Genomic DNA, 72,089 nt, shown 5'->3' with positions numbered 1-72,089 from the left:
ACCTATGTGCCATCATTAGCAGGACTGGGACCTTAAACAATTCAACAAATGAGCTGATTTTCAGAGGGGTCCTCATTTAAGTCAATTATGATCTTGGGGTGCAAACTTTCCACTGATTAATTTATGCAAATGAATTAACCAATGACATGCTCCTATTAGTACCCCTAATTCTTTTATGGATGCAGAAAATGAGGATGCCAGTTCAAATGTAAATTGGACATGAAAATGTAGGCCTATGAGTCTAAATGGCTTAAGAATTTCAACATACAACTATGTAGTTAGAATACAACAATAGTAAGGGAGAAGGGAATAAATTAAGAGTGTGAGGAATAAAAAAAAGAAATTTGGAGAATAGTCAGGGCATCAAAATACACTGAGGGTTGTCTAGTGGGTGTGCGAAGAAAACTGGCCCTGGGTCTTATTCTGACTGTCTTCTTTTGTGTCTTTGGACAGGTCACTCCGTCTTTCTATGCCTTACTTAACTATAAAACCCTTCTTGTTATTATATCTGTTTCCTTATGGAGGCACTTGGGAGGCTTAATTAATGCACAGGTTAGGGCCAAATTTTTACTTATATCATTGACTTCAGTTGGATTACTTCCATAACTTCCATGTGTAAAGTTTTCAGGAACAGGTCATCACACTAGAAGTACTTTGAAATCATGGGATGAAAGGCTCTATCTGCAATAAGTTTAGTATTGTGTATTGTTAGAGAGCTTATTCCTTCACTCTCCCACTTCCCTGGTCCTTCTCGCACGAACAGAGAGCAACAATACCCGAAGTCCGAAGGTGCAAACAATTCGATGTTTATTGGGGTGAACTTCCAGCAAGCTTAAATACAAGTTCCTTTTTCCTTATTTTCGAATCCCAACTTACTTCCTGTTTGCCCCTAATTTATATAGTAATATTCTTAGCTATACCTTAACCAATCATTCTACTGAAATTTAACTAACCAATCCTAACATATTGTAACATGATTAGCTAACCAATTATATCCCACCACCTTAATTAGATTACACCCAGCAAAATTAATTATACAGCAGACAGAAACAATCACAGAACCAGACAGAGATTATACAGACAAACAATAGCAAAGTGGGAACTATAATGACAAAACAATACAGAAGTGAGGATTTCACATCCCAGCTATTGATAAGTGAGTTCTTCCAGACAGGATGCTATCAAACTAAGTTTCCTTTTACATTTTCTAGGCACTTCCCTTTCTCTGGAGGTGATAGGAATTGTCAGGACAGGACTGTATTCAGGACAGGATTGTATTCCTAACAGCCCAATAGCACCTTCTTTCAATGTGACTAGTTTGGAATGTGAGGATGTGACTGTTCGCTTCCTGGCTTATGGCTGCCTCTGCTGCTTGGCCAAAGGCCTTAGCCTAAGAACAGGGCCTCAAACAGTCACAGTAAGAGAGGGCCCTTACACCAGCAGACAGTGATTTTGATTCTTTCTTTTATACCTCTAGAACTAGCCAAGTGATAAGAATACCCCTAAATTCTTAAAGTACAGGCTTTTGCAGACAGGCCTGAATATCTATATCCTAACATGTATTATTTTTACTACCTTCAAAACTTGGAAGGAAATATTTCCTTCTACTTCTGAGAGACCTGCCCACATTTAATGGGAGAGTGGCAACTGTAGTATTCCCAGAGAGTCAAAAGTGTGTGATTACTAACTCCAAAGTGATCATCTGTCATATCTTATCTAATTTCCAAACTATCACTCTGCCACCCTAAACTCTGAAATCTTCAGTGTCTTCCAAAACTGTACATCAAAATACACATTTTAACTATTTGGTCTCTTGTACCAAAAGAAGGTTTAAAATTCCTCAGATACTGTATATTGTCCCTCTAGCTATTAATTTCTTGTCTGAAAGGTTTTCTATGGGATTGAAAACAGTTGCCATTAAGCCTCACACCATTACTGTGACCTCTATTTTTGTCTCAGTTAACCTTGTACACTCAAGGCTACCTTCTATTTCCGACATTTCCAAGGACTCAAGTTTAGTAAGACTTGAAATGTGATGTGGATGGCCTTTTGTTCAAGCTATCCAATAAAGTGCTTTCATGCTTCTTCAGGAGAATTCGCTTCTGAGAACTGTAAGGCAAGGAAAAGTAGAATGTAAATGTTTAGCCACTAAAACTAGGGAAGATATTTTCCAATATAATAGCTATACTACTTGCAACCAGACCACCTTGAGCCATTATTATTCAATAAGACCTACTTGAATCGCAGGATGATCTTCAAATAATTGCAGCTGAGTTGCAGCAAGACAGGAAAAAAATCACAGAAAAGTAATTTGGAAAATCCAGAGTAGACCTATTTGTCTAAGAAAAATTTGCTGGAATGACACAAACACTCAAGTATTATGTCATGCCTGCTAATAATTATTTTAATAACCAGACATTGTGCTGCAATTATGTTTCATTATTTTTTTTAAAGTGACTGGCTCAATATAAAATTCAGACTACTAAAAGCCTTAACACAACTGCTGTAGAAATCAAATCCACTCACTTTAGCCTTTAACATTTTACAAGCATTGTGTCGGAGTGATAGCTCAGTGGTTTGAGCATTGGCCTGCTAAACTCAAGGCTGTGAGTTCAATCCTTGAGGGGGCCATTTAGGGATCTGGGGCAAAAATTGGTGATTGGTCCTGCTTGGAGCAGGGGGTTGGACTAGACGACCTCCTGAGGTCCCTTCCAACTCTGATGTTCTATGAATGTTTGTGCAGTACTAGTTACATACTCAAAATATATGCAAAATTGGGAACTATACAATGTAAGTTAATTAAACTCAAAACTGCTGTAGAAGTCTAATATTGTGGGATCTGCAATATCACAAATGAAGCACAGCCTTATTTATCAAAGATATTAAGCCAAGTGAGGTCAGAGCCTGGTCAGTATAGCAGAATCCTGGTCAAGAATGGATTTGAGAACTCCCTTTTTGATTTGTGTATCAGAACCATTATGCACCTCGCTTCTCAAATCAGAAAACAAACAATATCTCCATTAAATCCCCTAAAAATCAAATAAGTTCTACCAGACCATCTAATGCTGAAGCAGGTCAATCAGATTATAATTGATACTCCCATGAGCTGTAACATTTATCTGCACCTCTGTTACACTCAAATAGTGGGTAAAAAATTATTTCCCAGCCTGTAAAGAAAAGAAAATCTCACTACCTGCAATCTGATCAATACAGCCAAGTGTTCATTAAGGACAAATATATTAGCACATACAGAAAATGGCCTTTAGAAAGAAATCTTTGATCCATAACACCAGATGATCACACTTACCTGTGATCATAAAAAAGTGAATTCCACTCTACTTAGATGACAATCCTGTAAGCAAATACTATCTGCTAGTATATTATAGGAAGCGTTGTTGGTAATTCAATATGGGGTACTCTTCCCCTCTCTCACCCATGCCACCCAGGTCACCACCAAACCAATGCATCCACATTATGTTAGGGCACACTATGCTGGAGAGGCTTTTAGTTATTTTATTTTATGATGACCCATAAAACTGGCAACTTGAGGTAATTAAAGATCTCATGGAATTGTTCACCACAGGAACAATATTTCATTGCTCAATACATCTTGAATAAAACAGTTGAATTAAGAAACACTTTTTACAATGTCCCCACCCCCACACAGAACCGAAGGCAGAAGCATAGCAAGTCACTTCGCTGTTATATTTTCTTTGAGTAGCATTTTATATCTCTGGTGATTCATTTTCTTATTTTCTTTAATTAAAATGTAGTGTAATTTCCATAATTTTCTGGTGGAATGAATAGTTTTCCTCCTTTGTCTTAAGAGCTTTTCAAATCAACTTGACCTAGCACATATTAAATATTTCCACAAGTTGGCGTGTACCTGTTTATACCAGTATCAAACTTAGCTGAGAGATGGCCATTGTAATTTTATTACTCTACAAAAGTAGAAATACCGTAGTATCCCCGATAGAAAAAAATAAGACTTTACATGTACCCTGATAGAGAAACAACCAGGTCCTTTCAAGATAATGGCAAATGTCCTGTTGACTATAACAAGAGCAGAGTTTGGCGTTCAATTAATTATGGTAATAAACAGATGTAATAGTTCAACATCTAATATAATCCTATATTATTATTCTCACCATTAATTTTCATTCATATTGCAATAGAGCTCTGGCATCCTAAAGGTTATTCAACTACATAACAAAAAGTGGTCCCTGCCCCAAAGAGTTTACAGTCTAAGTATAAGAGGACAGACAACAAATGGATACAACAAACAGACAATGGGAGCAAAAGGTAAATGTGAAATGATTGTGATCAACGTAATAAGCAGTGCTCTTAGTACTGTTGCCATGAGTTTTGTAGAAAGCACAGCAAGGGTGAGTTTTAGGAAGGGATTCGTGGAGAGACAAGATTGTGGCTTTGCAGATTTTTTACAGAGAACGCCTTCCACCTAGTCTATAATAGTTTAAATTAAAATGAAACTGACACATTAAGTAGCTATGAGCTAAGATCACAATTTGGAATACACAACAATCAAAGGGAAAAAAATAAGATTGCAAGCAGGTTCTTGCTCTACCTGAGCTAACTGACATTGTGTCTAGGAACAAAGGATTATACAGTGATATTTGCTTGCTTACTGCCTCTGCGGAAGGTTTCTGGGTGGATAAAGGCAAGAATGGGCATAGCTTTAGTTCCACATCCCCATCAACCTGCTGGCCAGTGCAGTGAGACAGTGCCAGAAGTAATTATCCCAGCAACAAATTATTACTCCCCCAAAAGCAGCAAGATATTTGTAAATTGGAGGAGTGTCTGAGGAACACGGCCTGCAGGGATATTCCTGAGGTAGTGTGCTTACCCACCAGCTCTTGTTCAAGTCTAAAATCACTCTAGTCCAAAGACTGTGAATATAGACCAGATAATTAAAAAAAAAAAAAACCAACAACCAGGTTTCTCTGCAGGTATAATATGTAAGCAGTGTCAGGATGAGCTCCACCCTGACATCTGGTGGTGAGGTGTGGCAAGTTGTGAAAAAGAACTTCACAGGCTGATCTCATTTGCATAGGCACACCCACCCCACCTAGAATGAGGCCATAGCTGCCCACTTTCACTTTGGCTGCTGTGGGATCCCCAGTGCCTCTGTTATTGGGGCAGGAAGAATAAATTTTTATTACCCTGATTATGGGAACTGTGCTTGGAACTGTACTTGGTCTTTTGTTATGATGGAGGGACTCACCATCAACTAAGTAGCACTCGCTAGGCAAGGGTCATGGGTTCCAAAACTCTGTGAATTGAGAGAGGCTGGGGACAAGTATTAATACTTGGTGGCATGGGCCCCTTGGTGAGGGCCTTATATGCTAATTGCACTTCCTCCTCTCTCCACTGTGGAATATCAGAGCTAATTTTGATTTCATTAGAAGTCTAGTTACAGGCTGCTAAGCTCACTTTGGGCTAATGGTGCACCAGCACTGAGGCTCACCTACTACAAGCTGAATTCACCAAAGAGCTGAACTGACTAAGAGCTGAAATCACTGAGCGTTGTGTTAAGTAGTGGGGGAGCCTAAAGATATATTGTGGAGCAGTTTGTGGGACGGCTGGAGTGCCTTGTGCACAGGCTGGTGGAGCAGTTCATAGGACGGCGGGAGCTGCTGGTGGGACGCAGAGCAGTTCGTGGGATGGTGGGAGCTGCGTGTGGGCCATGGAGCTGAGCGAAGCAGTTCGTGGGGCGGCTGGCGGAGCGGAGCGAAGGTCTATGGAGCTGTGGGGTGGTCAGCTTCAGATCATGTAAGGTGCCTCTTACCTCCACCCCCATCTCCACCTAGGTTGGGAGGTAAAGTTCTGTAGATAAACTTTTGAACTCTGGGGCTGCCCTGACCAGGGACAGAGACTTTTGGGTCATTGGACTTTTGGGACTTTGGGTGATTTGGGGTTGCTGGACTCAAGAACCAAAGGGAAAGGGCATGCCCCAATTTGCTTGGGGTGGGTTTTTTTGCTCATGGGTTTTGTTATGAATCCTGTTGGTGGTGTTTCCCCAACATAATGCCACATTGTTTCTCTCTGTTATTAAAAGGCTTTTTGCTACACTCAGACTATGTGCTTGCGAGAGGGGAAGTATTGCCTCTTGGAGGCACCCAGCGGGGGTGGAATATATTTGTCCCAGGTCACTGGGTGGGGGCTCGAGCCGGTTTGCATTGTGTTATTGGAATGGATCTCCTAAATATTGAACCCGGCCCTTGTTGCTGCCAACTCTGATGGGCAGAAGGGTTACAAATGTAATATATCATTTCTAAGTGATGCCAGCAATTCAGGGGAACTGATCCTATGCTCAAGATCTTAACCTCTGCAATGTGTCATGCATTGCTGTTGTCTCAAAAATCAGGTGCTATCCTTGCACACAACTGTAGAATAGCTGATTTCCCAAGACTGAAGTGGGCAGGGCTAACTAGGTTAAGCACGTAAAGAGGCTGTGATCTAGACTCACAGACTGTTGGGGTGAAAAGTACTCAATAAACAGTTGCTGAACAAGTGACCATAAAGTGTGAGGAATTTTATGTTTTCCAGGACCAAATTGTTTAGGACAGCAAAAGCCTATGGATAGCCATTGACTCAGAACATTTGCTGCATTTAATATGACAAGACATAGTGTGGAAGTGCCAGATAAATAGGTTCCAAGCAATAAGGAAACATTCCTATTAGACTGTGCTGCAATGATACTCTTGCCTCTTGCTCAGACACCAATGTCACTCCCTCTGCCAAGACGTGACACATGTCCAGGCCCTTGTAGGTTTCCCAGTGGAGGAGAGACCAGTGATGTGGAGTCTAGATATATTCTAAATTGTTTTATTTACACACACAACACACAAGAGAGTTTTGAAAGGAGACAGTCAAACAGTACACGAACAATCCCTTCTTCCTGGGCAACTCTACCTCAGAAATTGAATCAAATCAGACCCCAAGTCAAAGAGATAACTCTCTTGCTACAACTCCTGCTTTGCTGAAGCTGAATCAACCCAAAATGCTAACAAAGAACAACATAGCATGGACTCCCAGGTGTAAAAACTTGCTCACACACTAATGCTCACAAACTAAGAAAAAGAACTTGGAAGACCATGAGTAACAGAACTACATGCTAATGGCCGCCATAGGAACACAGTGCAAGTGATTTGTTATTTCACTGTAGAAAATTTAATGAGGAGTCTTGTGGCACCTTAAAAACTAACAAATTTATTAGAGCATAAGCTTTTGTGGGCTATGACCCATTTCTTCAGATGTATGAATAAAGACTGGGAATGGGTCACTACAAGAAGTAATCTCCCATCAACTGTTGAGTATGGGCCATCCACCCTGATGGAATTGGCACCGTTAGCATGACAAAAAGTAATTTTTACTCTGTTGACATTCACACCTTCTTGTCAACTGTTGGGAATTGGACACATCCACCCTGATTAAATCATTGACCCCCGCACTTGGTACGGTAACTCCCATCTTTTCTTGTGCTGTATATTTATGCCTGCCTACTGTAATTTTCACTACATACATCTGATGAAGTGGGTTTTAGCCCATAAAAGCTTATGCTCTGATAAATTTGTTAGTCTTTAAGATGCCACAAGTCTCCTCCGTGTTTTGCTGAAACAAACTAACATGGCTACCCATCTGAAACTTGTAGCAAATTTGTAACCATTGTTAATATGCCTATTTGTTAGTATGCCTATTTGTACAGTGATATAAGCCTGTGTAATGCTTTATAAATGTGGATGTTTATGAATGTTTATAGTTGTAAAGTATTAAAAGAACTATAGAAACATCAAGATGTATATTTCGCTTGAATGATAGGTATAACTATATTAGTATAAAATATTGCACATGGTCCTTATGTGGGCACATGAAGGGAAAATGCCATAGGTGGTGTGACCTAGTTGTTGGATAGGAGTCTTGCCTAGTGGTTGAAGCAGAATCAGAGGGCAGCCCTGGAAGACGGGAGGGATAGCTCAGTGGTTTGAGCATTGGCCTGCTAAACCCAGGGTTGTGAGTTCAATCCTTGAGGGGGTCATTTAGGGATTGGGGCAAAAATTGGGGATTGGTCCTGCTTGGAGCAGGGGGTTGGACTAGATGACCTCCTGAGGTCCCTTCCAACCCTGATATTCTAAGATTCTAAGAGTGGTCAGAAGTCAAGCCAATGGTTGGAGCCAGGAATCAGAACAGAACCATAAAACAGAGCTGGAGGCATAATAAGGCAACAAGCCAGTAGTCAGGATTTCAGAGGTAGGCAGGGACTGGAGCTGGAGCAGGGCAGGCAAGGGGTGAAGCAAGGGCTGGACAGGAAGCAGATCTGGAACAACTAGGGATGGGGAGCACACTGAATAGCCACTATGCTCCTGTTGCTACAGGGCTTAAATGATGAGTTGTTGGCTCTTCTGACCAATCAGGGAGCATAGTCACTTAGTGGGGGTTTATTAGGCCCAGCTAAGCTCATTGGGTTGCTAGGCAGTTGAGTTTATGACACCTGGTGCTCTCTCTCACACAGTGCTGCTGTGACAAGCTGCAAAGGCCTCTAAGCCATCGTTCACACAGATAGGGACACACCCAGCTGCAGTTACATGCAGGCTCTCTAACCACCAGTCTCTCAGTCTAGGACCCTAGAGCAGTACCATCCTGCCCTGGTCAAATCTGGCCAGTATATGGGTTTAATGCCAAGTTTGCCTCTCCCTCCATGTCAAGAGGACCATGCACACTTAGAATCATAGCAACACTTGTGGTAACCAAGCTGAGATTTCCCCAGACACCTTAGTCAAATGCACACTGGTTTGGATTAAAACATAAAATAAGTTTATTAACTACAAAAAGATAGATTGTAAATGATTATAATGATAGCAAACAAATCAAAGCAGATTACCTAGTAAATAAACAAAACCCAAACTGATCTTAACATACTAGATAGATAGGATATGAATTAGCAGATTCTCACCCTGAGTGATAAACAGGCTGGCAGATTCTTAAGGCACAAGCTGCCTTGGCTCTGCAGCTTGGGATTCCCTGGTTTTCATACACCGGCTAGAAATCCCTTAGCCTGGGACCATCACTTCCCCCAGTTCAATCTTTGTTCCTCAGCTGTTTCTAGGTATGTTGTAGGGAGAATGAGGTATCATCATGGTGTCATTTCCCCATTTTATGTCTTCTTCCCACTCCCTAGAAAGCTCTTTTGCTGTGACCTGAGTCAAACATTTCCCATTGTGCAGTGCAATCTCGGAGAGGTTTCTTCTATTGTACACAGTTCCTGGTGTAATCCTTGTGCTTGTGTGCATTTTCTCGATAAGCCATTAACATTGTTTGGCCTTTTTAATGTTGTACCTGAAGGGCTGTTTGTGGATGTTTTCAACCTCACAACATGTTTCAGTAACACATACAGAGCCAAACTTCATAACTTCACATACAATGGTAGCACATACAATCCAACAAGATATTAATGTCTAGCAGATCAAGACTTTTAGAATGATACCTCACAAGGCATACTTTATGGAAAACATATCCTAATTATATGACAGTGGTGAATAAGGGGGTGCCAAGGTGTCACAACCAATGTGTGGAAATTTTCAGAGGTGCCTGATTTAGAAGTCTAAGTCCCATTTACAAAAGTGACATTGGTACTTTGGAGCCTATGGACATATCTATACTACAAACGTAAGTCAGCTTCAGTGAAGTTGACATCCAGCCGCCACAGTAATGAAATCAGTAGTGAGTGCCTACACCACAATCCTTGTGTCAGTGGAGTGCATCCTCACTAGCAGAACTTGCATTGATGCAGAGAGCAGTGCACTGTGGGTAGCTATCCCACAGTGCAACTCACTGTAGGGGGTTTTGAGAAGGGCTTACAACGCCTCATGGGACCAAAATATTCTTTCAGAGGGTACTGGGAATATGGCTTCAACATCCAATGGTACCGTTTTCTCTCTCCCTCCACTGATTTCAGCTAGAACCCATAATATTTCATGCCTTTTTTCAAAAGTCTGGCATAGCTACACGTACGACATATTCTGAGAAGCATGGACCCTGCTCAGCTGTGCACTATTGTTGTGAGCATTACAAACACCACGCGCCTTAATCTGAAGTATTTCCAGAGTCATGAGGAGCTGCCACACGGAACATGGCAATGTCTTTCAAGCACCCCTGCTGGAAGCCATAGAATGAAACAATTCCCAGTTGCTGCTGGCAGTCATGCAGCAGCTGAATATGGTGGAGCAAACCATTTCTGATCCTGAGAAACAAGCACAACTGGTGGGATTACGTCATTAAGTAGTTATGGGATAATGATCAGTTATGCAGAACTTTTGTTTGTGCAAGGCCACTTTCCATGAACTGTGTGCGGAGCTCTCTCCAGTCCTGCAGTGCAGCAACACTAAAGTGAGACCTGCTCTGACAGTGGAGAAGCAAGTGGTGATCACTCTGTGGAAGCTTGCAATGGCAGACTGCTACTGATCAGTGGGGAATCAATTTGGAGTTGGTAAATATACAATGGGGGCTTTGTGATCCAAGTATGCAGGGCCATTAATTGCTTTTTACTCAGAAGGGCTGTGACTCTGGGCAATGTGCAGGAGATAATGGATGGTTTTGCTGCAATGGGGCTCCCTAACTGCGGTTGGAAGATAGATCGGGTCTGGTGCCTTGATTCCCTTGGCATCCAGTTTACCCTGGGCATGCTTATTTCTGGATGTCCATTCACTTGTTTGTTTCCATGAAAGTCCAGGCATTTAAGCTTTTTCTTCTTGAAACTTCCTCTTTCAGTAACTGCCTTCTACAGATATAATCCTGAACCATTCAATTTGATGGCAACACTCCCATTGACTTCAATGGGTGCAAAATCAAGCCTTATATGCTGACTCACGGATCTTCAACTCCAACTGCTCACTTCCCCACCACCGATATCATCATTGCCTCACAGCTCTCAGCTGTTCAAATAGTGCACAGACAGAACTTTCAGTTAAAGAAATAGGCAGCCCTAGAAAGAGCTGATTTTCAGCCACAGACCAATGTAAATCCAGAATTTGTTGACGCTATTGCAATCCTATTGGATTCATTTTCTTGGAATATAAATGATCCTCTCTCTTCTGGTACACCACACTCTTGACTCTTTCAGCTGATCTTTATACCATATAGTTTCAAGAAATGTTGGAATTTTCTCAGTACCTCTTCTATGGCCTACCTGTGGGTTTGTATATTGGCATACATTAATACAAATGCATTTACAGTGTATTTCAGTTAATAGGATTTAAATGCAACCGTGCAATAATCTGCACGGCAACTAATAAGAATTTGTTCAATTATATTGTTCTCAGAGCTTACTTTCTTTGTGTTTGCAATCCCATACACTTGAATGTTTTTATGGTGTTTTTTTGCGGTGGGGATTAAACTTTAATAACATATTAATTCATTTCACCTTACAGTTCCAGAGGAGATGAGCTCTTCCTCCCTGGCCATAATTTATTGCCTTCCTAATTCAAAGCTGTTTTATAGGAGTGGAGGAGCTATTATTTAATAGAATGAGACTTTATGCTTAAAATACAGTGAAGCCCAGGCTAAGGCTTAATTCCACTAAGCAACTTCATGTCTTTCATGACTAAAAAGTATTTCCATATAGTTTAGAGAATTATTTTTATTCCATTTTTAGGAAGAGGTTACCTGCAGCAGGCTGTCAATTTTTGCTGATCACCTCTGTGGTCACTTAAAATATATTTCAATGTACAAGTGAATTAGCTAAGAGTTTCAGTATACTGCCCTACCTATATGGCATTCATTTCTTTATGTTCAAGTTGGGTTTTGGTCAACTCAGACAAGGGCAGTAGTTTAGTCCAACTTGAGAGGACAGGTTTCCACATCATAAAAATCACCACCACAATTACTGTCACTCTTGTTGTCAGTAACAGAATCACAGGAATAAGAGATGGCAAGACCAACAGGTTGTCTGGTGCATTCCCCTGCCAGTACATGCCAGTTCTCTACATATTTTCCAGTGACTTGTCAAGACTTGTTTTACATGCCCAAAGCAATTACTTTTCAGCAATTTCTTTTGGGAGATTATTCAAAATCCAAACAGCTCTCACTGTCTGGAAATTTTCCCTGATATTCAGCCTAATTTGCTGTTCTTAATAATTTCACTTCATTACTTCCTCTTATACTCTTCTATCCCCTTTTAAAATAATCCCTCCTTCTCCTACAACTTTACACCTTTCAGATATTTATAGGCAGCTCTGATGTCAATGCTTAGCTGGGCTATATATATTTAACTCTTTTATTATTTCCTCAGTTAGCAACCCCTCCAACTGTCTCCTTTTCCGCATCACTTTTACTGCTCTCCGTAGAGTTAAGTCAAAGAATGAACGAGAGTATAGACTAAAACACCCATGTAACTGCGTAGAGGTCATTTCTCTGAAAGGCACATTAGCAGAACAGGATGGGAACGCTTTTACTATTGATGACCTTGCTGTCAATCTGGCAACTTTTACTCTAACTTTAATACACGGATAATTTGTGATTTAAGGGCCTTGAAAATACATTTGCTCCCTGACTCCCACCCTAGTCGGAAACAGCCCCAGTCAGATTACCTTAAGTGCATACTACACAGTCCATCTTTCTTCTGAGAGATTTGAAAATGATGGGGAATTGTAAAGGTCGGAAATTACTGGAAGGGCAGGGTAATTTGAATTTTTTAGTTGCCTACTTTGCTAGCAATGCATTATGTTGTATTGTCCTGCTCCACCTTAGAGATATTTGGACAAATGTTCTTATATTATGTCATATTTAACATGGGTATATGTAAGTGGTTGTAATTCCCATTGTAGTGCCCACTAGCGTCAGAGTCTGATGTTGCAGGGGTCTTCATCTCCAGCTGCCCCTGTTGACCACTTCTTTGGCCTTGCAATGGCCTCTCCCTATAGATCTTCCATTGGCCAGCCCTTCAGACAGGTCACCTATTAAATTTAATCCCCTTCTGCCTCTGTTTCCCTACCCAAAGTAATACTTCCCTATCTCACCATAGCATTGTGAAGGTAAATCCATAAATTGACTGGAAGTGCTCAGATGCTGTTGTGACTGGAATCAAACAAGGTGGTGGGCAGTTTTTTAATTTGTCTTTCTGTTACAGCACCTTTATAGGCTTCAAGTTGTGGATGGACTTGAAGGGTTTTAGTATACCAATTCAAATAATGTACAGAGATATACATTCCACAGTGCCTATATGCAAATACAATGCTTCATTATTATTAAACACAAACAATATGGCTCTACTGTATCTTTAACATACAGCTTGAGATCTAGGAAGGTTAGAAGGCAAACTGCCCCATGTTGGGATAGTGACCAATGACTCCAATGACCCTTGCTGCTCCAGGATAGGCTGACTGGTGCATGGCTGCTGTGCTCTGCTGAAGTGGATGCAACATCTACTGTTATCTGTGGTGACTGAGATCCCTTGGTCAGTGCTAGGGGAGGGTGATAATGGCTATACTCCCTTTCTTCATTCATGCCCACCTTTTGGGGAAGGCTAGCATTGGCCAAGACTCTAGACTTCCACAATACTTGTGCTCAAGGGCCACATAGCATTTGTAAGAGATAGGAGGTTCATTGTGTTTGTTGTCTTTTCCCATCCATTGTGCAAATGCAAAGTGCCAGGGACAGTCTTGCCCTCAGAATATGAAACCATACCATGAATGGTTATTTGGCCCTGCAAAATAACTGTGTGATGTGATGACTAGCATGTTGCTACTTTTTAAAGTTTTAAAATGGTAATTGAAATAAGAATTTTCATTGCCAAAAATATATAATAAAGAACAAACTCTTCTTTTGGATCCATGGCCCCCACCACAGCGAATAGCAGCTGGGCCAGGGCACTCAGGGGCAGAATTTTGCTCTAAGGTATTTATTAATTTTCTTATGGCAACAATGCTGAATAATACTTGTTAGTAGGCTAGATCCTGTGACCCTTACTCACAAGGGGTAGGAGGCTACTCAGCAAATAACCCCACAGATTTCGTCATGACTCCTTATGGAGTAGGGTTCTATTCAGCCTGAGGAAGGATGGGCAGAATCTGGCCCAGTGCTAATGGAAGTTGTGTGTATGCATCCTAAGAATAGTCACTCACCTCTATTTATAACCTGGTTATAATTTTCCTTATATTACTGTTCCTCACTTGAATGTTGAGAACATAACTAAATTGCTCCTAGCAACATATTTGTATTTAAATTTCAAAATGTACGTATATAAAGATTCCACTATGATCAAATCAAGTACTGCACATTGAAGTGCTTACCAAATATGCACAGCTAGGTTGTTTTATTACAAGATATTTAGTGCATTGTGTTCCCAGCAATGTAATAACTACATTACATGGTTATATACATCATAAACTGCATTTTATTAGTGTAAAAGAGTTTGAATTAAACTTGCAGGATTTTTTCTAAATGAAGTGTTTAGAAATGATTAAACTCAATTATAGCAAGGCACATCCCCTTGCTATGGCTGCAATACCTCGGGAAAGCCTCTTGGCCAGCAAGGTCATTCTGAGTCTAGCAAGATCTTAATCAAAGTCAATGGAGAAATTAACTATATGAAAATTAGAGCAGCAAGGAAAAGAAAATAAACTAGAGAAAGAACAGAGATAAAAGAAGAGCAGTGAGAACCAAAAATATGTGTCTCCATATTGTGTTGTGCTTGCTCTCTTGCTCTCTCCTGGGCTCCCCTCTCAACACACCCTAATATAAAACAACCTGCCTATAGCAAATCCTGCAGATGCATTGGCACCACCACAAATAGCTTCTCTAAGCATATCTGGCACTCAGCTATATAGCGGAGGGGAAGGGACATCTTACTGAAGTTGCAGTGAACCAATTCTAAAAATTCTCTTAATCTGTGGCTGCCTCCTATTTTATTCTCAACTAAGAGGGGTATTCTACACTTGTGCACCACATACATGGTCACCAAAGACCAGTGAGAAGGTCACTAGAAAAGGGACAACAGATCTGATTCTATTCCAGAGTTTCATTTTTATCTTTTATAAAATCTTTGCAACCTTAATTCAGCCTTGTGTATATCCATTATGATATAGGCATTAAATACATAATCACAACTGTTTCCCCCAAAATCCAAGTTCTTGTGCCAAAGCATGGGGACACTAAAGTTCTCATCACAGCTGTTGCTTTTTAACATGGGCAAACAGTGTATTTCTCCTTCCTCTTGTCCTCAGCAATGGCTGAACCATTTTAGCTGAAACATTTAAAAACAAGTTTCAGAGTAGCAGCTGTGTTAGTCTGTATTAGCAAAAAGAAAAGGAGTACTTGTGGCACCTTAGAGACTAACAAATTTATTTGAGCATAAGCTTTTGTGAGCTACAGCTCACTTCATCGGATGCATTCAGTGGAATATTTTCCACTGAAGCTTATGCTCAAATAAATTTGTTAGTCTCTAAGGTGCCACAAGTCCTCCTTTTCTTTTTATTTAAAAACAAATCAGCCTGAGGCAGTCACCCAGCATGGAACATTTCAGCCAAAGTAGTTAAAGCTTGGCAAACAAATAAGCAACTAAAAGAAGGTCTTATGACTGGAAGTCAGGCAATCGTCATGTTAGGCAGTGCTACCAGCTCGGTAACATCTATGTAAGATCTATGAAAGAAAAGTAATACTTTTGGGGGATCATGATTGAAGTAGGCAGAGCATAGAGAATTATTCAGTCCACACATTAGGAACTTTGTCACATATAGTATTTAAATGAATTCAGAGGAATTACCACTGATCTTTGCTAGCACGGAGTGTTTGCACTTTTCTTTTACATAAACATATGTGATATAAAATCAGCAACAAAACAGCACAACATACAGATGTTTTTACTTCTTCTAAAACCATCACCCAAAATATCAGACTGCATGTGGGCAAATGGGTGTGCATTTCTATATCTAATTTGCACATGCATTTGCTATGACTTGTGTGCACAACTGTGGTAACCAAGTATTCAAGTGACCAGTTGGTAGGAGTAAAAATAAACAGGAGCTGGAAAAATCAGCAGCAAGAATATTAAAGGGGAGTTGGAGGGGTCCTCCATCAGTAATCAACAAAACAACAAATGGAGTTTCTTGCAATTTAAGAGATTCTAAAACATTTCAGTTAAATATTTTGTGCACTAAAATTTGACCTGAATGTCCACTAGAATAGCTTACAAATGGTAACATGCATTTTAATGGAACATATAAACTCCAACACCACTGCATCCTAACTACCCTCATGTATTTCTTATCAGATAAAATGCAAACATTTGTGTTAAATGTGCAAGAAAAGCTACAATCAACCAGGATCCTCACTGCAAAAACAAATTAAAATCATTTCATTCTAAAGCAAAAATGCCTCTATTTTACAGTCCATTATGGCAGAGGAGACAGTACTGACAAGGAAGAAGCGAAGAGCAAGCCTCCTCTTTGAAATTACCAGGGAAGGTGATTATTGCCAAGATTCCGTCTTAAAGCAATGCCCCTTTCTGCCAGGGTCAGCAGGACCAAGTTACTCACCCATGGAGGACTATACTGATCGACTGCTACTTCTAGATGTGGTTTGAGGCCTTTTGGTACCTGTGATGACTCAGGTACTAGGGGTAGCATCCTGGAGAACAAAAGCACTGGCCAAATGTGGTTTCTGAGCAGCTGAATCACCTTTTGACCAACAATTCTCTGAGGCAGAAGTGCTCTTCATCCATCAATCCAGTAGAAATAATTTCAGGTGAGCATCTCAGGCTATCTGGATTCATTTGGAGAAATAGCAACAGATAGAGAATTTGTCAGGAATGCAGCCTCCTCCCAGGCAAAAAAGGCATTTAGATTGCCCATCAAAAAGTTGTTATCAATGGTGTGCTGTCAAATTTGAAGGGTGTATCTGGTGAGGTCCTGCAGATGTCAGTCCTGGGTCTGATACTAGTCAATATTTTCATTAATGACTTGGCTAATGGAGTAGAGAGTACACTTATAAAATTTGCAGATGACACCAAGCTGGGAGGGCTTGCAAGCACTTTGGTGAACAGGATTAAAATTCAAAATGACATACTGGAGAACTGGTCTGAATTCAACAATATGCAGTTCAATAAAGACAAGTGCAAAGTACTTCACTTGGGAAGGAAAAATCAAATACACAACTACAATATGGGGAATAACTGTCTCGATGATAATACCGATTAAAAGGATGTAGGGGTTATAGTGGACTACAAACTGAATATGAGTCTTCAATGTGATGCAGCTGCAAAAAAAGGCTAATACATTCTGCGGTGTGTTAGAAGGAGTGTTATTTGTAATTGTCCTGTTATACTCAGCACTGGTGAGGCACCAGCTGGAGTACTGTATCCTATTCTGAGCACCACAATTTAGGAAAGATGTGGACAAACTGAAGAGTCCATAGGAGAGCAGCAAAAAACGATAAAAGATTTAGAAAACCTGACCTATGAGAAAAGGTTAAAAAAACTGGGCCTTGAGAAAAGAAGACTGAGGGGGGATCTGATTACAGTCTTCCAATATGTTATGGGCTGATTTAAAGAGGACAGTGATCGATTGTTCTCCATGTCCACTGGAGGTAGGACAAGAAGTCATGGGCTTAATCTGCAGTAAAGGAGAATTAGGTTAGCTAATAGGAAAAACTTTCTAACTATAAGGGTAGTTAAGTTCTGGAATAGGCTTCCAAAGGAGGTCGTGGAGTCCCCCATCACTGGAAGATTTTAAAAACAAGTTGGATAAACACTTGTCAGGGATGGTCTAGTTTTACTTGGTCCTGCCACAGCATAGAGGGCTGGACTTGATTTCTTGAGGTCTCTGCCATCTCTACATTTCTATTATCATTGAGAGGCATCACTGGAAAGGCTGAATTTATCGCCCCAAAATGTTTGCCTCAGCAGCAAGGATCCTTGGATTTTCTAAATTATATTTATTTATTTTTGCCAATGGGCTAAATAAGATACAATGGTAAGTACTAAAACTAACTAAAAGCAATCCTTACTTTAAGAGAGAAGAGCTCCAGAGAAGCAGGAGGGGACTGCCCAGTTTTGTCTTGCCCCTACAGATGTTAACAAGGAACTGAGAGGCAGTTGGGCCCCCTCTGCCCTTTAAGTTCTCTTCAGCTTATTTGTGCAGATGCAGCCCCCCAGTACACTACTGGCCAAAAGAATCCAATCTCACACACATGGGGACATTTACACCTAGAGTGGGATCTATGAGGACAAATTCCCAAAGAAGAATTATGCTGGGCCCACAACCAGCAGGATGATTATATGGGACATAATTTTTGTAAAGTTAGTTTAGGCTTATTCCAATGCTGAAAGCCCCTGGCACTTCATCTGGGGGGCAGTTTACTCATAGCATAGCTTTTCTCCATCTTTAGAGGGCACCTTAATATGATCACTTGCTTCTTCCCCAGTCTTTCCAGTTTCTTTGCTTCCCTTTCATCACATCTCCCCTTACCCATCCTCCCCATTTTCAGTCTCTACCCATCCCTCCCTTCCATCAAGAGTTCTCCTTCCTCACATTTCATGAGCCAGGGTGAGAACTCACAACCCAAGAGAATGCAAGCGCAGGTGGTTTTAAACTGCTTTCACACTTCTCAATCTAGGGCTGCTTCAGGGACTGGAGATAGGTCTGAGGCAGGGAGGCAGACACCCCCTCCCCCATGCTAGGGCTTGTGAGGGGTCCTTAGAAGATAGCCTTGAAACTGTCCTCCACAGTAACCCTGTGAGGAAAATTCTCTCCTCATGAAAACTGGGGCTTTTAGGGCACTTTTACACTACTTCGGCCTTTTTATCTAATGTAAAGGGGCCAGGGTAAGGGTTAGAATCTTACCCCTAGGGGAAGATCTTTCACAGATGTAAATTCTCATAAGCTCCACTGAAATGAATACACCTATGAAAATGTACACCAGTGAAAGATGTTCCCCCAAGGGCACAAATCCTGCGTATCTTACCCAAAAGCTGTTGAAAATAAAGAACACATCTAAAAAACCCATAACTACTATTTATGCTCACTCTGTGCAGGAGAAATTGTTTATCAGCTTTGGGAAACAGAATCATAAGTAGTCTGCAGATGCAATTTAAAAAGTCTTAAATATAAATCATTTAAGAGTAATAGTTCTTGATGTTGTTTCATCTGTTTAAACATATGTATGTGTTCTCTTAGAGAGTATTGGCTAGCTAGCAATGTGATTCTAAAACAGTTTGGAACACTACAGATATGAGGAGATTAGGTCAGATGATTCTGGATGATAGAAATAATGGATTCCAGCATGGATAACTGGATGCCAAACTGATTCCACACCTGACAGACTCAAACTACCTTATTCAAAAAAATATATTAAAATAGAGCAGGCTAAAATTTTTCAGCCAAAATGTTATTTTGGCAAAGAAATGTAAATTCAGTGACACCAAAACTTTAAGAATTCATGCTGATTTCACAATGTTGTTTCAGACAACATAAAACCTTAAAAAAAACCCAGAGAAAATTGAAATGTTATGATTTTTTTAATTCAAAATGACTTTTAGTTTCAACATTTCTTTTAATTTTATTTAAAATATTTTTTCATAATTGCCAGTAAACCAAAAAAAAAAACATTATTCAAACAGCTCTAGTCTCCAACATTGGCAGACAAATGGACTTATTTTGGGTTATTCATATTTTAAGGGCATCCAATATTAGGAAATGCAACATAACGTGGCTAAATTGCAAACAGACATGGGAAATAATGCATTACACTCTTCCTTATGCTATTTTCTACTCAGCACTATATTTTTGCCTCTTAGAATCGAAAGCCGACAATAATGTACAAGCTGATGCAGAGAGATACTGTGTTCAATTTTTTAAGACAACTTGAAAAAAAATGGTACTGGACTATTCTTTTAGCACCTTAAACAACAAATTTGTGATGTTATTCATGGGGGATCTTAGAGATTACCACCTGCTCCACCTTCCCAACTATTAAATAGCCTGTGATGATGTCTTAAAAGAAGGAGAGGTGGGAGTGGGGAAATAAATGTGAACAAAAGGACGTTGCCATTTGCGGAAATTTATAACAGCATTCTGACCTATTTACAGTTGTTTTACAACAGGATGGTAGAATAATCAATAATAATGCAGAAAAGGCAGAAACATTCAATAACTATTTCTCTTCTGTATTGGGGGAAAAACAAATCATATAGCCTTTTTATATGGTGATGTCATCACTCTTTCCATTCCACTGGTATCTCTAGATGATGTTAAACAGAAGCTAGTGAAGTCAGACATTTTCAAATCCATAAGTCTAGATAACATGCATCCAAGAATTTTAAAAGAGCTGTCTGAGCAGCTCACTGGACCATTAATGTTGACTTTCAAGAAGTCTTAGAGCATTGAGGAAGTGCCAGAAGACTGAAAGAAAGATAATGTTGTGCTAATTTTTGAAAAGGGTAAATGTGATGACCAGGGTGTTAGCCAGAGTTCATTAGAGTCTATATGTTTCTACATGGGGACCAAATATCTAATAATGGGTTCTTCAATTTAGTAATTACAGTGTAAAAGGTATAACACGATCCAAATGCTGGAAGTTGAAGCTAGAAATGTTCAGACTGAAAATAAGGCAATCATTTTTAACTGTGAGAGTAATTAACCACTGGAACACGTTACTAAGGGTCATGGTACATTCTGTACCACTGGCAACTTTTAAATCAAGATTGGATGGTTTTTCTAAAAGAGCTGCTCTAGAAATTATTTTGGGAAGTTTCATGACCTGTGTTATATGGGAGGTCAGACTAGGTCATCACAATGCTCCCTCCTGGCCTTGGAATCTATGTATGTACTACCTCTCAGTCAGGTTCATTGTAATCATTCTCAAAAACTGTACATTACACAATGCCTGCAGCCATACACATTGACATTTTTTCTGAAAAAAATATACTAGTTATAATTTTCAAGATTTTTCTGGGTTTGGGTTGTTTTAATTTAGATTCTGGGAGTCACCTATCACTCTACTAATTTCAGTAGGGTTATGTAGTATTTATTATTACAAACTACCTTTGTTCAGACATTAAAAAACCCCAAACCAGCGAACAAGGGCAGTAATAGAAACATGCAGAAGTTAGGTAACAGTCTAAAGTGAATTCCAACTGAAATAAGCAATTCAGGTTAATAGCAAAACCGTGTGAGATATTTGCAGCAAAACCAGAGAAGTTCTCCTGATTAAATGTTTCAGTACAAGTTTGAAACTTGGCCTAGATTGGTCTAATGGTACCTGGTTCGTGGAAATCTGAGGTCAGTTTTACTAAATGTGGACAAATTAATTGTGTCTTGTGAAAACCACGCAACTCACAAAGTCAAGAGAAAAGCACATGAAACTCAGGAATGTCTTCTCAGCCTTGCTTTGATTAGCTTGTTGGATTGTTCCAACAACAAAAGCAAAAGGAAACTGAGGCGTGTGCAGCCAGGTGAATCATAACCATATAAAAGGTATCAGAGTAGCAGCCGTGTTAGTCTATATACGCAAAAAGAAAAGGAGGACTTGTGATACCTTAGAGACTAACGCAAATAAATTTGTTAGTCTCTAAGGTGTCACAAGTAATCTTTTTCTTTTTAACCATATAAAAGTCTCACATAAAGCCCTGCAAGCTAAAACCACAGAATTCTCACAACTGTATGTATGAATCTAAGTCTTTGTGTCTTTTTTGCAATGCAAGATAACTATTTAAAAATTGATATTAAGGAACAAATTTATTTAAGGAAATGTTGGCACTTGAGTGGTGTGCTCCAAAACAGGGCTCAAATGCAACCCACTCACATCAGCAGGTGGGGGAAATTGATGGGGCTGGTGGTGAAAGGGAGACTGTCCCAGTAACAAGGGATGAAGGCACTTGCCACGAGACAATAGGTAGCTCCTCCCATGGAAGTGAGTCCAGCACCTATTGGCCAGTTTGGCGAGAGGGATGCTGATTGGCCAGCATTCCCTAGCTCCCAGGATTTAGCCCAGCACAGGGGCCACAGGGAGTCTCTTTTGGCTCCATTGCAGCAACCCAGCCTACTCACCTGAACTGGAAATGGGAACCTGGCCTGACAGATGCTGTGGGTCTAGCCGATTGCATTTAGGGGATCAGGAGGGAAACTTTTCTCCCATGGGCCAAATTGGTGGAGGACTAGGGAGTTTTTTGCCTTCCTCGCAGTACCTGCAAACCACGGTGGGTTAAGTAGGAATGTACATGGTACCTAACTGAGGTACTGGGGTGGTGTTGCTGACTTGTCGCAACTCGCAGTTAGTTTCCAGTGCAGTTAAGAGAATAAAATGAATGGTTCCCAGAGGTAAAAGACCTGGGATTTTGGTGATGGGCCTTTGGCTCATGTGATAGGGTCAGATCTTGTGGCTTTTGAAGGCTGAAGTCAGACCTTATGGCCCTTGTGACCCCCACGCTGCTGCACCCTATGTCCCCATTGAGGTGGGGAGGGTGCTAGGACTCAGAGAGAGCTGAGTCCTCGGCATGGCGGGGTAAGCTGAGAAAAGCCTACCCCACGTTATGGGTTATATGGTAAGGAGCCCTGTAATCCTACACACTGGAACTATTTAAATGCCTGATATAGGAGAGTATGGGTGATGGGTGGGTAGTGACCCTCCCTTGTGCTAAGAGTTTAATAAAAGTTGTAGCCTGCTGGTTAATTCCTTCCTGTGTCTGTCTTCATTTTAATGCTGTGTCCCCATCAAAGGGTTTTTTTCCAGTCCATCTCTAATCCAAAGCTATATGGGCCAAAGCTATATTGGGTGCCACATTCTCTTTCAAAAGAGAATGTGGCACCCAATAGCTGCAATGTAGGCACCTAACTGAAGTGGTCACAACAGACAGCATAGTTCTCAGTGGGAGCTGCTGCATATCGAGCACTTTCAAAATCTGATCCTACCAAAGCAAATCTGAAAATAAAATGGATGGTCATTGTTAAAGTACTGTAGCTGCAAGTGGTGAATTAAAAAAAAGAGACGGGGGTTCCTAAACTACTTTAACACTCCAAGATAGTTACAGCCTAGTGTGTGGTTGGGGTGTGGGGTTTTTTGGGTGGGGAGGGAGGGATCGGGGGGGGAAGGGAGTGATTCTTTTGCTTGTGTTTTTTAGAAAGCTTAATAATAACATTTCAATAACCCACGTTTAATTAAAAACAACCTCCAATTCCATACTTTTTTTATTTTTAAAACAATATTACACAGCTGACACATGGGCCTTTGAGAAAATGTGAGAAACCATGTATAAACTAAAAATGTATTAGCTAATCACTATTGTGTATCATGTCTGAACTCTCAAGATTACAGAAGATGCATAAATGATAATTATCAACATTTATCCCTTTATCCATCCACTCACACACCATCTTACAAATATTTTATCAAGGGAGAAAGTTATAACCATAGATTCAAATATTTGTGTTCTATGCTTCTGACTTTGATAGTAAAGCATTGAGCAAGTCTTAAAAATTAGATAATCTATCTGTAAGTAAAACAACATTGAATTGGTAAGGAAAGTTTAAAATAGCCTAATATTTTCATGACAGGAATCTAGTTTAGAAATTGAAAAAATATATAGCTTGAAACCTGCACTTACCTAGAACATGAACCAATTCCTAAGGATCAGTTTTCCTATTATTCACTGTTTCCTGAAGAAATACTGTTGCCTGTGAATCAAATTCATAGTGATTGTCTTTGCACTAGGCTATAATAAAATGTGACACCTGTATTCTTCTTTAAGGAACATTAGAGCTGATAAAGGTTTTATTGTCTCCTGACATACGTTCATCACAGGCAAACCATTCCAATTGCTTTTTACAAAAGAACTTTTAAAAGTGAATATTTTATTTGATAAAATCTGCAGTGGAAAGTTTGTATAGTTAAATTAAAGAATAAAAACAATCATCTGAACACCTAGCACCACAATCTAATCCACAATCTTCTAGAATTTGTGTTTTGGGTAGCGAGCCTGTTATCTTGCTGAGGAAAGATGTATTTACATTGGTAAGGAGAGCATGTTATTACATAAAGTATGCAATAGGATAGGGAATCAGCATCTGTTTCTTGGCACCCACACCATAAAACCTATTACACTCGACAGTAAGTGTCTCTGGAGAATTATATATATGCAAGCCCACTTATGAAAAATAGCCATACTGTGGTGCATGTCTTAACACAATAAATCCCAGTTTGTTGCAAGTGTAAATTATTTTTTCTGTCATAAAATGAGGCAAAAAGAAAACACAGCTCAAAATCTTACACACATCTTTGGCCTACATCACAGTACTACTTCAAATGGGGAAATAAAGATGTCATAGCATCAGAGTGTTTCATTTAAGGTTTTTAGAATGTGTATGTTATTTCTTGTGCTACCATTCATTTTATAACAAGGGCCTTATACTGAGAGTAGAGCTACAGCAATATGGTTGCCAGTATTCAAACTATGAAGAACAAGCTTTCCAAAATGCATGAGCTTCACACTCTTCACAACCCTAAACAATGTGCTACTAATCAAGAGATCAAGGTTCACTCAGACAATCTGCCAGAAAAACACAATAGAGCCCTATGAAATTCACCCTACTCCAAGCAAGCCAAAGGAACTGCACAAATCATAAAGGCAGTATTCAGAATGAGCTTGTGTCACCGCGCATCACTGGATCACGGCTGAGAATACCAGATTCAGAACAAACTGCTGAAAAATGGGGCAGACACACCACAAACTGGTGGTTAATCTTCCACAAGATATACCAAGCCAGAAATAAAAGTACATTTCTGTCTCATCATACTAGTTAACAAGAAGTCAGAAATGAAGTCTCCTTAGGTATCCCAGTCCTTGTTTCACCACCCAGACATTAGACTTAATGACAAATGGTTATTTAAAACCAAAATTATCAAACAAAGGGTTCTTCTAATCCCAAGAGATCAGCCACACAGGCAGGTCAATATATAACTCCGATCTTACCCAATAACCATGATGTTGCCAATTCTTTAGTATCGAATATCTAAAGGTTTATTTATAGACAAAAGAAAGAAGAGAGTGTTAAAATGGTCAAGGAAAACAAATACATACACTCATTGCAAATTTATTGGATCAGGTTTATTGCAGTGATCGAATAAACTGCTGGCTTGTAAAGTCTCTCGCAACTTCCAAAAGATTGGAAGGCCCTCAGTCCGTTGGTTGGAATGCTCCTTTTAGTGTAATAGTCAAGAGATCAGAGCAGGAAAGAGATAAAATGGACATGCTTTCAGGGTATTTTATACCTTCTCCCATGTGGAGGGAACTTCTCTCAGTCATAGTTTGTGGAAAATTACAGGCACAAGGTGGAGTCCAGGGTCATATGAGCAAGTCACCTGCCCCTGCATACTTTGATGAGTCATAGGAGCAGCCATTACTCATATTCTGGCTAAAAAGTCCATAGGAAGGCTCACTGGGTGGAGACAAGCTTCTTCTATATCCATTGTGGGAGCTAAGTGTCCTTTAATGAGCCATCAGCTTTAACAGTCCATTCACAATGTGCTGGCTAGATTGGATGTAAATTATCTTGTGTTGTGGGTGTTACCCCATGAGCAAACACGTTTGAAATATGGGTACATTGTCAACGTTCAGAACTTTAGATACAAAAACGATGCATGCGTACAAACAGGATAATCATATTTGACAGATTGTAACTTTTCCATTAATACCCTACATCAGGGGTTCTCAACCTTTTTCTTTCTGAGCCCCCCCCAACATGCTATAAAAACTCCACGGCCCACCTGTGCCACAACAAAGGGTTTTCTGCATATAAAAGCCAGGGCCAGCATTAGGAGATAGCAAGCAGGGCTATTGTGCAGTGCCCCATGCCACAGGGAGCCCCACAAAGCCAAGTTGCTCAGGATTTGACTTCAGCCCCAGGTGGAGGGGCTCAGGGCCCCGGGCTTCAGCCCCTTGCAGTAGGGCTTCAGCTTTCTGTCCTGGCCCCCAGAAAGTCTAATGCCGGCCCTGCTTGGTGGCCCCCCTGAAACTTGCTTGCAGCTCCCCAGGGGGGCCCAGATCTTTGGTTGATAAACCACTGCCCTACATGACATACTTCAAATAAGATTTGTTGCAATTATATAACAGTGGTAGCAACAATGATATACATAGTCATATTTTAATCATACAGCATCACAGCTTGCTACATCATGATCTCATTAGGAATGTCATTCTTTTCAATACTTTCTGCCCAAAGTGTAAAATATACATCCAAGCGACCTCACTGGCTGTGATAGGTGCACCGACACAAGTTAAGGATTAAAAACAACTGCAAAAGAAATAGCATAATGTCATATAGTAGGAAGGGGGATTTAGGCAGAAATCAGGACATCTGATTATGACTCTGCAGAGTCATCCTAAACAAAAAGGGAATGCAGAACCTTCAATACAAAATAAAAATTAAAGAGAATGCACTCAATGTTTTTTAAAAAGATGACATTTTTCAAAGAAAATGTTTCTCTTTCACTGGGAAATCCACCAGTTTCATAGGCTACAATATAATTTTCAGCATATGACTCTTCTCTTTATCTTGACCAGATATATTGGAGGCTGATAAGCAGGAGGATTATGGGGCAGGAATGTTTGTAGGCTGGAGCATTGTCAGAGTTCCAGGGCTGCTGACAGGCACCTCCTATTGTCTGGACACTGAAAAATCCTTAGGGCACCTCTATCTGCCTAAGCAGGAGTCTCTGCAGTACCCTTTGTTTGAAGGGGTGAGGTTTCTGGCTGCAACTCGCTACTACCTTTAGTATAGCCCCAGATTGCTTAACCTAAAAAGGGGTAGAGGGTAGTAGTACCAACTGCCTACTGGCTCCCCTTGGGGCTTGTGCAACCTATCCTACCCAGCCGCAATGCTAGCGTCTGTTGTCTCCTTGTAGGCATGGAGTGAATTGGTGAATAGCCTTCCTGAGGGCCATTACTCTGAAGAGGCTTCCGTGATCTCTCTTGGGAGCTGTAGAGCCACTGTCTGCTCTCTTCCAGAGCGGCCCAGGAACTGTCTGGAACTTACTGCTTTTAAGCCCTTATTCTACCCCTGACATGACTGACAGGCCAGAAAGGCAGGGTCAGCCTTGATCACAGCAATTCTTTAACTTTTCATCACTGGTGTAAGGTTTATACACCCCATCACAAGCATATAAAATAGAAACTCACTGTTTCACTCTTTGTACATACACAAAGCCATATCACAAATCTACTCCATAGCAAAGATGAAAGGCCCGATACTGTTCCTATGGAAGTTGGTGTACTAACCCTCTGCCCTCAGATATCATGTTGATAATAGCTATGTGCAAAATGCTTAACTAGAAAGCAAAATTGGATCAATCCTTCATCAGCCTGTGTTGTGTACAAAACAAGGAATGGTGAGCACACCCCAGCAGGTGTACAAAGAGATACCACAAGCGTGGGCTATAGTCTGTATTCATTTTCTCTCTGTGTACATGAATCTGGGTCTTGACTGTACTTCCCAGTTTTGCTCCTTAGGACACAATGGGAGCAGGAATATGTGTATGTGAGCGGGGCACTGGATCGCCATTCTGTTGCACTAAAGTCCAGCATGTAGCTGATATTTTGCACATAAACTACAACTCCTTCCCAGTTGTTTCATTTGGATAATTTTTGGACTATATACCCAAGCCAGTTGGTGGCAAGTGCTATGGGAGAACGAGACTGCCACCTACTCTGCCTCAGCCTGCTTTTTGTGGATGCAGGAATTGGCCCCTCCTTCCTAAAACTGCCTTCTCTCTATTTTATAAAAATAAATTAGCTAAACAACCATAATGAGCCATAATGTCACAAAAGAGGAATTATCTAGTCATCCCTTTTATGAATCCAGCGTTTTAAGCTGTCTCCGTAGCTACCTTGCATGCTGTTTTCTGAAAATAAAAGGATGGCCTGCTGTGACTTTACCTGCTCTCAAACCTTTACGCTCTCCTTCACTCGTTTTTTTCACTATGCATTTTCAACAGCGCTCAGGATGTCATTACTAACACACGGGCAGGTCTGAATGTTGAGGGTTTAGACTCACTGGCGCTCTGATTAAAAGGTAAATGTGGAGGCCGCCTCATCCAGAAAATGCTGCAGCTGCTACCAATGCTGCTATAACTTCTAACATCAGCCGTGATGACAGTGGTGTGTAATGTCAGTTCAAGATGAGAAACTACAACACTGAAAGGAAATTCTTTGAATATGAATCCCATTGTCCTCCCAGCAGCATGTCCCTGACTTTGCTGAGATGAGAGCACCGAACAGACCTGCCATGGTGTCAATCACACATTTGCCAAACTGGTGATAAAAAAAGACTTAGAGAAACAGACATGAAACTGCTGTCCAGGTCTCATGTCATCAGCACTGTCAATTCCAAAGTACAGTGGGGTTAAAAGCTCTTTGCCCCTTTGGCTACTGCGTCGTCTGGCTCTGCTCAGAGACTCATAGATTTTATGGTTGAAGGGACCATCATGAGCATCTAATCTGACCTCCTGCATATTGAAGGACACAGAACCTCACCCACTAACTCCCATAATAGATACTTAGCATCTGGCTGAGTTATTGAAGACCTCAAATCATGGTTGAAAACAGTGGTGGGCGACCTGCGGTTTGCAGGCTGCACATGGCCTGTCAGCGAAATCCACTGGCGGGCCATGATACAGTTTGTTTACATTGACAATTCTCAGGCACGGCCACCCGCAGCTCCCAGTGGCCATGGTTCGCCATTCTCGGACAACGGGAGCTGCGGGAAGCAGCAGCCAGCACATCCCTGTGGCCCACGCCACTTTCCACAGCTCCCATTGGCCAGGAACGGTGAAATGCAGCTGCTGGGAAGCTGCGGGCTGCTGTGCCTGGGGATGGTCAATGTAAACCAACTGTCTCGCGGCCCACCAACGGATTACCCTGATGGGCTGCGTGCAGCCCAAGGGGCACAGGTTGGCCACCACTCATTTAAAGACTTTGAGTTACAGAAAATCTACCATTTACACTAGTTTAAACATGCAAGTGCTCACCCAAATGATGGCTGGGAGAGAGTGTTTATAACCCCTCCTCTCCATTTAGTGCTGTCATTGTTGCCGGAAGACTCTCTCATCCACACCCTGCCCACCCTGCAAGAGATGCTGGAAAAGGGAGATTGAAACCCTGCCCTCTTTGGCTGCTGCTACTGTCAATAGTGTCCAACCCTGAGCACCCGAAAGGATGATGGGAAAGAAGCTTTAACCCCTCTCCCCTCAGTCTACTTGCTGCTGCAGACCTCCTAGGTTTAGAAAGTAGTGATGTCCATGATTTAACCCTTCTTGAACAATCGCCCCTTTTTCTTTTTAATGTTATTGGCTTTCTTTTCTTCTCCCCACCCGCCCCTCACCAACTTAATAGTATTTTTGAACTAGAAGGTTACATTGTGTTCTCTAGGGCTTTACTGTCTCTCTCATGTATGATGCTTCCAGTGACCACTCCACCAACACCTCAAGTGGACGGTCTGAAAGGAGATTTCTTCTTCCCCACACACTATTGCAATAACCATTATGATTTTTTAATACAGACAATAGATCTCAATCACCTTACATTTTAGTGTCAAAAAATTCTTTAGTATTTATCAGCAATTCAGTCATGAGGTGACAGATCTGACCAGCTCATTTCAAAATTAGAGTGTATTACAAAACATAGAAAGTAAAAATACTACAAGAGCCTTTATACGGAGCTGAAGGAAATAATAACAATACCTTGCTCTTACACAGTGCTTTTCATCAGTAGATCTCAAAGCGTTTTACAAAGAAGGCATAATTATCCTTATTTCACAAATGGGGAAAGTGGGGCACATAGAGCTAAAGTGACTTGCCCAAGGTCACCCAGCAGGCTACTGGCAGAACCAGAAATAGAATGCAGGTCTTCTGTGTCCCAGTCTACTACTCTATTCACTAGGCCACACTGCCTCCATGCTTTAATAAACACTAAGGAAGAGAATACAAAGCAATTGGGAGGAATGGTTCTTATCAAAGGTGAAGGCATTTGCAACTCTTGTAGCAATTCCCCTGGCTGGAGGTTGATTCCTGAACTTTCAGATCTAAAAACATGAGCCTCTGTTGCCTAAGCTGAAGACCCAGGTCCATTATTTTAGCAGCCATCTCAAACTGTTTTATTCACTGCAGCCTCTAGCAGGAGACAACACCCACCAGTGCTAGCAGGACTTACAAATTGATCTGCTGAAAAACTACCAATATTACAAACCATTTTCATGACAAATAGCACTAGGAATCTTGGGTTTCCAGAGCCTGTGGAAGAAACCAGTTTATGTTCCATATCTCAGGACAGATTCAATCTTTCATGAAATATTTTAAAATATTTCTGGACACCTAACAAAGCTTCAGAACATCACCATCTAACCCCTGGATCAAACTCTGATTGTAACCTTTGAGCCTTCTTTAAGATTGAGACAAATTTATATCAACTTTTTGAGACACCAGCAATGAAAAATGTTATAGTGAGGAACAAACCTGCACCTAGATTTACATAGGCCAGAAAGTATTAAAATTGTGATATAAAAAATTCTTTGCTGTGATTTTCTGGATCAGTTAACTTCTCAAATGATGCATTAAGAAGGATACTAAATAGTATCTCTCACACAGACCCTTGAATTCTCTCCATGCAGCTGAACTGCCCCAGTTCTGTTGCTGCAAAGGTGGATTTAGGACTTGCCCCTTTGTCATGAACACATCCATGAGGGTTTCAGGAGATTTCATTTTGCATACTGCTTCCTTGAATAGTCTGATCTAAAGCCACTGAAATGTAATTCACACAAAAATAAGTTCTGTCTTAGTTTTCTACTGATATTTTATATTGAAATTTTGTGACTTGGAAAATTATGTCTGTGTGTTTGTGTATCATATCACTAGAGATCTACTTTTGTTGTCCTGTGTACTGAATAATTTAATGAATACAAAAATTAGTTTGGACTTGGCTTCCTATTTACTTATTGTATTACAATTCTGTGATCTGAAAAGTAATATGTTTGTATACACTTGCCTTCTTGTTAATGGAGTGCAGTTTTAATCCTGGTGTTGTTTTGTTTCATATTGAGTTATCAGGCCTAGTTTTATCTACAACATAATTGATAAATGATGCAGCTCTGGCTTAGTTTAGATTGTATTAAAACTCTTATTCGCCAACATGGAATTCTTTTCTATTATCAGCCTTGTTATTTAATAAATACTTGTTAACCGAGGTCTTATATTTCTGCACTATTGCATTAACAATTTGTGGAATTGGTTTGCCAGTTTTCTGAATACTTGTTCTATTGATCTGAGTTTTTGCAGTTATAACAAAAAAATATATAAGACAATAGACTTGAGTGCTATTTCTCTTTGTGTGCTTCGGCTCAATCCTGTGTGTGCTGAGCTCAGAAGACAGAGGGAGACAAATATTACTTTGATTGACCTTTATACCTCCCCCAATTCTGGGACTGGCCCTCAGAGGATAAAATGGCTCCTGGCACAGCTTAGTTAGCATTCTAAACAGTCCTGTTCAGGAAAACACTTCATCATGTGCTTAACTTTTAGCAGATCCCTAACGTCTACTGATTTCAGTGGGACTTCAGCACATGAGTATGTGGTGTCCTGAAAAGGAATGCTTTCTTTAATTTAGTTAGCATTACTCAGGGTTGTGCCAGCTACAGTCATTTTCTGAGGATTGCCCTGCTGCCTAAGGATTGGGTTCGTGCTCCAGTCCAACTCTGATATGCCCTTTTTGTGTTTACCAGAGGCTGTAGCATCTCTCTGTATCCTGCAAATATACCTATCAGGAAAATGTTTTGGCTAAAGAGAAAAATTGTAATTATAGACTGAATGTTTCTTTTTTTCTTGCTGACCTAACTATTTGTCATTACTATTTTTCACGAAGCATAATTTAGCTGTCCAGATTCTCCAACATGGTAAGATTTATTTGTTTTTTAAAGAATAAAAACGCAATCTTGGATTTTATTTCACAGCCCTAATTTTGAAATGGTAGCTTTAACAAAGGAAAATGGATAACATTTCCCTGTTTTTTTTCCCACTACGTTAACGCTGACTTCTCACTAAGGTTTTTCGTTTTATCTCTACTCCCACCCTCTTTACCCCATTCTTCCTCTCTCCTTGGTAGCCTCTTTCATTTTATCTTGCTTCCAGCTGAGAGTACAAGTTGGTGAATCAATTCAAATGTCACTGTAGGGGAGCTACATATACTATTACAGTAAACTATCTTTTTTCAAGAATCAGGGGATAGCTGTGTTAGTCTGTATCCACAAAAAAAACCAAGGAGTCTGGTGGCACCTTAAAGATGAACAGATTTATTTGGGCATAAGCTTTCATGGGTAAAACAACACTTCTTCAGATTCATGGAGTGAAAGTTACAAATGCAGGCATTATATACTGACACATGAAGAGAAGGGAGTTACCTCACAAGTGGAGAATCAGTGTTGACAGGGCCAATTTGATCAGGGTGGATGTAGCCCACTCCCAATAATAGATGAGGAGCTGTCAATTCCAGGAGAGGTGAAGCTGCTTTCGTAATGAGCCACCCACTCCCAGTCCCTATTCAAACCCAAGTTTATGGTGTTAAATTTGCAAATGAATTTTAGTTCTGCTGTTTCTCTTTGAAGTCTGTTCCTGAAGTTTTTTGTTCAAGTATGGCTACTTTTAAATCTGTTATAGAATGTCCAGGAAGATTGAAGTGTTCTCCCACTGGCTTTTGTACGTTACCATTCCTGATGTCCGATTTGTGTCCATTTATTATTTTACGAAGGGACTGTCCGGTTTGGCCAATGTACATGGCAGAGGGGCATTGCTGGCACATGATGGCATATATAACATTAGTAGACATGCAGGTGAATGAGCCTCTGATGGTGTGGCTGATGTGGTTGGGTGCTCTGATGGTGTCACTAGAGTAGATATGGGGACAGAGGAGGCAACGAGGTTTGCTACAGGGATTGGTTCCTGGATTAGTGATTCTGTGGTACGGTGTGTAGTTACTGGTATTTGCTTCAGGTTGGGGGGCTGTCTGTAAGCAACGACTGGCCTGCCTCCCAAGGCCTGTGAGAGTGAGGGATCATTTTCCAGGATAGGCTGTAGATCGTTGATGATGTGCTGGAGGGGTTTTAGTTAGGGGCTGTACGTGATGGCCAGTGGTGTTCTGTTATTTTCCTTGTTGGGCCTGTCCTGTAGTAGGTGATTTCTGGATACCCATCTCTCTGTGTCAATCTGTTTCCTCACTTCCCCAGGTGGGTATTGTAGTTTTAAGAATGCTTGATAAAGATCTTGTAGGTGTTTGTCTCTGTCTGAGGGATTGGAGCAAATTTGTTTGTATCTTACGGCTTGGCTGTAGATAATGGATGGTGTAATGTGTCCTGGATGGAAGCTGGAGGCATGTAGGTAAGTATAGCGGTTAGTAGGTTTCTGGTATAGGGCTGTGTTTATGTGACTGTCATAAATATAAAGGGAAGGGTAAACACCTTTAAAATCCCTCCTGGCCAGAGGAAATCTCCTCTCACCTGTAAAGGGTTAAGAAGCTAAAGGTAACCTCGCTGGCACCTGACCAAAATGACCAATGAGGAGACAAGATACTTTCAAAAGCTGGGACGAGGGAGAGAAACAAAGGGTCTGTGTGTCTGTCTATATTCTGTCTTTGCCGGGGATAGACCAGGAATGAAGCCTTAGAACTTTTAGTAAGTAATCTAGCTAGGTACGTGTTAGATTATGATTTCTTTAAATGGCTGAGAAAAGAATTGTGCTGAATAGAATAACTATTTCTGTCTGTGTATCTTTTTTGTAACTTAAGGTTTTTGCCTAGAGGGGTTCTCTATGTTTTGAATCCAATTACCCTGTAAGGTATTTACCATCCTGATTTTACAGGGGGGATTTTTTTTTATTTCTATTTACTTCTATTTCTATTAAAAGTCTTTTTGTAAGAAAACTGAATGCTTTTTCATTGTTCTCAGATCCAAGGGTTTGGGTCTGTGGTCACCTATGCAAATTGGTGAGGCTTTTTATCCAACATTTCCCTGGAAAGGGGGGGGGTGCAAGTGTTGGGAGGATTGTTTATCGTTCTTAAGATCCAAGGGTCTGGGTCTGTAGTCACCTAGGCAAATTGGTGAGGCTTTTTACCAAACCTTGTCCAGGAAGTGGGGTGCAAGGTTTTGGGAAGTATTTTGGGGGGAAAGACGTGTCCAAACAGCTCTTCCCCAGTAACCAGTATTTGTTTGGTGGTGGTAGCGGCCAATCCAAGGACAAAAGGGTGGAATATTTTGTACCTTGGGGAAGTTTTGACCTAAGCTGGTAAAGATAAGCTTAGGAGGTTTTTCATGCAGGTCCCCACATCTGTACCCTAGAGTTCAGAGTGGGGGAGGAACCTTGACAGTGACCATCACTTATTTGCACTGTAGTGTCCAGAAAGTGGATCTCTTGTGTGGACTGGTCCAGGCTGAGGTTGATGGTGGGATGGAAATTATTGAAATCATGGTGGAATTCGTCAAAGGCCTCCTTCCCATGGGTCCATATGATGAAGATGTCATCAGTGTAGCGCAAGTAGAGGAGGGGCGCTAGGGGATGAGAGCTGAGGAAGCGTTGTTCTAAGCCATAAAAATGTTGGCATACTGTGGGGCCATGCAGGTACCCATAGCAGTGCCACTGACTTGAAGGTATAAGTTGTCCCCAAATCTGAAATGGTTGTGGGTGAGGACAAAGTCACAAAGCTCAGCCACCAGGTGTGCCATGGCCTCATCAGGGATACTGTTCTTAACAGCTTATAGTCCATCCTTGTGTGGAATATTGGTGTAAAGAGCTTCTACATCCATGGTGGCCAGGATGGTGTTTTCAGGAAGATCACCAACGCATTGTAGTTTCCTCAGGAAGTTGGTGGTGTCTTGAAGATAGCTAGGAGTGCTGGTAGCGTAGGGTCTGAGGAGAAAGTCCAAATAGCCAGATAATCCTGCTGTAAGAGTGCTGTTGGAATTGACACCTGGAATTGACACCTCCTCATCTATTATTGGGAGTGGACTACATCCACCCTGATCAAATTGGCCCTGTCAACACTGGTTCTCCACTTGTGAAGTAACTCCCTTCCTTTATGTGTCATTATATAATGCCTGCATTTGTAAATCTGTTCATCTTTAAGGTGCCACCAGACTCCTTGTTATCTTTTTTCAGACACTCTGGATTACAAATCAAGGGCTAGTGTCCCTTATTCAAGTAGAGTACCATCTTTCTCTGCAAGTAATCCCAATGACATCAAACAATGAGTAGGAATAAATGGTTAAATTATAGCAGTTGATATTCAAGGAGAGTAAAGATGGCAGAATCAGACTATCCACATGATATCCCTTCTCCCACCCCAATATCACCAAACTGCATCTTGGTTTCATATAAACTCTGTGGAACGGTAATCCTTATATCGAGGAGAGATTAATTACCAGAACTTCAAAGTACTTCAAATCAGCATTACGGTGCAATGACACAACTATCTGCAGATACTTACAGAGTGTCATGTAATATGCATAGTTGAAGCTAGTCTTTTAAAGATATGAGTAATCTTATATTCCATTTGTCCAGTGATTGGTTCATTTCTTGAACTCATTCATTTCTGGCCTCCTTTCAATGGTTTTTAAAAACAAAGTAAATCCTTCTAATTTTAAACAGCGGAAGCCTTTCCCTCTTCCCTCCCCACACCAGACATCAACAGAAACATCAACCCCCTAGATAAGCAACTAAACTAAATAAGCAACTGAGCTTATAAAATCATAATTGAAAAAGTTTTCAGATGACAAAAATTGGGGGAGTGGTAAATAATGAAGAGGAAAAGTCATCTATATGGACGGGCCGGCTCTAGGCACCAGCAAAGCAAGCAGGTGCTTGGGGCTGCACATTCACAGGGGCGGCATTCGGGCCATCCTTTTTTTTTTTTTTGCTTGGGGGCCGGACCTGCGGGCGCTCACCCAGGTAGATGCTGTCCCGGCCCCCAAGCTGCTGCCAAAGTCCAGGTGGAAAAGCCACAGTGGATGGCCAAAGCTGCCCCTGGGACTGGGGTCCAGCAGCAGCAGCAGCAAAGGGGCACCCTGGGGCCACTGTGGTTCGTGCCGCCAGCGGACTCCGACACATGGAGCGCGGGACACTCGGGCTGGGGGCCACCCCCTGGGGCGCATGGAGCTGCCTGCAAGTGCCGCAGGGCGGCTGCCCCCCAGCACCACAGCCGGGTCTGGTCGAAGCAGCTCGAGCTGCCCAGGGGCTGTGGCAGGGTGGCCAGGAGCAGCAGCAGCAGCGGGGCCATAGAGGGGACCTTTGCCCGGGGTGCTGCCATGCGGGGCCCGCGTTCCGCTCTCCGGGGCTCTGCTCCCTGCCGGCCGCTCCCTCTGGGGCTGCCCTACTCTGGCTCCTCAGCCTTCTGGCAGTCCCCTGACTCCACCCAGCTCTGCCCTCCCGATTCCCAGCCGGTCCTGGAGGCGAGGTGGGAGCAGGCAGAGTCAGAGCGCCGGGAAGGAGTCGGGTGGATGCAGCCTCAGCCCCTGCTAGTGTCATGAGCGGGATGCTGATGACCCACCCTGGGAGCGAGTTACCAGTGACCCAGGGCTGGGCAGTCGGGGGTGCAGTGTGGGGAAGGGCACTGGTGGGGGTGAAGGGGGGAACCCAGAGCTGGGGCAGCAGGGATTGCGGGGCGGGGGGGAGCCCAGGGCTGGGGTGGGGGGCAGCCCACATTATTTTTGCTTGGGGTGGCAAAAAACCTGGAGCCAGCCCTGTAAACTGAGCAATGTGGATTACTTAGTAAACTGGGCTCAAGCAAACTGTGTGTTTTAATCTGGCTAAATCTAAATGTGTACATCTAGGAACAAGGAATGTAGGTCATACTTGCATCACAGGGGACTCTATTCTGGGAACCAGCAACTCTGAAAAAATGTGGGGGTCATGGTGGATAATCACCTGAACATGAGCTCCCAGTGTAACAGCAAGAAGAAAAGGAGGACTTGTGGCACCTTAGAGACTAACAAATTTATCTGAGCATAAGCTTTCGTGAGTTACAGCTCACTTCATCGGATGCATTCAGTAGAAAATACAGTGGGGAAATGTATATACACACAGAACATGAAACAATGGGTGTTACCATACAGACTGTAAGGAGAGTGATCAGGTAGGGTGAACTATTACCAGCAGAAGAGCTGGGGGTGGGGGGGACGGGACATTTTGTAGTGATAATCAAGGTGGGCCATTTCCAGCAGTTAACAAGAACGTCTGAGGAACAGTGGGGGGTGGGGGAGGAGGATAGTTTTACTCTGTGTAATGACCCATCCACTCCCAGTGTCTATTCAAGCCTAAGTTAATTGTATCCAGTTTGCAAATTAATTCCAATTCAGCAGTCTCTCGTTGGTGTCTGTTTTTGAAGGTTTTTTGTTGAAGAATTGCCACTTTTAGGTCTGTAATCGAGTGACCCAAGAGATTGAAGTGTTCTCCGACTGGTTTTTGAATGTAACAGAGTGGCCAAAAAAGCTAATGTAATCCTTGGATGCATAAAAGGGAATACTGAGTAGGAGTAGAGAGGATATTTTATCTCTGTATTTGGCATTGGTGTGACCACTGCTGGAATACTGTGTTTAGTTCTGGTGTCTACAATTCAAGAAGGATGGGGATAAGAAAAGAACCATGAGAATGATGAAAGCATTATAAAACATGCCTCTTAGTGCTCAAAGAGCTCAATCTATTTATTTTAACAAAGAGAAAGTTAAGGAGTGACTATAGATTACAGCCTATAAGTACCTGCGGGGGGACCAAATATTTAATAATGAACTCTTCAATCTAGCAGAGAAAGGTATAACATAATCCAATGGCTGGAAGTTGAAGGTAGACAGTTTCAGACTAGAAATAAGGCTTTTTTTTTCCTTTCTTTTTTTTTAAGCAGTGAGAGTAATTAACCATTGGAGCAAGTTACCAAGCATTGTGGTGAATTCTCCATCATTGACTATTTTAAAATCAAGACTGGACCATTTTCTATAAGATGTGCTCTATGAATTATTTTGGGAACATTCTATGGTCTGTGTTATAGAGGAGGTCAGGCTAGATTATCTCAGTCTTGGAATCTAATTTTTCATCTTCATCAGTCACTTTGCTAAAGCAGGATATTACAAAGAACACAACAGCTTTTCTTTGAAAGTTTTTCCTTATTGGACAGATGGAATTGTCTCTGATACCCAAGGAAGACAATACAAGACGCCAGGAATGTATTTAATTGGCTACAACTTTATTAACACATCTAGGAAATATCTGGCAATAACTTGTCAAGTGCAGGTCAGCCTTCCTTCAGTAATCTGTGCCACCTGGGGAAGGGCTGCCCACAGCTCCCCAACCCTTATATTTTCAATCTGGTTCCAGCACTGCTCCTGGGATTCCACCATCCTATACTCAAAGACTGAGGAAATGGCCCTGCACTATACCAGACCTTAGGACCCCCACCATTACTGCAGAGAAAGTCCTCCCCAACCTTGGTGAATCATAGAATCACAGAATATCAGGGTTGGAAGGGACCTCAGGAGGTCATCTAGTCCAACCCCCTGCTCAAAGCAGGACCAATTAAATCATCCCAGCCAGGGCTTTGTCAAGCCTGACCTTAAAAACTTCTAAGGAAGGAGATTCCACCACCTCCCTAGGTAACTCATTCCAGTGTTTCACCACCCTCCTAGTGAAAAAGTTTTTCCTAATATCCAACCTAAATCTCCCCCACTGCAACTTGAGACCATTACTCCTTGTTCTGTCATCTGCTACCACTGAGAACAGTCTAAAGCCATCCTCTTTGGAACCCCCTTTCAGGTAGTTGAAAGCAGCTATCAAATCCCCCCTCATTCTTCTCTTCTGTAGACTAAACATCCCCAGTTCCCTCAGCCTCTCCTCATAAGTCACGTGTTCCAGTCCCCTAATCATTTTTGTTGCCCTCCACTGGACTCTTTCCAATTTTTCCACAAAAAAAATATTACTACCAGCTACTGCTACCTACCAAGCTGTAACAACTCAAACATCTCACAACCTAATCTCACCCCCCCCCCCGATACCTGAGCAGCTGACATGAAAGCAAAATAGCCCTGTCCCGCCCAGGCCAGTCTGGCCAAGGGGGTGGGCGGAGAAATCTTGTCCCAGCCAAAAGGCAACTAGTGTGATCACACAGAATATCAGAGTTGGAAGGGACCTCAGGCGGTCATCTAGTCCAACCCCCTGCTAAAAGCAGGACCAATTCCCAATTTTTGCCCCAGATCCCTAAATGTCCCCCCTCAAGGATTGAACTCACAACCTTGGATTTAGCAGGCCAATGCTCAAACCACTGAGCTATCCGTCCTGCAGAAGTATACTTGTGCACATGTGTGAGTGTGAAAGAGTGATTCTCTACCATTGAAAAGTGTAGCATCCCATATGATCCACATTTATGGTAGTATTATAAGAGGTATCAATACACAGTCCAATAATAAAGACAAACACATGCCAGTGAAAGATCTTATGTTTTTAAAAGGCTCACAGGACTGGCAAGCTATGGGCAACTTTATACAAACTAGTTTAATTTATTAAACTATAGGAAAACTATATATTGCCCATAGGCAATGGCATCTGGTGAATTGGGAAACAAAAATATAACTAATTTATATCCATCTTTGACACACTGGGAAAAAGATGTGGATAGACACTGTGGTTAGATGTTTAGCTGTGTGTATGTGTGTTCTCTCTGTGTGCTGTCCCAGCTCTGCACAGAAAGCTGGCACAGCAGACTTTGAGCAAACCGCCCAATGACCACAAGATCCGTTAAGATAGGAAGGCACCCATCCAGGTTTATTGTTGATGAAGCACAGTTCTAGTATCCCGCAGACTTTACTGGACCACTAATACATGTATGCTTGTAACAATGGACACAGCTCAGTCAGTGGTGGCAATTTCCCACTTTGCCCCCTCATCTGGCCAAAGACACTCCCTCTCAGATATATCTTTATACACCAATATAAACAAGGTACTTATTGCCCCTGACGTATCAGGGTGCCACCCATTGCCTTGTACTTGTTGGTTTGATTAAAATATTTTTATTCATCATGTTGTCATCCTGACCTTATCTTTAGGATGGGTCAGTGTGTTCCTGTTATCTTTGGGGAATGTGTCGGTACCGAGGTGTTTTGGTACCACCCTTATGGAATGTGCTTGCGTGAGTGCTCGGTGCCCAGCACCTCTTAGGAATATGTGTTTTTGCAATATGAGCCCTGTGCTTGCCAAATTTGTGAGCAGGGCCTGCCTCTTGCTCAGAACCTGACTTTACTTCATATTAGCAAAGTTTTGACAACTACTTTAGTTTAGGCCTCAGGCCTCATACCAGGCCTCTGATACAAGGGCTTATGTTTTATGCATTACTCCATAGGAATGTGCTTCAATCTGGAAGAGGGCCAACAAATTCACTCTGTAGCACAGTAAAAGAACATTTCTTTAAGATACTGTTTCCATGCTACCTCACAGCAGTAAGGTTAAAATATGTATATATTGACTGAATGGGGATAAATGTTGGAGAAATTGTGGTGAAAGAGGAGGTTTTATGCATATATGGTGGACATGTCCAGTCATTGGAGAGTATTGGGATGCAATCTGTAACCAAATATCACAAATTGTTGGATATTCATTACCAAATGATCCTTTGGTAATCCTCTTGGGGCTTCCCCGTGGAAATGGTAAGATAAAAGGAAATGAAGAATCAATCTCTCATCTGCTTGTATCTGTTCAGCTATTGGTAGCCACTTACTGGAAAAAGAAAATTAGCCCAACCATTGAGGAATGATTCAAAAAATATGAGAGGTTGCAGTTATGGAAAAATTAACACACCAATTATGTGCCTAGCAAAAAAACACAGAGCACAGATAGATTCTCAGATATTTGGGTACCTTTTATTCAGTACTCAAAGTATATTCACCTGCCAAAAATACCCATCACACGTGTCCTTTTTTTTTTAATATTAACATTTGATAGACATACCTGGTATGTTAAATATGTATATAGAGAGATTTCACTGAATTTAATACAATCAACAGAAATGACATGCTTACTCTGTAATATAGTAACACCATGTTAAAAAGATAGATCTGCTGACTATATCCCCGCATAATGTCCCTTTAAACAAAGCTAATTGTTGTAACAATAACGATTGTTTTGTTTCTGATATTTACGTGGCAACCTGTTAAAATATCCTAAATAAATAGTTACAAAAATTAGTTTGGTGGTTACATCTCACTCAGACACTTGCTCTCATTTCAACACTGACTGGAAATACTTCAAATTCAGTGCTGCTGTAAGATTCTGACACTATGCTGTATTGAAAGCCTCTCAAACCCATACTGAAATGGGTGTAGTCACATAAGTCAGAGGTCTGAAATACACTGTTCATCCTGTGTATCTCCATTGTTATTTATCAAATCCCACCTATATACCTCAATCCATGCATTCAGGCTCCAAACCAGCACAGTATTCAAACAGGTATAAGTTAATGAGAGGACTCCCATGCCTGAAGTTAAGCATGTGCTTAAGTGCTTTGCTGGATCAAGCCCTAAAAAGGGCTACAGAGCAGGCAGATAAGACAGTCCCCAAATCCCAAGGATCATGGTGTAACCAGGAGGAAAAGAATCTCCAATACAAGGGAGGAGTACTTCTTCAAGCATATCATTCCCCTTAGCAACCTATATCCTCAGGGAGCCATACCGCTATTACTATGCCTTGCTGTGCCTCCACCCAACCCCTGTTCTGGACCATGTGGAACAGAAATTAATGTGGTTCCAACAGCATTAACATCTGCTGAATTTTCAAGCAGAAATACCAACAGTGAAGAACACCATGCAAGTAATACCCTGACCCCTCCCAGCCTCAACATGCCCTCCACAAACCCACAGAGTCCTCATCACACAGTGTTAGAGCAGAGAGGCTTCCACAGGAAAGGGAGGAGCATGCCTGGATGCTTTTGCAGGTTCTGGTGCCTTCCCTGTTCACTCTTTACCCTTCTTTGCTCCCTTCCACATCTCACAGTGGCAAGGAGCATAGGTTTCCTAATTGATTTCAAATTAATTTTAGACTACAATTATATCCAGCACATTTCACGAAGGTGTCTGCTTCTGCAGGTAATACTTCCTATTCAAGGAAGACTCAAAAAGCAGTTTGCTGCTAGTTATAATGTCTGATGTGTATGGAGATTTCCAATTTCTGAAGAAGCATTTTGCTACTACAGAAGCATATAAAATCCATTTTGAAATCCCACAAGACATGAGGCAATGAAAAATGATTGCCTAAAATGTAAATCTTACGGTCTGCTGCTACTATTAAGTTTAGAATTAAATTTATGCCTGGTATAATTCAGGCCAGAAATCATTAGCCTTTGGACAAAAAAGTACAATAAATGTAATAGCAATTGTGTATTGACCTTGCACAGTCCCCATTAGTCCTTGCTCAGTAATTAGCTTGTTGCATATATGTTGATTGGAGGTCAAGATAATCTGAACAAAATTTGCGCCTTTGCAAAAGCCAACTCACATGCTTAAGCATGTTTATGTAAGAATTAAAATTAATTACCATACTGTTTCCCTTCTCACCCTCTCAAATGCAGATTCCTATACATGAAATGCTGCATTTAAATACACTCTTCCCCCCTCCTTCCAGGAGTCAAACCCTAGTAAGCTCCTATATGCATGTACAGTATCCTGCACAATGGGCCTCTGATCCCTGATTAAGGACTATTGGCACTACTGCAATTCAAACCAATCAATCATCATCATTCCCATAATCCCACATGCACAAAACAAAAATTATCACTAAAATCAATTCTTGGACCAACCTTTACCCGTTGTAGACAAAAGGGGCCTTATTTTCAGAGATACTGAGAATATGCAAGAACTATTGACTTGAACTGGAGTTGTAGGTACTCAACCGTCCACAAAATTAGGCCCAAATAGCTTCCCTGCTTCCTGCTGAGGCTACTGTGACCAGAGGTCCCCTAACCATAATGGTAAAATGTCTAATATTACCTTTTTCCACTAACTTTTTGCTTGAAAAGAGTGATTCATGTTTGTAAATGGTGTAGGTAGATGATATGTTCAATTCCCCCTAGTGGCCCGTGTGAGAATAGCTATTTACTATTAGAAGTCCTAAAACTGGTATTCTCCAGTGGGTGGAAAGGGAGGAGTGAGGAAGTTTTCCAAGATGGAGGCTGCTTAGTTGTTTAGCTAAACCTCTGCCAAAATAAAACATCTTCTTTTTCAGCTCTACTCTATGTTGAGTCTTTGTACACTATAATATTTTTAAAAGGTCTGACAGGAATTTCATCTCCATCAGTGCAGACACAGCAGGAGAAGTCCAGAGTGGAGAGTGATACATACTGGTGTCACAGCAGCCGTGGTTCTACTGGACTTGTTCTCAATGGCTCAACAGCAAAGAGATGTTTGGGAGTTCCACCGTCGAAGTTCACAACTATGGTGAACTGTTCTTTATTCCAGCTCAAGATAAATCCAGTGAAGGTTCTGAGATGGATGCTGCATGTATCTCACCTTACATCCTTTCAGATGTCACCAGCCACCACGGAATCATGGACTATCAGGGTTGGAAGGGACCTCAGGAGGTCATTGAGTCCAACCCTCTGCTCAAAGCAGGACCGATCCCCAATTTTTGCCCCCGATCCCTAAATGGTCCCCTAAAAGATTGAATTCACAATCCTGGGTTTGGCAGGCCAATGCTCAAACCACTGAGCTATCCGTCCGTCCCCCCAACTCTACCCTGTCACAAACTAAACCCTTGTCTATACTACAGAGTTAAGTCACCTTGTTACATTGATGACCATATGCCACTTCAATTATATTGGATGTGTACAATGCTCCTTGTGTCAGCGGAGTGAGTCCACAGTCAGTGCTCTTGCATCAACAGAGAGGGTGTTGCAGCATGGGTAGCTGTCCTACTGTGCAACTCACCACCCTCTGCCACTGGAAGCTCTGGGAACTGATTGCAGTGCATCATGGGAGTGTGCTCACCATCCCATGATGCAGTTCTTTCTGTCCCAGCATTCCATGGGTTTCCAACTTCATTTTGTGCTGCTTTTAACAGCCCCTGTAAACTGTGTGCCCACCATCTCTGCCTGAAAGCATGGATCCTGAGCTGCTGACCAATCTGGTGATGAGTGTTATGAACACAACGTGGCTGGTCCTGCATTATTTCATGAGCTGGGAAACAAAGAGAAGCTGTGGTGCCTGCCCTGCTGAGTGCCATGGAAAGAAACAATTCAAGATTGCTGCTGGCATTCACGGAGCAGCTGCACGTGCGGGACCGTCGGTACTGGGCTCAGGAAACAAGCACTGAGTGTTGGGATCACATCATGGTGCATGTATGGGATAATAAGCAGTGGCTGCAGAACTTCTGGATGCTCAAAGTCACTTTCCTGGAACTGTGTGCGGAGCTTACCCCTGCCCTGTGACACAAAGACACCAAAATGAGAGCTGCCCACACTGGAAAAGTGAGTGGTGATGACTGTGTAGAAGCTGGCAAATCCAGACTGCTACCAATCAGTTGTGAATCAGTTTCCAGTTGGAAAGTCCACAGTGGGAGCGGCAGTGATGCATGTGTACAGCGCCATTGATTGCCTCCTGTGATTCTGGGTACTGTGCGGGAAATAATTGATGACTTTGCGGCAATGGGATTCCCTAACTGTGGTGGGGGGATAGATGGCATTCATATCCCAGTTTTGGCCCCGACCACCTTGCGACAGAGTCCATCAACCAAAAGGGCTACTTCTCCATGATCTTGCAGGTTCTGGTGGATCACTGGGGCTGTTTCACTGACATCAATGCAGGGTGGTCAGGGAAGTTGCATGATGCATGCATCTTTAGGAACACTGGACTGTATAGAAAGCTGCATGCTGGGACTTTCTTTCCAGACAAGAAGATTCCAGTGGGGGATGTGAAAATGCTCATAGTAATCCTGAGATATCCAGCATATGCCTTGCTCCTGTGGCACAATGAAGCCTTACATCGGGAACCTACGCAGCAGCGAGGAATGCTTCAACAACAGGCTCAGCAGGTGCTGAATGACTGTTGAATGTGCCTTTGGCAGATTAAAAGATCACTGGCACTCAATGAGGAAGATATTTTGATGGTCATAGCAGCCTGCTCTGTTCTGCATAACATTTGTGAAGCAAAGGGGGAAAAGTTTCCATGGGGGTGGAGCTTTGAGGTGGATTGTCTGGGTGCTGATTTTGAGCAGCCAGATACCAGGGTAATTAGAGGGGCTAAGAGGGTGGCTATTAGAATAAGTAAGGCTCTGTAGGAGCATTTTGACAATGAGCACCAGTAATGTGTCTTTTTTATATGATGCATTTGGCCAGGCAATGTTTGTTTGCTGCCTTAAATGACCCCTGAAATGCTTGCTTCTTGAGCTTTCATTGTAGTGAGCAAATGTTACTGCCTATAGCCTCTGTGTTTGAATGTTAGCAGCAGCTACCATGTGCATGACACAAATAAAGACTCTTTTTTTCCCCAAAGACTAGACTTTAATTAAAGGATAACACTTTTTTTTTAAACGGGGGGCATGGGAACGAGGAGCAGTCTTTCTGTTCAGGCGCTCACAGCTGTGTGTAACTCCAGCTTTCATCATGAAACCAGTCTCTAGGGGTGGATTGCAAAGGGTACTGTGACAGAGTGGGAACATGTGAGGGGAGCTTTGGGATGGCGCTCTGTACTGGCTGCAGGGGGAGTCGTGTACAGATGTGCTCAGATGCCAGCACTATGGAGGGACTCAAGCATCTCTGACTGGCCCTCAAGTAGCTTTATCATCCGCTCCTCTCCATCTATCATCTGCTCCTGCCCATGTCTCTTTTCCAGACTATCCAGCCTGAATTTTTCATTAATTGTCTCCCTGCACGCTCTTGTTTCACTATGTGTTGCATCTGTTAGGGGGCTGGAGCACATGACTTATGAGGAGAGGCTGAGGGAATTGGGATTATTTAGTCTGCAGAAGAAAAAAATGAGGAGGGATTTGATAGCTGCTTTCAACTACCTATAAGGGGGTTCCAAAGAGAATGGATCTAGACTGTTCTCAGTGGTAGCAGATGGCAGAACAAGGAGTAATGGTCTCGAGTTGCAGTGGGAGAGGTTTAGGTTGGATATTAGGAAAAACTTTTTCACTAGGAGGGTGGTGAAGCATTGGAATGCGTTACCTAGGGAGGTGATGGGATCTCCTTCCTTAGAGGTTTTTAAAGTCAGGCTTGACAAAGCCCTGGCTGGGATGATTTAGTTGGAGATTGGTCCTGCTTTGAGCAGGGGGTTGGACTAGATGACCTCCTGAGGTCCCTTCCAACCCCGATATTCTATGATTCTGTGTTGACTGCAGCACTTCTCTAAACATGTCCTCCTTACTCCTCCTCATTCGCTTCCTTATCTGATGGAGGCACTCTGCCAGTGGGTAGGAGTTGATCCTCAAGTGCATGGCTGCAGAAGCCAAAGAAACAGAGACAGTATTGTGAGTGCACTCAAAGCTGTGAATCACAGAAGTCACATACATCTCCTTCTCACTGTCCCTTTGCTAGCGCACAGCTTGGCAAGAGTCTCAAATATGGAGAGTTCAGTGGGCAGGGGAGGAGTTGGGAAGGGGAATGGGCAAGAAGAGACAAAGTGTCTGGGTGGTTTGCAAAGAAGGTCACTACACATGTCTAGGGAGAGTGTTTTGAATATCCTGAGGGTAACCCAGGATACAAGGATGCATCTCTTGTGTGCTTGTGGCTTCAGACTGAGTCCATATACTGTTTGCCTGGGTGCCGCTTTGGTCCCTGAAGAAATAATTGCTGGTTGGCATGGCAAAATTTCCGACAGTGAGGGAAGAAACAAGGCAGCTCTGCCAATCCTCAGCAGAGGATTGCGGAGTCCCTACACAAAAGTTTCCTACAGGTCTCCATGGAGATTCCCGAGACATACCAGTGTACATTAACAATGTTTTCCCCTGGACCTCCACTGCCTAGCTGCACAGGCTCTGTTACTAATTTCTATCCCTTATGCCTTCTCTATCATGTAACAAAATAAATGAGACCTCAATATCCTATCACAGTGCAGTATCAAATCAAAATGCATGCTTAACAGAGCTTGCCTCTCCTCTTCATGAGTGCCAGAGCCAGTTCTGGGACTGGTTAAACCCCTCCAGGCCCTGGCTTGCCACACCACCGGAAGACCCTGTTGAATGACTCACATCCTCCTCCAACTCCATTTCCTCATCCACTATTTTATCCTTGTGGTTCACTCTGCTGGCCACTGCCTCCAGTCCCCTCGGAAGTATCCACGGGGCTCTTGGAAGTGGCATCACCGCCAAGGATGGCATGCAGCTCCTTGTAGAAATGGGATGTCTTTGGCACTGCACCAGAGCGACCTTGCATCCTGATACACCTGCCTCAGCTCCTTGATCTTAGCACAGCACTGGTGCAGTCCCTTTCATGTCCCTTCTCCTGCATGCCACTAGCAATCAGCCAGTAGGTATCAAAGCTCCTATGGCTTCAGCGAAGCTGTGAATGCATAGCCTCCTCTCCCCCCAGACCCAGAAAATCCAACAGCTCCAGTGTATACCATGCGGGAACATGTCTATTGCAGAAATCTGGCATGGTCAGCTGGGAAGATGCTGTGTGAACAGCCCCTGCCAAGCAAACAGGAAGAGGAATTTCAAAAAGTCCCAGGCCTTTACATCGGGGAGGGATGCATGCCTTTGTACCTGCAGAGCAGTGGAGTTACACCTGCTGACTACAATGGTTAGGATGGGCATTGTAGGACGCTTCCTGAAGTCCAATTAGGGCAACATAAGCAAGGACATTGTCTACACTGATACTGCATCCCTCTAACGACGTCACAAAAAGCTCTATGCTTTTTATTTTGTTGGCGTAGCATGGGAGTTAAATCGGTGGGAGGAGCATTGTTGTGTGTACACGTCCACTGTTTTGTCGACGAAAACTGACTTCTGTCTGTTTGTGATGAGGTCTAGTAATTCAGCTAGGTGCTGAAGAGTACTGAATTAGCAAAGGGGAGAATTCTCTCCTGTAGGTTGTGGGTTGTAGCAAAAGTGCTTTCAAGGTAATATTCCAGCCAAACAGCAGGCCCTACAACCCTCCTTCCACTTAATCATGGGTCCCCAAGCCCTATTCCTGCCTCACTGCCAATAACCTATTGCATGAGGCTGAATCAGGAATGCCTGTTAAGCCACATTATATTATGTGCAGGGAGTACATACAACCCATCCAGGCATTCTGCTCACCTCCACCCTCCGAGCAACTTGTTTCATGCTGTCAGGGGCCTGCCGACTCAGTGGGACAAAGAGTAATAGGTGCTACATCTCCAGAGGTACTATCCTTGCTCACACATCTCTGTATGTTGAGCCCTCCATGTCTATTCTACCAGTGGTTCCTAGTAGAGTTCAGTACAACATAACTTCCTATCCCCAAACTGGGTCTACAATTCATTCTTGACCTATGCATCCCCAAATCCTTTAGATTTCTTAAATGCTTTCCAAGGCATTCTACAACATATGATTTATGTTGAATAAATAAGCATGCCCCCTTCTCTCTAATGGCACAAAACTGTAAAATTTTAAAATATGCTAAATAATCGTAGATTCCTACAATATCAATACACCAAAACAGTGAGAGATGAAAGTTCTTCTATAGCTTTTTCATAAGTGTATAGTTTGGTCTATAAGTCCTATTTTTTAAAAAGTATGCTTGGTAAATCAGCTAAACTCTAATTGTCTAAAACACACAATAACCAATTCTGTAAATACGTTTTATTTTCCCACAGTTAATTTTCTGCATAAGAACTGACTCTACTTTTCTTTTGCATATTCAATAATTTCTCGATTTTTTTCTCATGCTGAATATCTTGCATCTGCTGATGATATTGGGGTCATTACATATTACAACTAAATATTACAATATTTCATAAGAGAGAAGTCTGAAGTCTGTAACTTTTGTGTGTGTATGTGCATATGAACAAGTACTATGCAGTGTTCAGGGGACAGGGGGATTCTTATTAAGCTCTATTTGTTCTATCTTGTTTATTAGCAAGGGTGATTTCCAAAATTATTTTAGAATTACTCATTTACTTAACAAAAACAAACACTTTAATAAAGAGGTCTTATGCTATCTTCAAAAATATGTATTTTTTCCCAATTATTCCTCAATTCTTATGCCAGTCAATGCAGAAAGCCCCCATGAGTAGGGTTCTAGTCTTTTATAAGGCTAGTCTCATGTAGACAAACATTTCTTGATCTGCCTCCTTAGCCTACCCTGGAGAGGCAGAATGTGATCATATTTAACCATTTTGTCTCATTCCAACTTGAGTTTCCAGGCGGAATCTGCCACCTAGATTTTTCTTCACAGGCCTTTACATCACTTTCCTGTGCTGCTGTATCCTCTGAACTGCCACAGCATGGCATTATTGAATGTTACTGTTGTGTCTGAGCAGTCAACTGCTTATGATGCTTTGGCTGGAAACCAGTACTGAATTCATAAGGGATAACAATTAGCAATGATATTTTATTAGCAAATGGGTTCAAAGATTGGCAGCATACTCCTCTTATGTTATGCAAGATCAGCCTCCTCTATTAAAGATCTGTTAAATCTAGCAGATTTGCCTCATGTCTGTCATTTGTGGCTACTGCCATAACATCTTCTCTTTTGTCCTATTATGATTATCTTTCCACAGATTATAGACCAAATTCTGCCCTTGGAGAGGTCTACATGCAACCATACATAAGCAAGAATTTGACCATGTGTATTTTCAACTTGCATTATGGCAGTTTGTTCGCTTGATCAAATCTTCATGATTCTCATTAAAATAATATTTATTGTATGGTAACTATAGTTCTTCAGTCTTCTTCCCTGAGCTACATGAAATACATTAATATGATGAAACTTACACTTTATTTTGCTTTGATTACCTCCACCCATTATGTCAAATCAAAATTTGCATGTTCCTCTCCTGATGACTTTTCTTTGCATTGTTCTTTTTCCACATCTGTCAGAGGTAAACCAATATGTTAGTTAATTTTTAAATACAGATCCTCAGCTTGTGTAAATCAGCATGATTCCATTATTAATCAGCATTGTATAGATACACCATTTTACACCAGCTGAGGATCTGACCCTGTATAACATTCAGAGTTAGCACCGTCCAGAGAGGTTACTTCTTGTTTTTTACTAAGATGCAATCCTTTTCTGCTACTGCATTGGGCTTTATAATAAAAGCTGAACCAAAGAGAGACAAATCTACCTCACATCATCTAGATAATCACATTTAATCCTTAAATCAGCTCAGAACCTTTGGAACACTATCACTTTCCGATTGCCTCAGTAAGTATGTGTTTCGCTGTTTTGTTTATTTAATTTTAGCCTATGTTTTTGAGTGGAGCAGATAGAGTTTGAACAAGGGCTGTGCCCTATGCTACACATCCCAGCTAATGTGCCTCAGTCCTGATATTTGGCAGGAGATGGGAGAAAACCTGATCACCTCTGGTAAAATTCATGCCATCAAGTGAAGAAAGAACAAAAGCATCAAAGATGTTCCCACTCCACACACATTTTTATTACAGCAGCAGTCAATGTTTTGCCTTTGCATGCTGCAGAAAACAATGGAGGTTTCATAGCCCAGGACTGAGAAGAATGCAGTTCAAGTGTGATCATGCTAAACAATTAAATGTCTCATCTTGGGTATCAGTTGTTTAGATAAAGTCAATTAAGGCTGCAGACAAGCACTGGCAAACACTGGGGATTACACTTCATTATACTATAGACCTGGAAAGAAAACCTGCAGGAAGGACATGGTTATCTGTTAGCCCAGGAAATCAAGGGCTATCAAAAAAGCCTGGTAGGACTTAGATATATGAAGATCCCTGAAGAATCAGACCTACTTAGTCCTGGTCTACACTACGGGGTTATGTCAAATTTAGCCGCATTAGGTCGATTTTATAATGAATGCGTCTACACAACCAACCCCGTTCCGTCGACCTAAAGGGCTCTTAAAATCAACTTCTCTCCTCCTCCCCGACAAGGGGAGTAGCGCTAAAATCGACCTTGCTGGGTCAAATTTGGGGTAGTGAAGACGCAATTCGATGGTATTGGCCTCCGGGAGCTATCCCAGAGTGCTCCATTGTGACCGCTCTGGACAGCACTTTGAACTCTGATGCACTAGCCAGGTACAAGGAAAAGCACCGGGAAATTTTGAATTTCATTTCCTGCTTGGTCAGCATGGTGAGCTCAGCAGCACAGGTGACCATGAAGTCCCCCCAGAATCGCAAATGAGCTCCAGCATGGACCGAATGGGAGACACTGGATCTGATTGCTGTCTGGGGAGAAGAATCTGTACAGGCCGAACTCCGATCAAAAAGAAGAAATGCTAATCTATATATGCCAAAATCGTACAGGGCATGGTGGAGAGAGGCTACAACAGGGACACACAGCAGTGCAACATGAAAATTAAGCAGCTCAGGCAAGCCTACCAAAAGACAAAGGAGGCAATCAGTCACTCCAGGTCAGAGCCCCATACATGCCGCTTCTATGATCAGCTGCATGGCATTCAAGGGGGGGACCCTACCACTACCCCAACACTGTCCATGGACACCTGCAAGGGGGGAGTCTCACACAACAGGGAGGAGGATTTTGTGGATGAGGAGGAGGAGGAGGAGGAGAATGTGCAGCAGGCAAGTGGTGAATCCGTGCTCCCTGGCAGCCAGGACCTTTTCATCACCCTGGAGCCAATACCCTCCCAAGGTGGGATCCCCGACCGTGAAGCTGGAGAAGGCAGCTCTGGTGAGTGCACATTTGTAACTACAGTACAGGGTTTAAAAGCAATAGTGTTTAATGTTTGATTTGCCCTGAAGAATTGGGATGCATTTGCGGCCAGTACAGCTACTGGAAAAGTCTGTTAACGTGTCTGGGGATGGAGCTGGAATCTTCCAGGGACGTCTCCATGAAGCTCTCTAGAGGTACTCTGTAACCCTTTGCAGAAGGGAGGGCTGCCTTATTTCATCCTCCATGGTAGGACACTTTACCACGCCAAGCCAGTAGCAAGTAGTTTGGAATCATTGCAGCACAAAGCATGGCAGCGAATGGTCCTGGGTTTTGGTTGCATTCAAGCAACATTTGGTCTATATCTTTCTGTGTTAGCCTCAGGAGAGTGATATCATTCATGGTCACCTGGCTGAAATAGGGGAATTTTTGTAAGGGAACAGTAAAAGGACCCCGTTCATGCTGGGTTCTTTGCACTTGGCTAAAAGGGATCATCCCGGAGAATAGCCATGTGGTGCGGGGAGAGGTGAAGGGATCATCCCAGGGGGTCGGGGGAAGTGTGTGCTGCACATCCACCCGAAAACCGCAGTCCCTCCTTTTAAATGTGAAACCCAACCCATTGCTTGCTCTGGGAAAGGATGGTGCTGCAGTTTGAAACTATTCCCACATGTTATGAAGGCGTAAGAAGCCAACCCCGTGTACCAAAAGGCTTATCATAGCTGCCTGGAAACTGAATTCTGTTGCCCAGCCATTTGTGATGTGTCACCATACCGGCAGGTGCTCAATATAAAAGGCAAAATGCGACCTTGTAGCTAAAGCACATGTGCTGTCTGCTGTGAATTGCTTGATTCACTGTGAAAGAGTCTCCCTTTAATTCTCAGAAATGTATCATCTTAAATTTTACTCTCCCTTTTTATCTCCCATGAGGTGCAAATGTTTTTATGCTCCCCCTATCATCTCCGTCCCTGAGGTTATCGAAGGCAAAAAAAATGCACTCGCAATGACATGTTTTCCGAGCTCATGCAGTCCTCCCACACTGATAGGGCACAGCTTAATGCATGGAGGCATTCAGTAAGTCCCTTCTTGCAGCTGCTCGAACAGCCTGGAGTTCCTAAAGATGCAAGCATCATGCACCTTTCTGGGACATCCCACATTGATGTTGGTGAAACATTCCTTGTGATCCATCAGTGCTTGCAGCACCACTGAGAAGTACCCCTTGTGTTTTATGTACTGGTTGGCAAGTGGTGCTATGCCAAGATGGGGATATGCATTCCATCTATCACCCCACCACAGTTAGGGAACCCCATTGCAGCAAAGCCATCCACTATGACCTGCACATTTCCCAGAGTCACTACCACTGATAACAGAACGTCAGTGATTGCATTGGCTACTTGGATCACAGCAGTCCCCACAGTAGACTTGCCCACTCCAAATTGATTCCCAACTGACTGGTAGCAGTCAGGCATTCCAAGCTTCCACAGTGCTATCCCTACTCGCTTCTCAACTCTCATCTTGGTATTCCTGCACTTCAGGGCGGGCAAAAGCAACTCACAAAGTTCAAGGAAAGTGCCCTTATGCATGCAAAAGTTTTGCAGCCACTGTGAATGATCCCATACCTGCAACACTATGCAGTCCCACCAGTCTGTGCTTGTTTGCCTGGACCAGAGTTGGCATTCCACTGTATCAACCAGCCCCACTGCCACCATGATGTCCCAATTGCCACAGCCCTTGCTTTCAGGAACGTCTGTGTCCATCTCCCCATCACAATTGTCCTCATGCTGGCATCTCTTAGCCCGGTTCTGCACATACTCCAGGATAATGAGTGAGGTGTTTACAATGCTCACAATAGCAGCGGTGAGCTGAGCAGTCTCCATGCTTGCTGTTGTATGGCGTCTGCATGGGTAACCCAGGAAAAATGGTGCAAAACAATTGTCTGCCGTTGCTTTCATGGAGGGAGGGTGGGACATGTACCCAAAACCACCGACGGCAATGTTTTTGCCCCATCAGGCACTGGGAGCTTATCCCAGAATTCCAATGCGCAGCGGAGACTGTGGGAACTGTGGGATAGCTACCCACAGTGCATCGCTCTGTAAGTCGATGCTAGCCATGCTATTGAGGATGCATTCCGCCGAATTAATGCACTTAGTGGGGATATACACAATTCACTGTATAAAATCGATTTCTAAAAATCGACTTCTATAAAATCTATCTACTTTCGTACTGTAGACATCCTACACTACACTGTGTAGACATTCCTAAAATCTAGGAAATCAAACTGGGCCTTGTGTATTTCTTTCTTTCTTTTTTGATGGGCAATGGGATTGCAGGTATAAAATTTTGCTACATCACAATGGCAACATTTTGATAAATCAATGTGATACTATTTAAGAGATGCAGTGTGGCTAGAGCACTGACCTATGACTTAGAAGATCTGAGTTCTACTCCTGGTGCTCCCACTGCCCTGCTGTATGACCTTGGAGAAGTCACTTCCCCTCTTAGAACATCAGTTTCCCCATTTGTAAAATGGGGATAGTGATACTGACCCCTTGTGTAAAATGCTTTGAGATCTTCTGAGAAGTAGCACTGTGAAAACATTATGCAGATACACTAGCCAGAGGCCCAACAGGGGAGATGCACTGAGCACAGATGCAAAAAGCCCATCAATTGCATTAGGACGTGTGGAGCATTTGTATGGTGCTCCCCATCATGCCACCAGGTTGAGCATGGGAGATTCTCTCCCTGACACCCTGTTTATATACCCTGGATAAAGCATATTACCTTGGGTTTGTGTAGAGGAACAGGACTTAGTACATTGTAATAGTCCCTTCAGTCAACACCTTGCTTTCCAGTGACTTAGGAAAACACCCTGCTTTGTAGAAGCCTTGGAGCTTAGAATACATTTGACTCATCATTTAGAGTGATACTTGCCACCCACAGGCATCTAGTCCCAGGATCAGTCAGACAAAACAAAAAGACTTCTGAGTTGCCTTGATACAAGTGTTGAACAAGGAACTCTGCAACCACAAAAGGCTCTGTGATTACAACTCAGGTGTAGCCCAACTAATTCTCCTGAACAGTAAAGCAGAGTTCACCCTGACATGTACTGAATCAAGGCTCAGTTATAGCAACAGGTTCATATTTCTTCTGACACTCATTTCACCAACAAATTGTCCACAGAAATAGGTTGCTCTTTGCTTGCAAGTAGACTTAAGTACAGAAGAAGCTGGAGCACACCAAGTACAATACATACCAGAAATACTCCTAGGCATCTCCATATACACATAAAATATGCAATAATAATATTAAGTAAATACAATAATAAAGGAATACAATAAATAAAATAATTAAACACAAAAGCAAATATATTGGCACCATATTAGCATACAAAATTAATTCCTACTCTGGGAACATTTGCTTCCTACATCTCCTGACAGATACACTAAAAAGATAGGTTTCAGAGTAGCAGCTGTGTTAGTCTGTATTCGCAAAAAGAAAAAGAGTACTTGTGGCACCTTAGAGACTAACAAATTTATTTGAGCATAAGCTTTTGTGAGCTGTAGCTGTAGCTCACGAAAGCTTATGCTCAAATAAATTTGTTAGTCTCTAAGGTGCCACAAGTCCTCCTTTTCTTTTTACTAAAAAGATAAATACCAACTAAGGCTATACCTACACTGAAATTGAAGGTGTGACTTGCAGCTCATGTAGGCATACCTGCATTAGCTGTAATCTAGCTACCATGCTAAAAATAGCAGTGAAGACCTGGCAGCATGGGCTTTAACACAGGCTGTACAAGCCTGTCTTGCCTTCCTGGGTACATACTCATTGCTTGTGCTGAAGTCCATACAGCTACTTTTAGCATGCTAACTAAATTAAAGCACACTTGTGTGCCTACATGAGCAATGAAACACACCTTTGATTGCAGTGTAGAATTAGTCTAATGCCAGGTCTACACTACAGACCTATATTGGTATAACTACATTGCTCAGAGGTGTGAAAAATCCACACGCTTGAGCGACATAGTTATACAGACCTAATGTGCCATGTAGACAGTGCTATGTTGATGGGCGAGGTTCTCCCGTCAACATAGCTACCACCTCTCAGGGAGATGGATTAAGTATGCTGAAGCAGAAACCTTGCCCGTGGGTATAGTAGCATCTTTACTAACATACTACAGCAAGGCAGCTGCACTGGTGCAGTTGCACAACTCTACTGCTGTACCTGAAGGCAAGCCCTAAAGGGCATATTATCTTCTGGGGTAAATTTTCATCCAGGCTCCCAGCTTCAATCTTGTGTGTATGGTAAATTGTGTGCACACATACTTTCACCTCCATTTTAAGGTGACAACACATGCTAACAATTCTAAAACCTGCATGGGAACATGAAATTATCCACCATCTGAGAGCATGCAAGTGTTAGCATTTTCATCCACAAAGTCCATTATCATCAAACATGTATAGAGTACTGAAGACCATTGCACCAGCCAGGCTGACCATGGTTGATGGTGTCACACCAAACATAATGTAGTGAAGTTCCCTGACTTGGCTCAATCCTGTGAATCCACAAATCTCTGGAGTGGCCACACCACACACTGGAATCAAGGTTGGTCAAGAAGTGTTTACCAACCAAGACTATGGTGATGATGCTGCCTGGGTAGTGGAGAAGTCAGAGAATTTCAGCCCCCCCACCCACCCACCCCGCCCAATATCTCCAAAACACTGCCTGCACTACAGAGTTGGACATCTCATGGCAGAAGACCCCGGTCCAGAATGCCAGTGGTGGGGCATTAGAACCCCCAGTGCAGGTGGGGTCAAGTACCATAGAGAGCATTGATAAGTTCACCTACTTAGGCTTCAAGCAGAGTTCAAATGGTCGCAGCAAACCCGTCATTCTTTGACAAATAGGTCCCACTACCTCCTGCATGAAGGCTATGTATCACTTATGGATGCAAAAATGTCTTTGTGCTCAGACAAATTTCAGGATCCACATAGTCCACGGGGGCCAAATTCCAGTTTGCAAGTGCAGATTTTAACACTTGCATGCACAGGCCTTGGATAACTTCCAGTTTGTGTGGAGGTATTGACCTTCATACAGGTATGTCAGCATCTACAAAGAGTGGGTGCAAGTATATGCATATACCAGTTAAAGTATATATTTAGAAAGTATATACATGTAAAGCTCATCATCTCAGAAGTTCTGCATTCAAATCAAAAAAAGGTTGTCATAAATTAAAGTGGTCCCTGACTGCTCTAATTTATGCCAGGGACTGCACTGACCCTGTGAGCAACCTCACAGCCCAAGGACACAAAGATTAATTAAACTTTGCCTCTCCACCCCCCAGGATGTTCTGTATGTGCTTTATCTCCTAGAGGTACAGGATTTGAGATCCAGTATCTGCATCAGGATATACACTGGCATTCAGACTTACACAATTGTTGCTGATCCTTGTGATGCATCTCTGTTCATTTAAACTTGGTCCACTGTCAGAAATTGTTTGACTCCTTTTTAAAATGCAAGTAGGCGCTTCTAAAACAAACCCACTTTTTCCCTCCTGTAAATATGCAGGTCAAAGCAGAGATAAATAGCTTAGCAGTATGTTGTATTAAATTAAATGGAGCATTCAGGCTATTAGATCAGCTCAAAAACAGTCACATACTAACTGTTTTTGACTATACAGTGTTATGCAGGTAAAATAAATTATTTGAAAGTGAACAGAAAACCAATCTTTGGTCTTAAAAAAATCCTAGAAGACTCCAGGATCTCTACTGATGGAATGCTGAGAACCTTTCTATTTATTCTTTCAATGTTAAGAGACTTGAGCCAAGGTCCATCTAGAGAACAATATACAGTAAGGGAAAATATTAAAAGCCATACAGCTTGTCATGGATAGATGTTGTTGAAAAGCAGATGTGAGGAATTTTGTCTACAGCAGATATTGACAAGAACGTATAATTTTTAAAGGATTATTTAGATGTCAATATATGGAATGGTAACTAAGATAATTCACACCACAGTCCAATATATTTCAATTAGTACAATAACTGCAAATATCTTACTCTTCTGGACCATCCAATCTGCTTCTAACCTTTATAATTCTACTGAATTCAGACTGTGAGACGACTGCTTCTAAATAAATTCTCTAGCTCAGTCACAAGAACATGCCTCAGTGGATCAGATAAATTGAAAGTTCTGGGTAACTTTTTCTAGGGTTTCTTGTTAATTTTGTTGAGGTCGGATTTCTGTATGGCACCTATATCTACAAAAGAGACTTTACACTAAAACTGTTTCTGGAAGCATATCGTTCATAGTACTGTTTATAGAAAAGGAGTACTTGTGGCACCTTAGAGACTAACTAGTCTCTAAAGTGCCACTAGTACTCCTTTTCTTTTTGTGGATACAGACTAACACGACTGCTACTCTGAGTACTGTTTATGGATGTTTTCTGAACATTGCATTTTATAGTTGCATCAAGTCCATTTTAATTTCGCCTGACAGCAATTCCAATACACTGGGTTCAGAGAATGCTGTGGATAATTCATTATTGAAGGCAGACATTGGTTACAGACCACACACCTGTTGTCATATCATGCCATATATATCAAAATACAGCCAGTTCCTTGTATAGACATTGCTATCCAATGTTTCATCCTGCTGAGAATGACACTGACCACTTGATAGCGAATGATTTTTTGAAATCCAATTTTTTGTTTTGCAAAAACCATTGTGCCTCTCTTTAATTTGTTCTTTCTGACCCCCCAAAACTGGCAGATCTGACACAATACTTGGCACTAAGTATAGACAGAGCAGCTGTACCAGTTGTAGACTGAAAAGCTCCTAACAGAGAAAGCATGGTTGATGATTCATTTCTCCTTGCTTTTTAATATGGTATCTGAGAGACATCCATTAATTCTTCATGAACCTAGCACCTGTCAAAGATCAGTTCAATACAATGGTAACCTACAGAACCATTCCAGTTGCACATCTCTCAGCATTTCTATTAGAAGTTTCTGTTTTCAGAGGATTCTACATATCAATCACAAACCTTGCTCTGAGTTTACATTTAAACACAGTTTCCAAAACAGTGAATAGGAATTTAGCTACTGATTTTCAATGACATTAATAGGATTCGTGTGTTACTATTCCTTTGCTCAACTTGCAACTCATCAGTGGCAATGGTCATATACATATGAGGTCCATCTACTAATCTTTACTACATTTAAATCATTTTGAAATGGTTTAATTTTAACTGTAGTGTTAAGAAGAGAGAATATTCTGGCCTTCATCTATGGAGATGTAACTGTTTCCATTTTTAAATGTATAAAGAGAAATGTTTTAAATGTATGTTCCTTAGATATATTGTGTAGCAGAAAAAAGACAACTAGTTTAATTGATTTTTTTTTTTACCTAATTCAAATACACACTGTAGTCACTCTTCTGCGGGTTTTTTGAGAGCAATATCAGCATGTGCTTCAAAGTTTATGGATTGCTCAATGTTCTCTAAAACTGAATTATACCATATGTATCTTGTTTCACCAACAGAATTGCTTTTACCGTATTCAATCAGGCTAAGAAATAAAAAGTACGTTGACACACAAATGTTGTCTCTGGAAACCCATTTTATGTGAATTACTTAAGGCCTAGTCATACATACAATACCTTTGTAAAGGATTTATCACAATAACCTTTGTTCCGAGACCATATGACCAAGAATATATTTAAATATAGCCTCATAATGTTGTGTGTTCTTGCAATAATATAAAAATGTGCATTCAGATGATAGTAGATTATGTATGACAGAACTGCTTTATTAGAAATACACATCACAATCCTGATGCTGGCCTAAAAGTTAAGAAAAAATCTTTATATCTGTTCCAGTTCTCAATGAAATAAATATTTGCCCAGCAGTTTGTTACAGTAAGTAATGCTTTCCTAAAGTGTGATAGAGACCCTGGGCACAATGTAATTTAGATCACTATTTAAATAACCATCCAATTAGGCTCCATGGTACTGATGCCGGATTCTCAGATGGTGTAAATCAACATAGCTCTTTCGATCATCTGAAGATACACCATCTGTGAATGTGTTACTGGGCCAAATTGAATGGTCAGTTCAACAGCATTATAAATGTGTCCTGGGTTTTCTATCGCAATTTAGGAAAGTGCTTCTTACTGTAAAAAAACTATTGGGCATATATTCATGCTGGGGGTTTCAAAGGAGCATAACAAGTGTTAGACATCCAAATCTCACTGAAATTCAATGGGAGTTGAATGCTTAACTGCTTTAAGCCCATTTGAATATCTCAAATTTATTTCACCAAGTATTAGGATATTTTCTTAATTTTCATTTTAGTATGAGGTTTAAGATGTCTGGGCGGAATTTTTCCAGAGTACTCAAGTGACTTAGGAGCACACATCTCATTGAAAGTCAATGGCGCTTGTGCTCCTAAATCACTTAGATTGATTTGAAATTCCAACCAGATATTTCTCAAAGCACTTAGTGTATAATCTAGTATAATCTACATATGCAAATAAATTGCTTACATACAGTGGCACAGGGCTACGTTTAGATCGATGTTGACAATAACGGAACTACACTCTTTTATTCCAGTTGAGAATCTAGCCAAGTCTGTATGAGTAAAGTGATTATGGTTTTGCCCCACATGGACACTACTTTTCTCATGCCGTTATGCGGGCTGTGGAATCCTTCCTTTGTAATATCACAGGGTTTACTTATTGTTTATTACCTTGCATAATTTGAATAAACCAAAGACCGCAAAATACTTTACAAATATTAATTAACAATGTCTCCACCTTATGAGATCTGGAAGTCATACAAGAGTAGGAGGGAATGCAATTTAGTAGGCTGAACATGTGAAAGAGAAATACTGATATCATTTCCATCCGTTTGTGTGAGAAATAAAGCCCAAATATTAGTAGGCATGCTAAGTCAACAGGTTTCTACTTCTACTTTGTCAGTAAGCGTTGCATGAAATAAGAGATGACTGAAAAGAAATAGATTCACCTTTGTGAAAAAACAGCAGAGGTTTTTTTTGATAGATATACCTAGGCTGCAGTATCCATCCTCATAATACCTTAAATGACAAGATAGAACTTCTATCTGCTTCACATGAAAATGTTCATCCTTCCTTTGCTACTCTGGATCACTGCCTGGACAGAACTGTGATGAGATAAATAAATAATATACACTAATTGTAAGTCAACCAGAGAATGTTGTGCAGTTGTTCATAACAAATATTATAAAAACATTACAAAAATACTGAGCTTGATTTTCAGGAATGATTTTAATATTAGCCTTTTCTCCTGGACCAGTCCTGCTGGAATCATATGGTACCTGTAGATTTTATGTGGTTCTCTTGAATCCACCAAACTGCATCAGAATGATGAAGTTGAGCCTACAATGAATTATTTTTGAAGCAAGCTCCTGAGGGCTGTATTTAAGTAGAAGCATCCTGTGGCTAAGACAGTGGACTAGAACTCAGGAGACCTGGGTTCAATTCCCAGCTTTACCACTGATCTCCTCTTTGACCGTGGGAAGATCACTTAGGCACTGTTCTCCATTACAGTGAAACTGCATTCCAATAATGTGAATAGTAGCAGACACAGGCAACTGGTTGTGGCTCCTTGGCTGCCCTGCACCTGTAGTAGTTAGAACAGCAGAAGGGCATATTGTAACTTCCCTTGTTGGGATAAGCTTACGGATTTTATACCAATGGAGGATCACATCTAATGAAGATTGGTGTCACCACACTCCTGACACCTCTAGAACTGCTTCTTCCTTACATCAGGGGTCAGCAGGGAGCTGGGTGTGCTCCCTCTGACAGCTTTCCACCGAATGGAGACTCCTATGGGGGAATTCTCTATGCAGCTGAACTTGGTGGACTGGACTATCTTCTACATGTATGCGGCATCCCTTTCTCCCGCCCTTTGTTGTGTCTAGTTAGAATGCAAACTCTTCAGGGCAGGGATTGTCTCTTACTCTGTGTTTGCACAATGGGGCTTTGATGCTGTTGGGGAGCTCTGTTATAAAATATGGTACCACCGTAATAGAAATAACATTGTTCAACAGTCTGACAATTCCCCCACATGTAATTACCTGAACCTTGATGTATTTTCAGCAGTTTAATCTTTTTCCTCTGTATTCTCTTCTATTCTTGTATGCCTTACTGATTTCTTAATATAACAGCCACAATGAATCATGCTGGGCCAGATTTCCTCCTGCCTTTGCTCCACATTGTGCACATGTAGACAGAGGCATTATAGTTCCCAGGTTCTAAGGGATGATCTTTGGCAGGCCTGGCCCTGGCATGAGGCAGACCAACTGTGTTCCACCACCTCCATGCCTCTCATGCTGGGGTAGGGGGTGGCTGGCTCAGGAGCAAGTTATGATGGTTTACACTAACCAAGAGTCTCCGGATACAGGGTGCAAATCTCAGTTGGTCAGTTACAGTCAATCTGGACACATGCCACTGACACAATATCTTCTACTGTGACTGTTGTTATTAAATATTTGTATTGTGCCCCAATCAGGAGCAGGGCTGTGTTGTAGTAGGCACTGTACCTACACACAGGTAGACATGGTCCCTGCTCACTACAAGTCAACACACATAACTGAGGTTGATTCAGCATTAGAAACCCAATTAATAAAGCATCCCTAAGCAAACATAAGCTACGGATAAATCAGGGCCAAATACTGGATTCCACACTTAGTCATGACTTATTAATATGATTACAGAAAATATTGTAATGCCATTAAATACATGAATAGTTCATCCTCAGCTGGAACACTGTCTTTATATATGACCTAGTACGCAATCATAGCACAAATAGAATGAGTTCAGAGAGGGGGTGTCGAGAATGATTACTGGCATGGAAAAACTCATAAAAAGACACTGAAAAGACTGCAATATAGAGTGAACACAAATGAAAGAGGACATGACAAACAAATAGATACTTTAGAGAAAATAGATGGGGAGCTTCTTCTATTCACCTTGTGTCATAACAAAAGAACAAGAGGACTTTCAGTGAAATTGAAAGGTGGCAAATTCAAATACTAAAAGGAAATACTTTTTTATGTGATGCACAACTAAGACTGTGGAACTCACTGCCATAAGATACCACTGATGCTAAGAGTTTAGCAGAATTCACTAAAGGATTAGACGTTTACATGGATAACACAACCCCCCAGAGTTATAGTAGTAAATATTTTTTTTAAAGAATTGTGGAAGTGATATAAACCTTTAAACCACAAGGCACAAGGCACAAGCCCAATCTCAAACTATTGGAGGCTCAGAGAAAACTTTCTCTGGGTGCATGTTATCCCATAAGGGCCTGTTACAGGTTTCTTCCTCTGAAGTAGCTGCTACCAGACAGTATGCTGGCACTATAGGGATCACTGTCCTGATCCCGTATGAGAATTCCTAAGTTCAGTGGAAGTTTCACCTGAATAAGAAGTGATGGGGGAGGAAGAAGGAACTTGTAGTTAAATTACTGTTCTATCCCAGGTTCTGCTGCACACTTTCTACATGGACAAGTTACCTTAATTTTTCCTCTGTTTCTCTGGAAGTGAAATGGTGATACTCCTAAACCTCACAGGGCTGTTGCACAGATAAACCAGTTAATATTTGTAAGGTGCCTGGACAAAGGCCATAAAAAGCCCATTCACAAACAACAGGAATTCATGTGTGGCCTCATTAAGGGAACAAGTGATTTGAGTACTATTATTACTACTCTTACTGCTTTATATATGTATTGACCTAAAGTGATTACAAATTATAAAATCTAATTTTGAACTCTTGACTCAGGTAGGAATTCATGTGAAATCAATGGAAATTTTGCCTGTGATTCAGGCTTAGGTTTAATCACTCCAGCCACCATTGAAATACAGCCCTCTCTGAGGTGGAACATGGCAACCATTTTAACAACATACCATTTTTTCAACACATATGTGGCATGCTCAGAGTAGCGAACAAGATGGGTCTGATTTTGACATCACACTAGTATAAATCAGGAGCAACACCAATTATGTTAATGGAGTTACACCAACATAAAGCTGTTGTGAGATCTCAAACGGGCTTATAGTTTAAGATCTAGAAGTGGAATCTTGTTAAGACTGGGATTACTCTTACCCTCTAGCTCTCATTGCAAAGAGAAAATCTAGTACTTGTTATAATACAGATGCTGTTGTTTCTATTGACACATCTGTCCAGCTGCTATACCATAAGCTGAAGACTTTTAGTGTGTGCATCTCATGATTTGCTTTTACCCTATTTTTTTCTTCTTTCATTCCCTCCATTCTTTCACTTTTACACTGGCAATTGTCTGGTTCTCCTATCTTGTAAAGTTTCTTCCAGACCCATTTCACTTCTTCCACAAGGGGGAAAAAAAGATAATTTCTTTTCTAAGTGTAAACCAATAAGAAGAAAGATAAAGAACAGCACCAGAGAAACGGAGATTGTCAGCAACACCTTGAGTAATTTTTTGCATTAATTTTTCTCTAGTTTTTCCCCCCATGTTGTTATGAGCTCCCACCACTCCTATACATTAAACTGTGTCAACAACACTACAAATCTCATGGGTACTGATTCAACATGTGAAAATGCATTGCAACATGTGAAGTTTACCTTTTGTCCTTCACTCTCTTCGATTCTGCTGTGATACATGTGAAAACCCCTTCAGCTCTTGGAACTAAAAGGTATAAAGAGACTGTGAGGAACAGAAGGTGACTACTAACCCCTTTTAAGCACATTTAACTCTTTGCTATATAGTTTTGCTGCATCTTTGCTTTTGCCATAGCCACATCCCCATCCTCCGTCACTTTCAAGAGTGAAATGTTCATCCCTGTTACTGTCAATAGTTATTTATGCAATCTATTTAATAACTCAAATCCACACAAATTACCCTTCCTACAATATACTTGTAAATATGTTCCATTCTGAAGTTAGATGGAATATACTTGCTAATGGCTACACAACACTGAGGGCTTTACATATACAAAGATAAATAATTGCCGACAAACCATAATATGTAGTTGTGACATGACTCAGAGTCAAGAAGTACTGAATCCCAAGTAGTCTGGGATTTACAAAAGAGCCTAAGGAATTAGGTGCCCAAATTCCATTGAAATTCAGTGGGAGGCAGGTGTTTAATTCCCTCAGGCACCATTGAAAACCACAGCCATTAAGTATGACATTGATTTATCTGTAATCCCATGGATTACTCTGGGATGCAGGTTTCATTATAATTTCTGTGTTTCTTGCTCTCCTAACTTTCTGAAACAAGTTCTTTTATGTCTGAAATTTCTCCCATGTAGATACAAAGGCACGATTAATGTTGACATTGGAACTTTAACTGAAACATTTTGTGTGTGTGTGTGCATTTAGGTTTTTTTTTTTAATGTAAAAGCCTATAGCAATCTCTTAACATTTTTTAAAGGGAAATGGTGTCTCAGCCTTACCCACTATCCTTCATTTTTTTGCCTAGAAAACTAAAAATATTATGGTAACTGTGTTTCATCTTTTGAGTTGACACACTTAACTGAATCATTTTCAGTACTAAGTCAAACCATTTCAAATCATGGAAGGTTTGCTGTTACCCAGAATCTGCCTTTCTTGCAGTGTTCTAACAGTGACATAACTGGTGACCTGAACCCCTATGTAAATAGCTACTGTATTTGCATTCTTATGGAAACGGCGAGGTTGTCAATAACTGTCTCAACTCCCTATTGGACTCATCTTTATGTAAATACTAGGTGAAGTAAGGATTTGATAGGGTTGAGTGACAGGAGACTCTTCTACAGAGGATGATGATCCAGAACTCTCCCCCAACCTCCATTCAGGTAGTGCTTGCCTCTAGTCCCTTTGTCTCTGGAATGGGGGAAGGTACTGCTTCTGTGCAAGTGTAATGCTGACAGACCCCAGTTGTCGGCAGGCAGGATCAAACCTGGGACCTCTGGAGCTTAGTTCATGAGCCTAACCAGCTGTTAGCTAAAGGTGTAGAGCAGACTCTTTTGGGGAGGTTTATGTAAGGAACAGCAAAGGGTGGATATTCAATGTGGTGCCCATTAAGCATTCCCACCCTTCCGCGCCTTAGCTAGCAGCATCCCGCCTCCTGGAGGCCTGGGAGCTCATCCAGTCACCTTGTTATGTCTGGAAGTGCTTCCCTGAAGCACATTTTTCTTCATTTTCCTCTTGGCAGCCAGGGAATCTGCTGGGATGCATTATTTTTTGTCACAACTTCTGGCGGGATCCTAATCAGGAATGTCAGGGACCAGCTGTGGACTGTTGTGATAACTGGGCCCACAATTTTACCCTAATTGTGAGCTCGACTGTAAACAGTATGTGAAAATTCATAGATGTCACAATAGCCTATAACAACAAATGTTGATATGAAAAGGTACAAAAGGGAGATAAATTGAATTAGTCCAAACCAAAAGACCTGCTGATATAACTCAAGGACTAAGTTCAGATCATGCTTGGTAAACAAGGAAATCAACATGGAACCAGAAATCAATGAACCAAAATTGGTGTCAGAAACTAGACCTAACTGGTGGAGAAAACAATGAGGGGATAGGCTATTCTGCCCACCATTCCCTTTGTGGGTCCTTAAAGAAAGAGACTTTGGCTACCGGAGCTAGCTTCATGATGGCTGTCACCCACATCATCTCCTGGGACCCTGGGCCTTTGTTATCCTGAGAGATGTCCTGATCAGACTGAACCAGAGAGGGGACCCAGATGACATCATCACCTCTACTGGCTCCAGATGGATCCCAAACACCACCTGAAATGTAATGGGATCAGACTTTGACAACAACCACAGCAGCTCCAATCCATCTCTACCAACTTCTCGTCCCTACATACCACCTAAGAGATTGTCAGAAAAGGTGATTTTTCCTTTTAAAAACTCTCTTTAGCTAAGGGGAATGGGGAAAAGGAATGTTGTTACAGTGACAGCCTTATTTAATGTATGCAGTGTTGTTGTAGCCATGTCAGACCTAGGATAATAGAGAGACAAGGTGGGTGAGGTAATATTTTTTATTGGACTAACTTCTTTTGGTGAGAGAGACAAGCTTTTGAGCTTACACAGAGTTCTTCTTCAAGTCTGGGTAATTTACTCAGAGTATCATGGCTAAATACAAGATGGAATAGATTGTTTAGCATAAGTAGTTAACACACATTTCAAGAGACTATTAATTGTGAAGTGACCCATTAACTCCCCTCCACTCATAGGGAGGAAAGAAGGGGAGGTAAGCATCTGAGGGGGGTTGTTAGTGGGTTACAGATTGTTATAATAAGCTATAAATCCATTGTCCCTATTCAGTCTATATCATGATTTTTAGTGTCTTGCAAAGTTAGGAATTTAAGCTCCCAGACTCATCTTTTGAAAGTGTTGTATAGGTTTCCTTTGAGGATTAGGATTGATAGGTCTGATATAACGATCACTTTGTAAAAAGTGTTCCCCCACAGGTGACAGGATATTTTAGTCTTTTATCATTTTCCTGTGCGAGTTCATTAGAGCGCATAGTGATAGTCTGGTTTCACCCACATAGTTGGTATTGGGGCATTTAGTGCACTGGATGAGGTATACCACATGTGGTGATAGGCACACATAGGACCCATGGGTCTTGAGAGGTGTGTTGTGGGAGGGTGTTGATCTTTGTAGCAGTGCAGATATGTCTGCAGGTTTTGCATCTGCTGTTCTGTCAGGGTCTTGTGCCACTTTGAGTTGGTGGGTCCTGGTCTGTGGGGAGCTTGCCTCTGATGATGAGCTTGGAGAGATTCGGGGATTGTTTGGAGGCTAAAGATTTATTTCAGGGTGAGCTCCCCATTGAGCGTGGGTTGTAGTGTGTTTGATGATACCATGTACAGCTCCCAGTGTGGGGTGGTATTTGACAACAAGGGGTGTGCAGTCAGAGTGGGTTTTATTTCTCTATTGAAGCACGTTCTCTTGGAGTATTTGGGTGGCTCATTCCATGATGCTCTGGTGGAGTGTCCTGGTTTGGTAATGGCAATTTTGAATGTGGTAAGGTGTATATCCTGGATTTTTCCCCAGAGTATTTTCTGTGGTATCTGAGTGCATGGCTGCTGATAATAGATTTCTTGGTGTGTTTGGAGTGGTTACTGAATCTATGAAGGTAAGTGTGGTGATCCATGGGTTTCTTGTATGTAGCTGTCTGTAGCCTTATTTAATACTTTTTTCCTTCTTTTCTTTACAGTTAAAAGGTTAAATAGGATTTTTAATGCTGTGTTTGCCATGCTGAGGTCTCTATACACCAAGCCCTGAACCTTGTTTAACACTGTTTAATGTTGGCCAGTGACTGGATTATGCTGAAGAGAGAAGGTGGGTGAGGTAATATCTTTTATTGGGGCCCTTCTGTTGGTGAAAGAGACAAGCTTTCAAGCTAACCCAGAGTTCTTCCTCAGGTCTAGGAAAGGTACTCAGAGTTTCACATCTAAGTTATGTTAACACCTTTAGCCCATATCCCATCTAAATTAACAAAACAGGACTAGGGCCGGATTAAGGTTACGAGGGGCCTAAGGCTAACGGGAGGGAAGGGCCTAAATATGAATTACAGATTGCAAGAAAAAAATGAAGTCAAACATTTATCTACATACATATTTGCATATTATTTATTTATGTAAAATTAACAAGTTTATTCTACTCTCACAACACTCAATTCTTCAAACACATACTTCTGAGGAAGAGGTAGCACGAGGGATGCTGCGCTGTCCTTCTCCTAGGCCTTCTTCCTCCTAGGTAGTGGGGGGCTCATCTGCATGAGGATGAACACTGCAACATTCCCTATCCTGCTCACTTCTTTCAACCTTGTGCTTCTACCCTCAGCTCTCCACACGGCACAGGGCAAAGCCAAGCCCTGCAGGTGTTTCCCCCAACCTATGGACTCTACACCACATACCCTATCTCACTCTGACTGCAGTCGGGGAGGCAGCCAGCTTTTATTATGTAAAAGAAAACCACTTGGGTGTAAAATCTACTGAAGTAGAGGAAGTAGTGGTGGGAAAATTACATTGGGTGGCATTTATCAGGGGGTAGCCGTGTTAGTCTGTATCCCCAAAAACAACAAGGAGTCCGGTGACACCTTAAAGACTAACAGATTTATTTGGGCATAAGCTTTTGTGGGTAAAAAACCCACTTCTTCAGATGCATTGGCTGGCTTTGTATTTTAGGCTGTCTTGCTCTGAAAGCTGCCTCCCAGTGTTGCACTGCCTAAGGACAATGAATTACTGGTTTCACACTGAACCCAAATATTATTTGTGGGATGAAACCCAGTTTGTGTAGTTAATCTCCAGTGATTCACCACGATGGGCCATTCTGTCACTAAGCTCTTCCACAATTAGAATCATAGAATAGAATCATAGGACTGGAAGGGACCTCGAGAGGTCATCAAATCTGGTCCCCTGAATTCAAGGCAGCACTAAATATTATCTATTCTAACGTGTGATCAGCAGCTCTGATATGAGCTTTGTTAAGCACCTTTCTCCCTCCTTTATGGTTTCTGTTACACCTGTGGCTATCTTGAAATCAGCATTGGAACTGTCTCATCATGTAACAGTTGGTATGCTTTTACTGTGTGCACCAGCCCCCTACAGTTTGATTTGTAAGCTTTCTGTAAGAAACAGGTAACAGCTAGAAGTGATACTGATCTTTAGATGGTTGCCCAATCATAATATTTAGCACTTCTATACTATGTTAGCTCTTCAAAATCACTGTACAAACATTAAACAAACTTAATCTAAAGCCTTTCAGCTTTTGAATGACTAGGAGTTGACAAAAGAGAGCTATTCCCTGTTGTGTTCTCTGCCCCCCTGAACAAAAAGACTTCACTCAAAGACAGCATCTTAAAGGACCCATTATGGATCTTTCAAAAGAACAGTCCAACCAAGGCTGCTGTAGTGACACCCTTGTTACATCAGGTCTGGTGTTTGTTTAAGGCTGGTGTAGAATGAAGGGAGAGCTTCCTGTTTCATTTGCATGCGTAAATCAAGAAGACCAGAATCTATTCTTGTGCAAATATCTGTTCTCCCTGAAGGCATTAAGGCTACCCAGGTGTAACTGTCAGCAGGAATTGGCCTGTGTTCTCATTCCCTTCTTGAATCACACACATTCCATGCTCACCCAACATTTTCCACTTGGGAAGAAGTTAGTTTGAGTAGGGGCAGAAAAATGAGGACTAACTTCAGGTTTATTTAGGTTTACGTTTTTGGAATGAAACTCAAAAGAAATCAAATGTGAGGTACTTTTATGATGGATTGAACTGCTAGAGAACCAGCAAATGGACAGAACCTGCCTTTAGCCTATTCAGCCCGTCTTTCTATCATAGCCTGCTAAGAAGTGGATTTAAAATCCTTGAGGGAGAGGGGAGGGAGAAACCTGCAACATTGTGTGTTGACCTTCCTCCAGTGCTTTTGCAATCCCTTAAAAGTATAAAGGTGCATTGGCCTGTGGAATAGACTAAGCATAAGGGAAGAACTTGGTTGCCTGTGCATCCCAGTACAGAAAAATACATTAAAAATGGATTTCTTTGATTTTTAGTACAGTTCAATATACTATTGAATACAGTGCATCATAAATCTGGAGCCCCTTGATGGAAGGTTCTGTAAAAGTTAAAGAACTGGTATCCAGAATGGGATGTTTTGTTTTGTTTTCCTACACATGTGTGGGAACCTGTTCCTTATACATGGGAGGGGCAATAGTTCTGGCTGGAGCTGGATAGAGTGTGTGCAGGTTCTGTGCAAGCTTCCCACCCTACCGCTTTGATACTGCCTCTTCCCCCCACCACCCGCTTGCCCTTCTCCCCCACAGGCACTCATCAGTTGTCCAGAAACAGGACCCAGAACACATAGAAGATGATGGTGACAGGCACTAGGACCCAGGAGGCAGTGTCCTGGAGCTGCTTGCCAGCCTCAAGGGAGGAGAGGGACAGAGGGAGCTTCTTCCCTCCCTGACAGCTAAGTAGAGCTCCTGAGAAATCGGAGATTGGCGGAGTGTAGAGTGGGGAGACAATAGCTGCTCAAACTACACCCATGGCTGGCATGGGTTCCTGTGATAACCGGATTTTTAGTGTCCAGTCACCAGTGTTAAACGGATACCTGGCAGCGTATTCCTGCAGCGCAGGGAGATGCAGATGGGAGAGAGTGGAAGTAGCAGGCTGATGGCTGAGATCCTTCCAAGCCATGGGGGTCTGCTTTGCCTTTCCTACTGGCAGGAGTGCTCCAGCATGGCTGCGTGAGCAAACTCTCTTCCCTCCACTCTCACCCCTGCCTCACCCAGCCCTGGCTGCACCCTCTGCCTGACCAGTATCCAAGAAGTGACAGAGTGTTTGCCGAGACTGATCAAGACCTCAGACCACTACCCCTTCCTACTTTTCCATGTGGGCATCAATGATACTGCCAAGAATGAGCTTGAGCAGATCACTGCAGACTATGTGGCTCTGGGAAGACGGATAAAAGAGTTTGAGGTGCAAGTCGTGTTATCGTCCATCCTCCCTGTTGAAGGAAAAGGCCCAGGTAGAGATTGCCTAATTGGGGAGGTGAATGTGTGGTTAGGCAGGTGGTGTCGGAGAGAGGAATTTGGATTCTTCAACCATGGGATATAGTTCCGGGAAGAAGGATTGCTAGGAAGAGATGGGATCCACCTAACGAAGAGAGGGAAGAGCATCTTTGCAGGCAGGCTTGCTAACCTAGTGAGGAGGGCTTTAAACTAGGTTTGCCAGGGAATGGTAAGCTAAACCCAGAGGTAAGTGGGGGAGTGGGATACTGGGAGGAAATACAAGGAGAAGGGTACAAGACAGGAAGATTCCAGATTGATACTGAGAAAGTAGGGCAATCGGCTAGTTTTCTTAGGTGCATGTACACGAATGCAAGAAGCCTGGGAAACAATCAGGAAGAATTGGAAGTCCTGGCACAATCAAGGAACTATGACATGACTGGAATAACAGAAACTCAGTGGGGTAGTTCACAAGACTGGAGCACTGTCATGGATGGGTGTAAACTGTTCAGGAAGGACAGGTACGGGAGGAAAGGTGGAGGAGTTGCATTGTATGTGAGGGAGTGGTATGATTGCTCAGAGCTCCAGTTTGAAACTGGAGAAAAGCCTGTTGAGAGTCTTTGGGTTAAGTTTAGAGGCAAGAGCAATAAGGGTAATGTCATGGTGGGCATGTGTTACAGATCACCAGATCAGAAGGATGAGGTAGACAAGGCTTTCTTCGGACAACTAACTGAAGTTTCCAGATCACA

This window comes from Natator depressus, chromosome 3 (assembly GCF_965152275.1).
Source record: "Natator depressus isolate rNatDep1 chromosome 3, rNatDep2.hap1, whole genome shotgun sequence".
Classification (NCBI taxonomy): Eukaryota; Metazoa; Chordata; order Testudines; family Cheloniidae; genus Natator; species Natator depressus.
The sequence above is the reverse complement of the archived record's forward strand: the minus strand, read 5'-3'. Positions refer to the sequence as shown.